Raw genomic sequence first — 72,089 nt, 5'->3', positions numbered from 1 at the left:
AAATTTGTGATAAACTCAAAAGCTGTGCAAAAAGCCTTGACATGCAGACATCCACAATGCACAAAATAACCATTTTCTTATCAGCCTAAAGCTGTGAAGCATACAAAATGTGAGCTGTCCGGCCAAGATGGAAGAGGATTAGTGGTTGGTCCATAAGCGAAAAGGGAGAAGCACTTAGAAAAAAAACCAAAAGCTATAAAACCTCAAAAGGGCTGAAAGGTGAAGGTCAAAGCTAAAACACCATGCATGATTGACATGAAACGACTGGCATTCGTGGGCTTTCCATTGTCCGGCTAGCTCCTTTGCAGGAGGAATTTTTGTTACTGTGCAAAACCATTTTGTCCAGTCAAAGATTTGCATGTTGCTGCCAAAAGCTTCTTGCCTTTCTTTTCGCTTTTTGGGAAGGGTGCTATACAGTAGACACACTACATATGTGAAGCAAATTGCACAATTCAACCTAATTGTAATCCAATCTAGGGTTTTTCTACAAAACATATGGGAACCATAGGTGTTTGAATGGCTTCATTAACTGAGACTATCAAAATTTACTCATGCAAATCTACTAAATACATTACTACTGCATGGATGATGCAACAAGTTATCGAATTTTCGTTGAAACGAACACAACACTAGTACATAATGTGCAGAGAAGTTAAAGTATGAATTTACAAAAATGCCTTTTGAGGCAAAAACATTGACTTTTGTTGACCACATTGTTGTGTCACGTAAGATCCATTTTCTTGGCGTATCCTTAGAGTGCTCATCGCTACTAATGCATGGGCTCAAGCGGAATCAAAATTAGAGCTAAGATGGAGATTTTACGGACCTACGAATGTAAAGGGCAATTTGGTAATTTTACGTTGGGAGATATTTTGGGTGTGTTGTTTTGTGAGATGTGGGGCCCACACCCCACTTCTACTTCTGTCACGTGTCCTCCCCCTCCCTAATTCTTTCTCTCTCTAGAAGTCTTTCTCTCTGAAACTCTCTATTTTTCTTATTCCCTCAGCTTCATCTCATCTTTCTCTCACCTCTCTTTGTCACTCCCTCCCACTCTCTTTTTCTTCTTCCCTCAACTCCATCTCATCTTTCTTTCACCTCTCTCAGTCACTCCCTCCCACTCTCCGACACACACACACAAAAACACTGCGACGACACCATCTTCACTACCACCATGGCTCACACTCCGGTGACCCCCACCACCATTTGGACTTCCTCATCACAACCCTTGACGGCTGAGGCTTATCCTCCTCTCTCTTTCTCACGCTTAGTGGCGCTGCCACTGTTCAAAGGATTCTCCGGTGAACCCTCATCGTCTCCGACAACGGTGAGCTTTGAAAACCTTCCCAAACTTCCTAGATTTTGTATTAAGGCATGATTAGGATAGTTCTGACATGCGTGGGATAGTTTTGGATGCAGAAATACCTCAGGGGGAACTTCCCCAGTTTTTCAGCTAATCTGACAACTTTGAGCTTTTTTTTGACCAACTCCGGCCAAGATCGAGGAAACCAAAGGTACATTTTGATTCCTTGTCTCCCGGGCTTTAATTTGATATATTGAGCTGCAAAGTTTGGTTGATGTTTGAGCTCGATCAGAGACCGAGAATCTCTCAGCCAAGAATTCGACCTTTTTCTTTGTTGGGTTTGGCGACCGATGAACCTAACCGAATCGACCAAACGCGTACACTAAAAACCTGATCCATGTAACCAGCCTAACCCAATTAGATCCAACTAAGCCTCGTCAACTAACTCGGCCCAAACCTTAGGCACATTAACTCTAGCCCAAACCCAACCCAACAACCCAAAACCCAGGATCCGGTCCAACTCGAACCTGAATTCCAGATTTCTGGTCCGGGCGTGGGCCAACACATGCGCTGGAGGTACTGTGCTCCACCGCCATCCACGGTGACGTCAACAACTTTTCCAGTGAACTTTTCGACGACCCATCTCTGCATGTGGCAGCGTGTGGGGGAACACGAGGCCCTTCCTTAGGTTTTTCAACGTGCTGAATCTGAATCCATTGTCTGTTTTCCCAGATTCAACAGTTTTAGTAGCGTTTTACTAAATGGCCTCTTTATGTGTTTAGGTGCGTCGGTGGGAAATGACATCATTCTCTTAAGTTCACGCGGCTTTCGGGCAACAAAATATCTATGAGTGGACCCCTTCTTAATTGCATGTTTTTATAAAATATTAGGTTTGCATGCATTTCATATTTCATGATTTGAGTATGTTTTATATTATATTTTTACAGATTTCTATAATTATGACTTGAGGAGAATTTATGAATTAATTAAATTTCTTTTAAGGAAATATTAATTATTTATCGAATTGACATTTTACTAAAGGTTATGAATCTTTGGATTTACGTATTTGCAATTCTCTGGATTTACGAATGTGAATTATCATGTATTTATGTGTTGAGGCTTTGAGCTTTTGAGCTCCGGTGATTGGATATGAGTTTTGAGGTATGTTTTCAGTACTTAGATATGGGTTATCATACATCACATACACACAACCGGGTATGCAGATGTCTATAGCCATAGGACACAATTGATGATATTGATGACATATGCCCAGCTTCACTAGCCTGGGGCTAGTGTCAGTGTGATATGTTATATGTATATGTTTCTTCTTCGGCGTAACCTGAAGTCATACAGCTTCACCTTCGGGTGATGGACCCCCCATTTATTCTCTGGCATAACCCGGAGTCATACAGCTTCACCCTCAAGTGATGGACCCACTACATATACATATATATGTTATATCCTCTTCTCTGGCATAACCTAGAGTCGTATAGCTTCACCTTTGGATGATGGACCATGGTTTCTTCACTGGCGTAACCAGTGTCGTATAGCTTCACCTTTTGTGATGGTTATGCCTTTGAGCCACTATGATACCCCTAGTGAATACATCATTAATGAGATTACGGATTTGCTTTTGGGCGGTGACAGCACCAATATTGAGCATTGTTTTACAAGTACATGTTTTACGAACGTTTTTCATTGTATGCTAGAGTTTTCTGAAAACCTATTATGTAGTATTATATGTGTTTTCAAAATAGGGGGTTAGTATGGTCATAAATAAAATGGTTTTCTTTTATTATTATTATTATTATAAACTTTGGTCCACTCACCTTTTCTGTTTTTGCGCCCCCTCAGGAGTTAGAATCGAGGCACATAATCCCGGTGTCAGGGCAATTCCGTGTAGGGATCTTCAAGTTTTCCCAGTGTAGGATCCATTCCTTTGTTCAAACCTTTTTTATAATAATTCTTTCACATTATTCTTGAGTAGTTGTATGCTCTGAACACGGTTCTGCATTAGTATATTCTTTCTAACCACATATTTTAATTTGCATGCATGTTTAAAATGGCTTCATCACCCGTAGGTGTTAGCCAATACGTGTCTATCCTGATATTTGGGGATATCAGGGTCGGAGCATGTCAAATTGAGTTTGACAAAAAGTACATAATCAAAAGCATGATATATATGAAAGTTTGTTTTACAACGAGTAACACCGAATGCATATTTATAAATTTAACCAAAAGAAAGTGTAAGAAATTAATTAACAATGTTGAGATGATTTGCATATTAGCCTAAATTCAAGGGACAAATGGCCGTTATAGTCGAGTTTGCAACTTCATGATGACCTTGGCATAAACAAACAAAAAACCCTTTTTTTCTGGGAGAACTCTTATCAAAGAAAATTATTAAATTATGTGACCCCGAAAATTTTTATTTTATTAAAATATAGGTGGTTAATAAATTTTGGAACTAAAATCAAGACCCCAAAGTAAAAATACAGGAAAAAAAATTAAGAATTGTTGTAGGCCTATTTGATTAAACGATCTAGGGTTTAGAGAGAGAGATGGGAGCCAGCCACAATAAGAGAGAAGAGAGATTGATTTAATTGTGAGGTGTGTTTGATTCACCCCATTGTGCCTTTATTTATAGTACTAGAATAGGTAAAAAAATTTCCCTTTAGGATTACAACATTTAATAGGTAATCTAGTCCTAATAGGAATATAAGATACTTTCCCATATCTCCTAGGATTTACACAATCACATTCCTATTCTAAATATGACTGCAACACTCCTTCTTGAGTATGTAAATACTCAACAAACCATCGCATCAGATTTTCAGCAGATAAGGTAGAATAGTTGATGAAGTCATTGGCACAATGGGTGATCACGAGTCTCAAATTTAAATGAAGTATGCATTTGTAGTAAAACTCACAAAACATTGCTATGGTAAAACCCAAAGCATGGGGAAAACCCATAGACTAATGAGAAAAGTGAGAAGTATGCATAATGTCTTTAAACAAACGTCAAATTGGACAAAGGTAGAGAACTCAACGGAATATGATCATCCCAGGATGGGTGCCTCATTAAAACCTCGTTAGGTAGCAAAAACTCAGTGGGAAAAATGCTCTTAATCGTAGGAAAAAAAAGTACATTAAGATCATGTGAGTATACTTGTAGATACTCCCCCTGAGTTAGACATAACTTCTAAATAAGAAAACTACAAGCGATTCAACTCAGATAATTTACACATATCAATTCCTTGGACAAGCTTCTAAAAAGTAGACTTGGGCAACAACTTGGTGAAAAGATCGACCAGGTTGTCCTGGGAACGGATTTACTTGACTTCAATGTTATGATGCTGCTGCTGATGTAAGTAAAAGAACTTCGGCGCTATGTGCTTGGTGTTGTCTCCCTTGATGTATCATTTCTTCAACTTCTCAATACATGCTGCATTGTCTTCAAAGATCGTCGTAGGAAAGTCAACGACTGATGTAAGACCACTAGTGCTTCGAATGTGTCCTATAACTTCTCTCAGCCAAAAAACACTCATGTGATGCTTCATGTAGGGTGAGAATCTCAGTATGGTTAGACGAAGTTGCTACTAGCGTTTGCTTGGTAGACATCCAAGATATAACGGTGTCTCCAACGATAAAGACATAACCCATTTGAGAACGTGCTCTATATGGGTCAAACAGATATCCAGCATGTGTGTAACCAACAAGGCGAGAATCAATCCAAGTACCATAGGGGGCGGCAACATTTGGAGATTCGCGGGTATAGAACAAGCCCAAATCCGTTGTACATTTGAGGTAGCGCAAAATGTCTTTAACACCATTCTAGTGCCTGCTTGGACGCATTGCTATATCTAGCCAATAGATTCACAGCGAATGAGATGTCAGGTCTAGTGCACTGAGCCAAGTACAATAAAACCCCAATTGCAATTAGGTAAGGAACTTCGGGTTCTAAAATCTCTTCCTCATCCTTCTTTGGATAAAAAGGATCTCGTTGAGCATTTAGAGTCCGAACGATCATGAGTGTACTCGAAGGCTTCGTTTTATCCTCATTAAAATGATGCAACACCTTTTGGGCGTAGTTCATTTAATGTACTCAGATTTCATCCGAACAATGCTCGATCTCCAGGCAAAGGCAATATCAAGTTTTCCTAAGATCTTTTATCTCAAATTCTAATTTCAAGTGTGCAGCAATTTCCTCAAGCTCTGCGGGAGTCCCAATGAGATTCATGTCATCGACATAAATTGCAATGATTGCAAATCCGGAATGTGACTTCTTTATGAACATGCATGGGCATAGTTCGTTGTTCACATAACCTTGACTTGTCAACTATTCACTCAGATGGTTATACCACATCCGCCCGGATTGTTTCAATCCGTAGAATGACCTCCTCAACCTAATTCAGAAAGTGTTTCATGGTCTAGAACTATTTAAGCCAGTCAATGGAAGTCCTTCTGGAACTTTCATGTATATTTCCATATCTAGATCCCTATAGAGATACGCGGTTACCACATCCATAAGTTGTATATTCAGTTTTCGAAAACTACCAAACTGATTAGATAGCAGAACGTTATAACATCCATTACGGGGGAATACGTTTCCTCATAATCAATCTCAAGGCGCTGAGAGAAGCCATGCGCTATGAGGCGTGCTTTATATCACACTATTTCATTCTTTTCATTACGCTTCCTCACGAAAACCCACTTGTAGCCAAAAAGCTTCACGCGTGGTGGTGTAGGAACGATAAGTCCAAATACCGTACGTTTCGCGAGCGAATCGAGTTAGACCTAGGTTGCTTGTTTCCAATTTGACCAATCGGTTCTACGTCGACATTCATTAACGGAGTGTGGTTCAATGTCATCACTAAGCATGATGTCAATATCTACTGAGTATGAGAATGCATCCTTAACCATCATCTTATTCCTATTCCAAACCTCATCCAATATTGTGTAGTAAACCGAAATCTCACAATTCTCGAGAAACCAGCATGTTTCATCTGAAGCGTCACCGTAATCTAGAATAACCTCATGTGTTGAAACAGATGAGTGAATGATGGTCGGATTCAAACTACGGTCACTAATTGGTGACATTTTCCTCTTCCAGGGTTGTGAATCCTTTGAACCAAGGGGTCTGCCACGCTTCAGGGTCGGAGTAAGTGATTGGCTAGCCGCCAATATACTTTGCCGCGTGGAGGGTGCGGCCTCCCCACCTTCGGGGACGGTCCGGCCTTCCAAGGTGGGTTGTTGACGTACGCGGGTACATCTATCCTTGCAGGTGTGTTTGCAGCAGGTATACACCTTAGCTAGATCATTAAAAGCATCCGGCATGCTTTAAGCAATGCTCTGAAGATCTATAATTCGTCGCACCTGAGTTTCAGACTGGGCAGTGCGGGGATCTAAATGAGACATAGTGGGGGCATACCACGACAATTCGCGGCCTTCTACGGTAACATTAGCATGCTTATCTCCCCTTAACGATGGGAAAACTATCACATCGAAGTGATAATCCGCAAAACATGCGGTAAAGAGATCTCCTGTCAAGGGTTCTAAGTATCGAACAATTGATGGCGAATCATAACCGACATAGATTCCCATTTTTCTCTGAGGACCCCTTTTTATACGTAGCGGCGGCGCTATTGGCATATAAATGGCGTACCTAAACACCCGTAAATGCAAGACATTAGGCTCGTATCCAGTGACTAACTGTAATGGTGCATGTGGTTCAGTAGCGGTGGTCCTCAGGCAGATCAACATAGCTGCGTGCAATATTACATAACCCCAGGCATCTGCAGTTTGGTTCTCATAACTAAAGTCTGAGCTATCAATTGAAGGCGCTTTATGAAAGCTTTTGCCAGGCCATTTTGAGTGTGAACATGGGGTACAGGATGTTCCACATCAATCCCTACAGATATGCAATAATCATCAAAAGTCTGTGACATAAACTCTCCAACATTATCCAGTCGAATCGACTTGATTGAATAATCAAGGTGGTGAGCCCCTAGCTTAATGATTTGAGCTAAGAGTTTAGCGAACGCAATGTTGCGTGTGGACAACAAGCAAACATGTGACCATCATGTCGATGCATCAACCAACACTATAAAGTATCTATTGGTTGGATAGGTCCACAAATGTCCCCTTGAATCCTCTGAAGAAATTTAGGGGGTAGTGAATAATCTTTGTATATGAGGGTTAAGTATTCAACTTCCCTAAAGAACACGTTTTGCATGGCAGGAGTCCAACATAAGTATGTTACTTATGCCTTGAGGATATGGCGCATCATGTCACGTCTAGGATGTCCCAAACGGTCATGCCAAAGCAACAAAGTGTCCTAGAACTCAGGCATAGGGCCAACCACACTGTGGTCTTCTATGCCGCGAATGGTTGTGATGTACAACTCACTCGGCAAGCATTCCAACTTCTCGTGAATATACTTCTAGCCATATTCATACGAAGTGATACAAAGAAATTCAGAACCATGATCTTCAGTTGTTTAAAGATGATATTGATTATCTCGAATATCTCTAAAACTCAGCAACGTTCTTCCGGAACGTGGAGAATAAAGTGTTTCCTTAATAGTCAAAATTGTACCATTGGACAACATGATACGTGACTTTCTGTATCCTTCAATCAGGTTGGATGAGCCTAAGAGAGTTGTCAAATGAGCTTTCTTAGGTATGAAGTTAGTAAAATAGTGTTTTTCATGCAATATGCTGTGCGTGGTTGCATTATTTGCTAGACAATTAACTTCCCCACTAGACATACCTAGAAACAAATTGATTAAAATGGTCACATGCATAGATATAAGTCCATTCATTTAATTAAGCAATTCGAGAGAATAATATCCATTCAAATAACAATCCATAATTCAAAACAAACCAAAACCAAACAAATTATTCCAAATACATAGGAAAATTGTTCAAAATTAAACCATAAACCTAGCAAAATAAGGGGGTAGGGCTGGCCACTCCTAGTGGGTTCGGCCACTAGGGGTAAACACCCTAAAAACATGTCTAATTTATTCATCCATAGGCGCTGACGCCTCCTGAAAATCTGATATCTTCATTGATGTAGTTGCATCTTTCGGATGATCCACATGTGCAAAGTTAGACTCACGATGGGAATGATACTTGGCAATAACCTCAGGGGAAGCTTGGCATACGCGTGACCAATGATCCCTTAATCCACAGCGATAGCACATGTCCAGTTCAATAGAAGTAGGCTGAACGGGAGCTTTGCCCTTGTTCTTGAAGTTTGGGGCCTTAGGGGAGAGTGGTGGACATTGCTGGGTCACATTTTTTCCCTTAGGTGTGGCACTTTGTTGATCTTGGGCCCGTGGTTGGACTTGTCACCCATTGCCACGGCCACGACAATTCTTTCGTCATTGATAGCTGCTGGAATAGGTCGCATACGCTCCAAGCGCAGCGTTCAAGCCAGTGGCTCGAGCTTGATGATTCTTCATCAGAAGCTGGTTCTGCTTTTCAATGATAAGTAAAACAGAGATCAAATATGAAAACTTGGTGAATTTTGGTGCCCTATATTGTTGTTGCAAGACAATATTGGTGGCATGGAAGGTCGAATAGGTCTTCTCCAGTAGATCTCATTCAATTAGTTCCACTTTGCAGAATTTGAACAAAGAACGGATTCTACAAACTTTAGAGTTGTATTTATTCACAGACTTAAAGTCTTGGAAGCGAAGATACTGCCAGTCGTGTCTTGCTTCAGGCAAGTATATGTCTTTCTGGTGATCGAAATGGTCAGCCAGAGCAAGCCAGATGGTGTGTGGGTCTTCCTCACTGAGATACTCAGTCTGTAATGCACCATGGATGTGTCTTCAAATGAAGATCATTGGAGTAGCCTTTTGAGCTTCGTCAATAGGTTTGTCAGCAATAGGTGCCTCGATGGTGGCTCTAATGCCCTTTGCAGTTAAATGGAGCTTCACGTCTTGAACCCACTTTAGATAGTTTCTTCCAGAGACTTCTAGAGCAGAGAAATCGAGCTTGTTCAAGTTCAACATGTCCCTAAAACAAAGGGGAAAACATGAGTAGTCATATGGTCAGCCATAGACATATATCGTAGAACATATAGGTTCTATAGACTTGTATTGGTTTAATTTATGCATGAAAACTACAGGTTTCATGTGGTATGTTTTGAATGAAAACTTTGGGTTTCAAAGGCACTAAATTTGAAATTATAGGTTCAATTTAGTTTTATGAACAATTAGTTCATAATGAGAGGTTCCTGCAAGAAACACAGAATGCAATATACTAATTTGAATATAGTGGATTTGAGGTTCTTCAAGAACTCAAGTGTGAGAGTTTCGTTACTACGAAAATATGTGACGGTTCAAAGTATAAAAAGAAATGATTGAATCGTTAATGTCCAAAAGTGATCTTTCGGTCAATAATTTTGAATTCATTATCAGATTAATGGATCACAGGTTACTTTTAATTAATTCAATAAATCGAACCATACAGGGTCGATTGTAGAAGCTAGATAATATTAAAATAATATTTTTGGATCAAATATATAGCCCTAAAATAATTTGGGCTTGATGCCCTGGGTAAAAGGCACAAGTTGGGTGCCTTAAGTATAAGGCAATGCCCAAAAAAAAGACCTCGGGTCATGGCTGCAGGCCACGGGGTGGAAGAAATCCCCCAGCCACATCTGAGTTTTCATTTGGGCCAAAAGAGGGTGCACGGGACAAGGCCCAGCATGAGCTAGCTTTGTGGGTGATGCACGGAAGGACAAAAACCCAGCCCCATAGACTGGTATGTGGGTTCGAGTGAAGGCTCAGCCTCAAAAAGGCTAGTGTCATGGCTGTGGGCCAATGCAGCAGGATGGGCATGGGACTTCAGGTCCTGCCGAGGTGAGTGCCAGGCCGAGGCCTGGTGGCTGCTTCCATAGTGATGGTGCGGTGGTATGCCGCACCATGTCTAATCCCCCTTCTTCTTCTTTTTTTCAAAAAATTGTTTAGGGTTTAGGAAAAACCGTAAATATGCCACACCATTTCCAATCCCCCTTTTTTTTTTCAAAAAATCCTTTAGGGTTTAGGAAAAATCCTTTAGGGTTTAAGAAAAACCCTAAATATGCTTCTAATTTATTTGTATAGTTTCACTCACAAATTCCACATAACAATTTAGTTGTGTGATGCATGAAACAAATATATATATATATATATTGAAAAATATATAAACTTATACAATATATATATATATAAATATATATATATATATATATATATTGAAAGGAAAATATAAACATAGAGGGGTTCATGCATCATGGGGAATGTTTTCATGCTTTGTGGACATTTCAAATATCTTCTTTTATTTTAAGCATACCTGATTAGCAGAAAACGAATAAGCCTTTAAATTTGGTGGATGATAACCTCCTTTTACGATACGTCAATTCCTCAGCTTCTGGCAAGAGCATGCTAATAACGTGTTGTCGGCCTATTTGATTGAACGATCTAGGGTTTAGAGAGAGAGGGGGGAGCCGGCCACAATAAGAGAGAAGAGAGATTGATTTAATTGTGAGGTGTGTTTGATTCACCCCATTGTGCCTTTATTTATAGTAGTAGAATAGGTAAAAACCTTTCCCTTTAGGATTACAACATTTAATAGGTAATCTAGTCCTAATAGGAATATAAGATACTTTCCCATATCTCCTAGGATTTACACAATCACATTCTTATTCTAAATATGACTGCAACAAGAATAACAAATTTTGCAATCTTTGAGACATTAATCTAATTTGAGAAACTAAATTTTCAAATTAAATTTGTAAATTAGATGATCTGGATGTTGATGATTGAATTATTATTGAAGTATTGATTACCGTGCTTATTTCTTATTAGTGACACATCATTTGATTTATAAATTTGATATTAAAATTTGGTCTCCCTTACCCTTTGAGAAAGGGTAATGCTAGGGAGACCAGGGATTGACCACATTATCATTACTGGAAATATAGGTTTTTATTTTTTATTTTTTATTTTTTGTTTGAGTTTAGACCTAATCTGTCTGAATTAAGGTTTCTTATTGTTCTCTATAAACATAATTTGTAGTTTAGTATGAAAATCAAATTTTGTTTAAATGTAATCTATTTGAATTATGTAGTTTTGTCGGTCGTATTTCTCTGTTTTCAATAAATAAAAATATTCGTAGTTTTATATTTGTCTGTTCGTCTCTAATTTTCAACTTCTTTGTGTCCCTACAAGTTTCTTTTCTTTGTTTTAGGTTATAAGCAATCTTCAAGACTTCTTTTACCAATTAATTATGCAAATTACACTTCTTTTGTACTCTCTTTTTGCCTATATTTTTAAACTCAAGAATCGTAATGGTAAACGTGAGTTAATTTGTTAGCCTCAATTGTTCGTGCACATACTAACTGTTAAGGTAAATTACACAAAACTACCTCAACTATTGGTCTCACGACACAATTATACCTCATCTTTTAAAATTGACAATGTTATACCTCATCTTTAGAATTTGGTCCAATGTTATACCTTCCGTTAGCTTGGCCGTGAATTTCTCAGTTAAATGCTGATGTGGCTTGATTTGGGATCCACTTTCTATTAAAATATTGGATAAATTATACTTTACCACCTTAGGTTTGAGGCCTATTACAATCTCATACAACATCTTCAAAACATTTCACTTTCATACCTCACGTACTATTTTATTTCAATATAATACATTCATTACATTTTCCATCCATTGATCTGTTAAGAGCTGACATGGTGGCCACATTTGTGCCACGTGGCTACCAAATTTATTCCACGTGGCAAAAAAATAATTTTTTTTCATTTAAAAAATTATAATGATTTACCCTAAAAAAAAAAAAACACAAACTGAAACCCACCTCCCCACAACCTTCACCCCCACAAACAAACCCAGAAACCTTCCCTCTCCTCCACTCTTTTCACCCCCCTCTCATCCAAAAACACACCCCACTTCTTTTTCATGCACTCTGCATTTCTATGCTGTTTCCCGTCTTCTCCATCCCCTCGCCGATCAAATCCAACAATCCAAAACCCCCCAACTTTTCTCTCCACACCCCAAAACCCACTCTTCCCACCCCCCCCCCCCAAAAACCCTCACTCCACACCCACAAATTCCCAAATGGACCATCGCCGACCTCGTTGCACAGTCAACGACCCTAAGGTCTAGTCAGGTTCTTCGCCTTGCTCAACCCTATCGCCTCCTCCTCGCCTACCGTCTCCAACTCATCCTACAATAACTCATTTTCTCCAATAATGATCCCCCCCGTCACGTCACTCTTCTGATACCAGCCGTCTGGTTCTTTTTTCTGCAATTCCCGCCTCACCGACCCACCGAGAGTCTGTGCTCGTTGAGAGTTACAACAACTCCTCTGAGCTCTTCCCCGCCTTTCCTCCTACTGCATCGTCGTCGTATGGAATTAAGATAGGGAATGGTGAGTTCCTTAACGACGTCGTCATGTCACCGAGTCGAACATTCAGAAGAGTAAGAGCAGCTGGGGGTTTGACAACGTCTTCTTCGTTTCCTAGTGGAGGGTTTGAATTTGACGACTACCATGAAGGTGAGTAGCGTCCCCGCGAGTGGGTTGATGACTGTCTCCATGGTCAAGATGCCTTCTGGGATTTCTGGTAATTGTTGATTGTTGTTCGATTACTTTGATTTGATTTGGGGGGTTGCGGGGAGGTGGGTTTCAGTTTGTGTGTGTGTGTGTGTGTGTGTTTTTTAAGGTAAATTATTATAATATTTTAAATGAATAAAAAAATATTTTTTTGCCACGTGGCACAAATGTGGCCACCACGTCAGCTCTTAACAGATTAATGGATGGAAAATGTAACGGATGTATTATATTGAAATAAAATAATACGTGAGGTATGAAAGTAAAATGTTTTGAAAATATTGTATGAAGTTGTAATAGACCTCAAACGTGAGGTGATAAAGTGTAATTTACCCTAAAATATTAAAAAATAATAATTTACCCTTAAAAATAAAATAAAAAAACAAAAACAAAAACAAAACAAAAAACCCAAACACCCATCTTCCCCGACCCCTTCCTCTTCCCTACAACCCCCAACCCCTTCCCCACCCACGCCAACATCTCCCCCCCCCCAAACCCACCTCTCCCTACCCTTCCTTGCAACCTCACCGTCCTCCATCTCTCCCCCTCTTTCATCAAGTTCTGGAAACCCAATGCCTCCACCGCCACACCTCCAAATCCTTCTGTCTCTAAAGAAAATGACGTCGAAGAAGAAGAAGATTCTTTCCTCGACTTGGAATAAAGTTTCGACCTTATCCAAACCCCACAAGAAAACAACATCTTCGAATCCAAACCAAAATCAAACACCTTGGACAAAATAGCCGACAAACTAACCTTTTATCTGTCCACTTCCGATCCGATTTCCAGGGAAGGAGGGGAGTAGGCGGAGGGTGTGCAAGGGCCTGGGCGGACTTGATGAAGGAGGGGAGAAGCTGGAAGACGGTGAGGTTGGACTGGTTGGCCATTGATTCGGCCTCAGAGGCTTCGATTACGAATCTGGGTCGGTCCATTTCGGGGAGAGGGGTGGGCGGCAGAGAAGGAGGAGGTGGGTCTGGGGGGTGATGTTGGCATGGGTAGGGAAAGGGTCAAGGGTTGCAGGGAAGGGGAAGGGATCTGGGTTTTGGATTTAGGTTGCAAGGAAGGGGAAGGGGTCGAGGAAGCTGGGGGTTTGGGTTTTTTTTTAATTTTATATTTTATTAATTTTTTAATAGACAGTGGGTCTCGGATCAAGCCACGTTAGCATTTAACTGAGAAATTCACAGCCAAGCTAGCAGAAGGTTTAACATTGGACCAAATTCTAAAGATGAGGTATGACATTGTCAATTTTAAAAGATGAGGTATGATAGTGTTGTGAGACCAATAGTTGAGGTATTTTTGTGTAATTTACCCTAATTGTTATTGGTAACATAAGCCTTATAACGAAACTTGCGCATAATAAAGTAACGAACGACTCGGATAATTAACAACTGTGGACCGTTAATGCAAGTATAGTCCTCCTGAACATCCAAACAAATTACTCATCTACCTTGCAAATGCATATTTGGATCCAATTTTATTTCTTAGACGAAATGGTCAACTGTGTGTTCTACTATAATGCTATATGATATAAATGCAGTTTAGTCTTGTAATGTAATTAAGGAAGTTTCTCTAATTTGTGATTACCTAAAAATTAAGTTAATTAACATCTGTAGTTTAATCATTGTCTTTACAAGCAAACAAATTAGAAGTCACAAAGATGCTTGGACTTCACATATCGATGGGGTTGCAAATTGTAAAATTTAGAAAGAAAAAAAACATTTATAATCTCGAGCAAGCCAAATTATCCATGTCCAAAGAAACTAACAGACATGCTTACATTTCTCTTAAAATTTAAAAGCATTGGGTTCTGCTTCTAATCACACATTGTTTAATTAGAAGCTAACAAAAATTCTGCAAAAACCAAGGTGATTAAAATTAATGCAAAGAGATGCTGCAATGAAAAGGTAAAATTTCGAAAGATGCATTTGTCTGTGTCCATATATGATTCTGTGTTCAATTAAAATAGTCATTATGTTTTTTGTTTAACATTTAGAAGGTCAATGTACAGAAAAATATACAGAAAGTTCCTTCACTTTATAATATTTAAGATACATTCAATGGGAAAAACAATACTAATGTATTGTTAAGTTCTATATTTTGGTGTATACCATACACCGAAAGAGTGGACGTGCGGCTAAAGAACTAATAAATAGAGATGCAAGGGTTAAAGATTTCGGTGTATAATACATTCTATATTAGAAAATCTCGTTGTTTTGATATCCAATCTAAATTAGAGGGAAGGAAATTCACGCTTAAAAATATTGATAGTACGCCGGTTTTAACCAACTTGGTTACGTCTAAATCTGCAACAATGTATTGTAAAGTTGTTATCAAAATAATATGCGCACAAATCAATCTGACTTCTATTTTAAAATATTAATCTTTCTTCTGTGAAAACTGAGGGTAATGCAGTAAACTACAGGCTAAAGATAATATTTTCAAATGAAATTCGATATAAAAAGAATATATCTTGAGCAGCAATGAAGTTCAAAACTATACGTTGCAAACACATGCAGGGTGAGGTTCCCCGTTCCCCAAGGGACCGGTACCAAATTAAGTTTTGTTTTTTGGTCAAGCCAATGAGGCATCGTCCGAATTGTTTAGGGCTCTTCTTCTTCTAATCCTGCCTCTTATTTTACAGACAACATTTTAGCTTCTTTTCATTTTAAAATGCAATGGCAGAACAAACACCAAACTAGAACCTATACATTTTACTCTCCTTATACATAACTTGGGGTCCGGCTTCAATGTTAAGTAGCACTAACTGTATACCTTGGGGTCCGGCTTCAACGTTTTAGTTTTGTTTTAGCTGTTATATTTGATTTCTAGGATTGTTTGATTTTTTATTTTTAATTTCATGCATTCGATTTCAGTAGTACTCAGGGCTATGAACCATTAAAAAAAAGTGCATATCACTTAGTGCCACAAACCATTAAACAAAAGTGCATAACTTGATAGTAATTTTACAAGGTTCTGTTGATGTTACATTGTGTCCGCACATCAACCCTGCCTCCTCAGGATTAGAAGAAGAGGAAAGGAGGAGTTCGGCTAAACCACACAATGAGCAGCCTAATTTGGTATTGAATTCGTCATCCATGAGATTCGAACCTAATACCTCTCACTTCCAAGTAAAGAGGAATATCACCAGGCCGTAGTACTGAATGGTGAGTGAAGTAATGAATTAAGATTAAGATATAGACCAAATTGTAGAAATGATCCTTTAACCCAATTGGAGCAATGGTCCCTCAACTAAAAATTCATGACCATTAGTCTCTTAACTCATCAAAATGTGCAGCTATAGTTCTATTCATCAACTCGGTCAGAATTTCGTCAAAATGATGTTGTAAGGACCATTGCCACAAATGAGTTAAAGTTGACGGATCATTACTCCAATTGGGTTAAAGTTAAGGAATCATATCTCCAATTGGGTTAAAGTAGAGGGATTATTGCTACAATTTTTCTCATTTCGTTTTCCATATTTTTCCCTTGATTTAGCCTCACATGCATGGCACGCAACTTATTTTGATGGAAGTTCTGACGAAGTTGACAAAAAAACGACTATAGCTGCACGTTTTGATTAGTTAAGAGACCAATGGTCACAAATTTTTAGTTGAGGGACCATTACTCTAGTTGAATTAGAATTGAGTGACCATTGCTACAGTTTCCTCTAAAATATATATAAGATTTCATTCCCTTCAACGTAAATATTTATCCATCACAAATCAAGATTATAGTCTACAAATTTCTTGATTAGGTATGACAAAGGCCCAATAAACTCACAACCTTAACAGTTGACACAAATCCTAAATTTTCAGCGCACTCACACATTTTTATCACCGAGTGTCGTTCGTGTAAATCAGGCAGCAGTTTTCAAAACAGTACATATTTGGTCAAGTCCGTTAATCTATTTTAACCCTTAATTTTCCACTCTCTAATGATATGTGAACAAGAGGGGAACAACCCCAAATGGTGAATTCATAACTAAATTTCAGAGTTACCTTTTGCAGGTTGCACACATGAGCAGCAGCAAAAGGGTTATAAAACATGCCGACCTTTTACAGCGTGCAATATACGCGGTGTGCGTCGTAATTCTCAAAACTTATGAAATTACAGATGCAGACGACCACGCACAAGGAGGTGTGAATTTACAGCATGACCTGAAAGCTAACTACGTGCAATATAAGACTAATGCTAAGAAGCAATGCACACCATATTTTCAAGAAACTGCTGGCCCCTTCATCCTGGTCTCATTTCATAACTATCCATAAACATTCATGATACAGCGAAACATAAAAAATCCACACAAGGTACTTTGATCCATAATTAAAGAAGACAACAGTCGGATGTCAGTATCTGACATGTTCCTTACAGATCCGGAATGATGCCTACTAGTACTCCACCGAACGCTTTGCAACTTCAGCCTGCATACGGGATTTAGAAATGTAAATGCACTCACTGTACTCCTAAGTACAAAATTCATGACACATTCATAGTACTTAACAGCCTTATAAAATGAGGCATAACCTTTCACATGAATATTTTAGAACTTGTGTTGAACATTTATGCCCCAGTTTGTTCTAAAATATTTTTGAACTTGTGTCGAACAAAATATCAATTTCATAATCTTATACTCTCAGATGCTTGATATCAATCATTATCCACTAGACCTATGATGATAGAAATATAACAGTAGATTCATTTGACACCATGAATCTTTAGGATTGAACTACCATGAAACTGAAGTTCACTCCATTTTTAACAGAAGAGGGCTCCACGGTAGCACAATATTAAAAATCTCAAAAAATGCTAGAAATAGGGTTGAGGTAAGTTTCGAATCTCAAAAGCATTCCCAACGCCTTTATTTAGTTGGACCAACACTCAGTAAGAGTTTTACCAAAGCAAGCGTTGAGAAGGAGAAGAATCAAAAAGCATTACCTCAAAACCACTCTTCAAATGGTCAAGTTCCTTATCAAGATCATTAATAGCCTGGTTGTATGCTTGCATTGGTGAAGACTGGCTGCTTGTGTGAATCTACCAAAACACCATTTACAGGTTCAGGTCACAACCACAACATTATATGAGCACTTCTACTTCTCTTTTCATGATTAGCAATTTTTTCCTTCCTCTTTTTTGTTGCGGAGGATAAGTAATCATAGAGAATTAAATTGGGAAAACTAACCCTGACAATAATTTTGTACTGAAGGGGGTGAGGAAGCTTGTAGCCGGCAAACAAAACATTCTCGTCCCTGTGTAGCTGCCTGAATGCCACAATTTTCATAAGGAAATTATTAAATAGGGTTTTGTTAAGTTTATATAAGTTATCTAAGAATGAGAAAAAGTTAAAAAATCAATAAAAACTTGAACTAAAGGAAAAGGCCTGCATACATGCGGAGGATGTTGCCGATCGTGTGGTCCTCTCTCTCAATTGTAAACGATGCTGCATTGATGATCTTTGTGTCCCTCTCGTATGACACCCTGCAAAGAGAAAAAAAAAATAAGGATTCAGACTTTATACTTCAAAAAGGAGCTGAAATTTTTTCCAGAGAGATTATGATTACTTTTTTGTCCCCTCAGGGACGACAAATCGTTCGTATCGGTCTGGAGCATTCATGGTAGTGTTTCCTTCTGTCTCTCACGGACTGAGGATCAGCTCTCTCTTTCGTGGGGCGCAACTTACTGAATACAAAACAAGGACAATGTTTACACAACTATTCCTGAGACTCTGAAATTTGAATGTGATAAAATATTAGAGCACAAATGATATACAGTTTGACTAACCACGGGCAGCTACTTATGGAATTGTACAATGAGATAGTTGTATATAGTATAAGCACATCAAGAGATTAAAGTACTCTCTATACCAAAGCAGGGGAAGCAAGTATATTTTGAGTACATATGTTAGTAGTGAATAAACATGCATAAAGTAATGGACTGTACAAACCAACATATCAAGAGAAAAAAAAAAATCAGATACTAGCAGTAACAAGAACCAGATATAGACAAACTGCTGCAGCCCAGATCAACAACTAGGGAAGAATGAATGTATACGCAAATCATTTTATTTTATTTAAAAAAAAAAAAAAAACTTGCAGTATTAACTTTGAACCAAAATTATAGGCAAAAAACTGATTGTACATAGTAGTATACGGTAACCAAAATAATCTGAATTGCTGAGACAGCTAACTTGATCTCACTACTGAATGCCGAGCATGAAAGCCTCTATCTTTATACTATATCAGAAAAATACAAAATGAGCACAACTCCAAATAAGCTACAACCAGAAACACAACCGTAATCTTATCATGGAACAATATCTTTAATATCCATAAAGTCTGGTTTGAGTTTGCTATCAAATTTAAAATAAAATAAAAACGAAACTTTTATGGAGTTGAATGAAAAAATTTCACTTTTGTTCTCTTGAATATGTTTTCTACCCGTTCATCTTTTCACTGCTTCATACAATAACAAATTCATCGTTTGTAAAATTACAAAGAGGGTATTTTCATATGCCCAAAGAACCCAATAAATTGAATCTCCTAGTAAAAAAATTTACCTTTATCCCTCTGCATTTCCCAATATTTTACTTGTAATCACAATCGGCACGAAAATAAAATAAAAACCCCTAAACCCTCCTTCAATGGCTCCTAACCCTAAACCCTAAAAACCCTAAGCCCAAAGCTTCAATCCCTCTTGGGAAGAACAGCCACCCACCCTCCACTAACAAAGGGAGGCTGATGTGCAGCAATGGCCCCGCCCTATATCCAACCCAGAAACCGGAGAATCAACCAAAACGAAGAAAACCCAAACAACAAAAATAAATAAAAAATTAAATTCCCCATTCCAATCGTAACAACAATCAGAGAGATCAAAAAATTCAGAAAAAATTATAATAAAAATAATAGTACTAGTAACGGAGAAAACGAGAGCTGAACCTGGACTCACGTAAAGGAGAGAAACAGAGCGTGAGAGCACTTACGATCTTGCTGTGCTGCGAGCGAGGACGAAGCTGTAAAGAGTGAGAGAGTGCGATATTCAGAGACGTTTGTCGGCTCGGGAGCCGTCGACTTATGAGTTTCTTTGGGCTTTCCAGTATTATTTACGTAAAGGCAAGTCCATCCTCAAAGCTGGTCCAAAATTCATTTAATCCACCTAAATAAATAGTAACTAACTTGATTGAATAGTAATTGGTTAAGTGTATTTTCATCCCTCAAAAATAAGCTGGCTCAAAATCTAGTCAATTCGTGTTAAGATATTATTTATTTTTTTATAAAATAATAAATAAAAATTTATTTTTAATTTCAGATAGAAATTTTAACCAATCTTGTCACGTCACATATCACTTTTCGAAAGTACAATTTTTGTAGAAGATGGTTAGGTATATATATATATATATATATATATATATATATATATATATATATAATCATTTAATTTTTTTTCTGTATTTTTAAACATTTTTTATAATTTTTTTTAAGTTAATTAATTTGAACCGTTAGATTTCAAAAAGGTTGAAATCCAATAGCCTAAAAGTGGACACGTGACCCACGGTGAGATTCTGACATTTTTTTTTTAAGTCTGAAACATGCGCCCATGCGCGTGTGTATTCCACATACCAACCGCAAAAAAAGAATCAGTTGTGGCTAACATCAGTATGACGTCAGATAGGCCAATTCCTCACTCAGCCCATTCTAGGCTGATCTATTTTGTGGGATGGAGTGGGTTTTTTGGGTGTCAGCCTATTTTTTTAGACTTTGGGCCAGCCTCCAAAGGAGGGTTGGACTTGCTCTAAAGGTTGCCCAAAACTTTTGTATTACGGACCTGGCCTTTTTGGTTGAAACCTTTTTATATTTTTTAATACAACTGTATATTTATATTATGGTAGGGTGAAATGATTTGGTATTGAACTCACTATTTATGAGATTTGACTTGGAATCTCTCACTTATAAGTAAAAGAAATACCACAATATTGCAGTACTAAGTGATGGTTTAACTTATAATTAAAATGTGGATTTGTGTTGGGGCTTATTGGATTGGGTTGATAGCAGTTGAACTTGTTTACCACTTAGTATCACGGTCTAGTGATATTTTTCTTCATTTGTGAATAAAATGTCTTAGGTTTGACTGTGATAGCCCGTTCCGAAAATTTTAAAACGTACGCGTGAAAAGACGATTTTGCCCCTAGTGTGATTTTTACGTTGTGTGGTTGTTTTGAGTTGGTGTGGCTGGTTGTAGACCACACACACACTCTCCCATATTTTCCCTCACCCTTTCCCCCTATCCATGCACCTGTCTCGTGCCATTTCCCTTCCCATTTCCTATCCCATTGTACGGACACATCCCAAAAACCCTTGAAATCTTCACAGATCGAAGAAACAAAGTACATATTCATGCTCGTGAGGTCCGTAGGAGTTCAACCATACCCATTTCAGGTAAGGATACCTTCGTTTTCACGTCGAACTCGGGATACCCGATTTTTGGCACTGTTCATGCACACGTAATTTCTTATGTTTTTGGGAATTTCAAGCTTGTAGGAAGCTTGGTGAGGTCCTTAGGAGGCTCGGGGTGGTTAGTTTGAAGGTTTTGGACTTCGGGATCGCGAGTTTCGAGGTTGGCCGGAGTTGGGGGTATTTTCCCGGCGAGATTTCGTGGATTTTAGCACTTGAAAGTGGTATGATTTTGTTCCTCTCGTTGTAAGCTTCAATTTGGTACCAATTTTGTGAAATTTGGTTGAAAAACGAAGAAGATAGGACGATTTAAAGATTTCCCGATTTTCCGGCGCCGTCGATTTAAAGATTTCCCGATTTTCCGATGCCGGCGACGGCGCCGGAGCCTCGCCGGAGAAGACGACGGAATATTCAGTCAGTTTGGACAGAATATTCCTAATGCCGTTGATGGATTCCGTTAAAGTTAACGGAATATTCCTGACGGCGTTAACTGACGCCGTCAGCGTGCTAGGCACGTGCCTGCGCGAGGCCGACGGGTGGGGGCGCGTGCGGCGGTGAAAAATTTTTCTAAAAATATGGGGATGTTCCTGAAGTTGAGTAGATCACGTTGGTGTATTTATACACCCCATTTGAGCATTGTATGAGAAGTTATTTCATAAGGTTGGTTATGTGCTTTAAAATTACGTTTTTATAGTTGTTTCGCATATAGGTGATACCTATCCCGAGGACGAGCGTGGTCACTCGAGGCAGGGGGGTTACAACCCTTCCACATACCAGTGAGTGGGCTTTTGGTTTTCCGTATATACCTATATACTTATACTTTTCCCAGAAAGTTAAATGAAACGTTTATTCGTTTATATGCCATGCATTATATTGCCGTTTGTTTATGCATTGTTAGTTGCATATATATATATATATATATATGTGTGTGTGTGTGTGTGTGTGTGTGTATTGGTGCTGTGGACGCACAGGTAAGTGCCAGGTGAGTTATGATTTATGTTTACATTCAGTAGTGATTTGAGATGCATAGAGAGCTCATAACCTGCACCCCCGGTGTCAGTGCTCCCGCCCAGAGTTGGGCACAATCCTTCACGTGATGTTCACCTCCCACACCACACGCTCATCTTGGATCCAAGTTAGGTGCACAGTCTTGTTGTACAGACCACTTTAGGTGGTTCCGACTCGTAGGTGACCCGCGATTATTCGCCCAGCCTTCACGTGATCGTAGCACTTGAGCGTATATATATATATGTGTATATATATATATATATATGTATATATATTACACCCAGGCTTGTCGTACAGACCACTTTAGGTGGTTCCGACTTGTGTGCAGGTCTAGTTAGTGAGATGGAGATTTGAGCTCTAGATTCAGCCGTACAGGTCACGTTAGGTGACTCCGACTGACAGATTATATGATAGTGATGCGATATTACCGGAGCACTTGCATTTTACTTTGAGTTTTGGCATAGCATATTCCTGAGCATGATTTATATATATATATATATATATATATATATATATGTATGTTATATTTTCTGGGAAGTATACAGGTTTTACAGCGAGGGGTTAGAACTTATTTATTAAATGGTTTTCGAAGAGCTTTGTTTTTACCCACTCACGCTTTTGTTTTGCGCCCCTCCAGGTTCTAGTTGGATAGCACGTTTGGTGGCTTCCCTGAGGATTTCCCCGACATATCTGACAGACCACCACCAGTGTAGGACCACCTTCGGGTGTGCTTTTGTTGTGTCGTTTTCTTCTAGACTGCATTAGGCTTTCTTGCTCTGAACCTAGCGTTCACACCTACGCTTACACTTGTTCGTTATTACCTTGTGTAAAACTAGTTTTTATTTATTCGTACTATATATATTATTATTTTATTAGCTTCCGCACTGTGCACATGGTTACGTCACTTCCACGTGACGGCCAGCATGCCCTGATCTCGATCAGGGTGTGTCATTGAATCTGGTAGATAACAAGTTTGATACCAATGTATTCCTCTCAACCCTTAGTGTGAATAATATTGTTGTATCAACAAAACAAAAGGTTAAGATTGGTTGCCACTTAGTTAGGGATAGACATGGCAATTTCTTACATGACACATAAACAACATGAAAATAATGGGTTTTGAGTTAACACGATAACTAATCGGGTCGTTATCGGGTCATGCGATAAGAACACGTTACTAATGGGTCCTTAATAGGTTTGCACGAAGGTGACACTCGGGTAACCCATTTCAACACGACAAGAAAAATGTTATTTTGATGATTTTAATTTTTTAACTACTAAAAAAACTTATTATAAAATACAATAGCCATAGTGTATATGTATATATTGTATATTAAAATTATTATATTATTATTCTATACAAATTTAAAAAAATTATGTTATTTATTTATTTTTATAGTATATACTATAGGCAAAAGAGCGAGATTAAAAAAAATATAAAACACATTAAAAATAAAAATATCAAGTAATTTAAAAAAAAACCATACACATTAAAAAATTATAATAATTAATTTACAAGTGCGAAAAATGTGAAAAAAATATGCAAAGGCTCGTGATCGCTTCTTCTACGCTTTGAGTATGGGTACATCATCGTTTAAAATTTTAAAACCATACAAACCCTCATAAATATTATTTTTAAGGGCGTTCAAAATAAATAAAATTCATAATCATTAACGTACAAGTCTGAAAAATGTGAAAGCATTTATAAACATACAAGATTTCCTAACTTTGAAATGCAACTCCCTTCATTTCCCATGTCCATGAACATTTGGTATTTTATAGTAATGTACTAATGTTTTTTCATTAGGCTCTTATTTTGGAGTATGTAATACTTAAAAGACAAACATTTTTTTTATGCTTCGAAGTAATATTTATGTGACAATGCGGTGTGCATATACTAATTTAGTACTATGTTTTCAATTTTTTTGGGTCAAATTATGTTTTTCATTTTCATTAATTATTAATTTAAAATATATTTTCTTTAATGGGTAATGAGTCGGGTCTTATTACCTGATAATATTAACGGGTCAATTTTGGGTCAGGTCATATTGCCCGTTTACTTTAACGGATGTTGCACAACACGACCCAATAAGATATCGAGTATGTCACGAAAACAACACGAACATGAAAAACATGACATGAATAACAGGTCTAGTTAAAGATGGCAACAGTTTGGTTTGGGGACAGAAATGACATATTCATCCCCATAACCATGACAATTTACCATATCCGTAGTTGCAAATTAATCATTGGTGATTATCCATAACCATACTCACCGAGTAATAGATTTTCCATCAGTTAACGATTATATCTATCTTCATCAATGAAAAAATATTATTAGTTTACGCATTATAATTTAAGTGTTCTTGATAAGCCAAATATGATAGCAAATTAAGGCAAATTGGTCCCATGAAAAAAGGAAGGAGGTGACGAAAGCAAATAAAACAATCACTATGGGAGAAAGACTAAATAAATTATCAAATAATTCCAATACTTGTGAATATACATATACGCTATATTATATATATTATTAGGAGATGATTCGGGGATGGATAACGATCGGAAACCCCTATAACCATATCTGAAACCATAACCGAATCAATATTCATGGTTTTTCCCCGTAACTGAAAAATAACCGAATTTCATACCCAAATCCGTCCCATTTGGACAGTTACTCATGTTTAACGAATTGAATTGCCATCCCCTATGGTGTAGTGAATTCCTCCTCACTTAAAATTGTGAGGTCCTAAATTTGATTATGTGAAAGAAGAGTTCAATATCAATTTATTATGGATGACCTGCTGCCATGAGGCCTAACATGAATTCTCAAGCCCGTGGTGTATATATCGTTGTATTAGGTAAAAAATGAAGTTAAATCAAGTGTTATGTCCCCAAACTGTATTGTTATTTTTTAAGTTGTGTGAAAGCCAAGTTGGAGGGTAGAGTCAACCACGATGTGATGACTTAGTGGTTAAAGACGAATTTCAGACCTCTATTTCACATAGCATGTCTTGGTGAATCACATGATAATGGCTAACGGGAGGCTGAAATGTTTTTGTAAGTCTTCTCAGCCCCTAAAAAAGTGGACCCTTTTTTAAAATTAAATAAAAAAGTTAGGAGGATAGAGTCTGGAGGGATGGAAGAGGATGTTGAGTCACTTGACATGGTTTGATCCTTGTTGATTCAATTATTTACTTTTAAATTCTCCACCCTTTAGTGTAGATAAGATCATTTTTTAAAAACAAAAATTTATTTACTTTTAATTAATGAGTGCTAAGTATAGCTTTATTCATTCTTTTAAATTATAGATTATTTTCAAAATTTTCTCCCCTTAGACAAAATTACAAATTTCCTTGCATTGGACATGCTCAAGATGTATCAAACTAATTCTTGCACTAGACCCCCATCATGTATTCAGCTAATTACTTTGTTTTGCTTTCAAGTTTGTTTTTTGTCAATTGTTCAGCCATTAACAAGCTGTTGAGGTTCGAGTTGAGCATTCCCCACCCGTTCGCTTAATACGAAACGATCGATCTGAGGACAGGCCTACTATGGTCCAACGCATTAGTTAGTTTAGGTCACAAACATTATAATTTAACTCACAAGTCTGACTTTAGACATTTCTAAATTGAGGGACTTGTACGGATCCAATTTTCTGTCTCTTCCCCAATCATTTTGGAGCTTCTTAAACACAATCTTCATGCCATGTTTTGACGGCCACGGTCACAAAGGGTCACAAATTAACGTATCATAACATAGGCGGACAAAGAGAAGGGGTGGATAATTCATGAATCCAAGGTGTAGTATTGATAGAAACTCTCCGACCTGTATTTGCCTGCCCGACTTCTAATTCGGGTTATGAATTTAAACCATGTATGCTTACCTTATAAAACAGTTGATCCAAAGTGAGTGTTAGATTTGAGTAGGTTGGGTTGCCACCAAATGCAAATAGTGTGTAGGTTTTCAGTTCAATTACATGAACGTAGTATTTACATTCCTTTTATTGACTATTCAGTACTTGCACACAACAAAAAGGCAAAGCAAGAAATACAAGAAACCGACGTCCTAAGAAAAATTATACGAGTTAGATTATTTCCAGTCTCCAAAAATTTTGAATATTATCCCAAGATAACTAAGAATAGCTCATGATTCAGTTGGAAAATTTACATTTTAGCTCCCCCGAAAAGCACCCCCATAACTTTATCTACAAAATACGCATTTTCGAAAAGGAAATGGATCTAGATACAAGGATCTCCGAATCCCTTCCACGAGAAACAGATGGAAGCAAAAAGGATAAGAATGGGAAAACTCAGAGCACTTGGGAGCTTAGAACTTAAAGTGATTGAGTGTTTAACAATGATAATACCATCATATAAAAATAGGGTCTTACGTTAGAGACTGTACACCTTTTTTCTGTAGGAAGCGCACGACTTTCATGAATCAGATCTGTCAACCTCTGCTGGCAAGTTTAGATCAAAACCACCTCCAAGACCCTCCTTCCTAGCACGCTTCCGAGAAGAGCATCCACTCTCATCTGAACTTCCAAAACCTGAAGGTTGTTCCAGTTCTGTCGATCCTCCTGCATAGAAGTGTATTAGTAAAATCTTAGACATGTTAGCCTGAGTTTTCTATTTTGCGTCCACCATGTTTCTATACAAGAGAAGATATTATGAAATTCTTCTTTAAACTGAACATGAAAGGAAAGCAAAGAAATGTCGATGGTTTGCAACACCAACAAATTTCTTTTAAGAACTACCAAGAACAAATAATATAACTACATTACATTGCTTTTGTTCATCGGAAAAATTAGTCATATGACTGCTGCAGACCAGGGTTTTATAAGTACAGTCTATCCAATGGAAAATACAAAATCACAATGCCAAGAAGATACGATGCGTTGCTAGTTGGAAGAGCTACTAGACTGGTAAAACGACATAGGAAATCTGTGATAACCACTAGACATAATCTATACAACTACAAGAAAGGTGAAAGAAGCTGACCACAGAAGAAGCAAAAAAGCCTTCAATTTTCGATATCAACTTCAGGTTAAAACATTACCTAAGCAGCAAAAAAACTGATCATAAGCTAACAAATAACCATTGAAAATAAGGGAAGACTATATATTTAAGCTATAGCTAGACATACCAAGAACACTATCGGCAGATGAAGATACATGCTTAAGTTGTACTGTAAAAACATAAGTAAGAAGAGGCATAGTCAAATATATAACCTAACATTTTTAATGATCATAATATCTATAACAAAATTTCAGCATGCAATCTGGCTCCCGAGTATACCACAATAACGATACATAAAAAGTTGATAGGTTCAACTACACTCAATAATGCTTAGATGTTTGAATACCATACTTTTGATTCTTTTTTGTTAATTAGGACATCAAGGGAGGCAGAAGGATTCATGGAATCGACTTTACCGCTTGTGCCGCAATGCAACACCGGACCTTTATCAGCATTATTGACCCAACTAATGGGAAGGTCTGATGCCTTCTCAATGCCCTTTGACTTGTAAGGAGCTATGTTGTGGATACCAAGTTGTAGAGAGCCCAATAAATCAGTCTCAATACAGTCATACCTGCATTCAGTTTAAAAAACATGTGTAGATGAGCATCACATATATACACAAATACATTCATAACTACATTTTCTAGAGAGTTGTATCGAGATATTTTCAGGCACTCACATTTTCTGACATAGGGTATCTGTAACTGCCGAGAGATTGATCACTTGCATCCTTATATCCATAACTTCATTCTCACTATACTGATCAAAAGGCGACTCCAAACACTTGGATAATTTCTCAACATTTTCCTCAAGTTGCTGCTGCTGGTCCTCAAACAAATTTTGTTTTATTTCCCTTTCCTCCGTTGTCATCTCATCCTTAAACAGCTCTTCTCCAAACATATAAAAAGCAAATGGGTACGAATATGAAAGAACCCTCCTTGATCTGAAAAGTCTGGAGAGTCCATTGTTTACCCAACTAAAATCTCTGAGATTCGAGTCCTTCTCCTCTGAAATTGACACCTTCTTTTGTATACTCTCCTCCAAGTTACTTTCAAGCTTAAAGGAATCAGTATGAGCTTTGTAACGGTTATGATAGTGCATATACCGGTAAAGATCCCGCTTTGCCCTCTCAGCATTTTGTTCTTTGTCTTCTTTGTACCGACCACAGCTATGACCTGCAATACTTGACCACGTATGGTTTCGACCAGTCGCTCCACCACATAGCCAACTGGCATCCAGAGTAAAGAAAGTACAAATCAGTTTCATACCTCCAAAAGCAGTCAAAAGATATCAAAACTATAATGCAAATCTTTGCTCATTTTTAAGTTTGTCAAGCCTGTAATGGCAAGGGCATGCATCAAGTTACAAAGAACGTTAAAAGTACAAGAAAAAAACAATAATACAAGTACATCAATCGAAGGGAGCAAGAGGAAGGGGAAAAAAAGAAGAAAGAACCCTCACCAAAATGCTTGTCCACAGATACAGCTCACAAGGTTGCAGCCACCATTCTTCTCCACGGGTTTGTGACATTTGGGACAAGGTTTTGTATGAACTGTGATCCAATTAACTGTCTCTGATTCATCTCGGCACTTCTTGGCCCAAAGCTCCCACATTAAACATGAACAAGGTGAATGAGCTTGTGACAAACAACTGAAACAAAATTGTAGACCACATGAACATTCTATCTCACAAAACTGATCATCCTCCACGCGTATTGCATTCCCACAATGAGGAGTGCTTGGGCACCACTTAACCCTTTTATTGTCCTCAATATATGACTCAAGAAGAAAACGGTCAAATTTTTCAGCAAGCTGGGGATGCTTCTTACTGACTAGATTTCTGACAACGGCTTCATCACAAATGGCATTGCATTTGTGAGCCATGCACCTAATGCGCTTACTTTGACCCTCATTTATCTTTACGACGAAATGCTCTGTCCAACCTAAATAAGATAGAGAATGTTAAATTTATGACAGTTGCTACATGATAGAAAAACAAAGCACATGGAATAAGAGACCTAAGTATGCACATATTACTACATATATATACACAAGTACAGGATGAAGAATAAATCCAAAAATACCATTCGATGAACTGCATACTAATAATCGTACAAAACCACAAAAGAATAAACACGGTAACATTCAAAAATGCAAAAGACGGGTAGAATACTTACAAGTGTTGCAAAAGCAATGTCCACAATCCATTTTTGTCGTCTCATTACTAGGTACATCTTCTATACAAATAGCACACATTACTGGTGAATTGGGAGGTGATGGATCAAGATCGTGATGCTCAACGACAGTTACACCTGCTTCAGCAAACAACCAAGATTTTCCCTTCTCTACATACACTGCAAAAAGCTTATCAACATCCCAGCGATGATGAATAAGTAAAGTCCTGGCATGGTGCTCCCTAAGGAATAGCATTTCCATCACCCTGCGCAAATCCTCCTTCTGCATAAACACAACGCCATTGAAACGTTATCTTAAACCGTAACACATATTAGCGAGGATTTATAGCAAAACAGTGAAGACTATTCTTTCCCTACCTGTGCAGTCAAAAGAGATTCTTTGGTAATCACCTGCAACAGTACAGAAACACCGTCAAACTCCCAAATAAGTACAGAACGACAGAGCCAAAACTTATTTGACAGAAATACCCAAAAGCAATAATCATATGAAATGTCGAAAAAAATGCGAAAGTTATTAAGAGAGTGAAAAGCAACCCAAATTCCAATACACCAAAAAGTTAGGTCTTTCGAATTGAAACAAACAACATATATATGCACGCGCACAAACAAAACAAGCAAAATATACACAGATTTTATTAATACCATGAAAACCCATAAAAAATTACGGTAAATAAATAAATAAATAATTGAAATTCAACTCCTATTGATTGCTGGAAAGAGCTGAAACCCCCAGAAAACAATCAGAAAACCTTAGTAGTGGCGCCCTTGGGGGGAATCCACTGAAGATCACAGTCTTCATTCTCGATGACGTCGAGAGAGTCCTGATCGGAGTAATAGTACTCCTCGTCGTTGCCCAAGCAATCCTCCATGGATTATTTATATCCCCCAAACAAAAAAAATCGAAACTTTAACAAAAAAATTCAGAAAAAATGATTTTTTTTTTTTTTATTGCAATCGAAACGAACAGGCAGTACGCGCATGCAAGGAATTCACGTAGGGACGAATTGGGGGTTTCTTCCCAAGAGAGAAGATAGATTGAATTTTGGGATTGAATTTGGAAGACGAGGGTTTGGTGAGGGGGATGGAGGAGCTGGACGGCGTCGTTTGAGCTGTTAAGGGAAGTGGAGAGATGGATCTAGTTCAAGTGGTGGATTTTGGGTGCGAGTCTGGAGAGGTTGGGCTGGGAAGAAACTCAACTGGAAAGTCTGAATGCGAGGGAGTTTTAGGGAAAAACAATTTTGGGACGGAGGAGGCCTCTTCGGTTTATGCTTCTCTCTCACTCTCCCTCTGCTCAGAGATTTTATTTTATTTTATTTTACTATCGATATTATTTACACTAGAAAAATAGTTAATTTCACAATGAACTAATAATAGTGTGGTTTAAATTTTCTTTGACGAGAATCAAACTTAAAACTTCTCATTTACAAGTAAAAAAAAATATCATCAGATCATGATCTACTAAGTAGTCTCATTTCCAAGAGTTTGGTCACAAATAAAAAAAAGTACTTAGAAATGTTAGCAAACAACTAATTTAATGGATTTTGTTTTATTTTTATCCTTTACCATATTTTACGAATAATTTTTTATTTTACACGATGATATTGAGAGTAAAATTGAGCTAAACCGTGTAGTGAGATTGAAAGAGTTTGATATCAATCGCGAAGAGTCATTTTGTATTGGAATCAGTGAAAAAAAATAATGAAAAAAGTATGCATAATAGTTATTCTGAGAGTGTACAACAATTTCTTTTAGTGGTATTAATTTGTCCCAACACCGTTACCAAAAATACTAATCCGCTTTATTCAAAAAAAAAAAATAATAATAATAAATTCATCACCACTTACTACCATCTTACTAGCTATTAGAATTCGTAAACATCAATACACTATGTTCGTCAGGTAATTTATAATCACACAAAAAAAGTTGATGATATTTATGGCCTTATGCTTACAAGGAAAAACGTGTATTACAACCCACCCTCATGGAAATTCCTGGTTCTACCCTTGGTTGAGTTGGCTCTAATTCTTGTTTTTAATCGTCATCGACTGCCCAGCACAATCCCAAGTGTCAAGCAAAAGGACCCTTGCTTGGGCTGCACTCTCTTTAGGGAATACTTCAAAGAGTGATGTGATTCAAGGGTAGATACAACTCCCCAAACTACTATTCAAGGAACCACACCCAAATTACATTGCTGTTTATGTTGAAATATCCCACCATTTTCGTGATAAAATCTCACACCTGACGAATTGTGCACGTGATAATTATCAATTTGGAGACAATATCTGTGTTGTTGGAATTGGACCTCTTGGTCCGTCTCTCTGATAATTATACAATTTAGTTATTCGAATGAAAACACAAGACTTTCGAGTAGTTAATTGCACCGAAAAAAAAATCCAAATCAAGCGTGGACAAGAAAAGGGAACACAAATTTCGTATAAATAACGCACGTTGACAGGTTAAATGTGTTATATAATTAGTTTTAACTTGGCTTTGAGATACAATCAAATGAATGTTACACCAGGAAAATAATGAATACAAGGTACAATAAGTTCATCTAACTATTGAGTTCATCAATGTTGGTTCGGAAAAGATAATCTTCGCCCTCTAACTCATCTTGAAAAAGACAAATAGACGCAGTCTCTAACTTCTCTTCACTCGATCCTTTATCATCCAATGATCTTCTTCCCTGAAACATTAATGTACTGTTAATCACATAATGGTCGATTCTGCGAGGGAAAAGGTTGATATAAGCCTCGACGAGCACACAAAATAGTATCTGGATTCTCGACTGACCTTCTTCAATGTATAGAAGAAGTAATGAAATCCATCACCAAAGGTACTCCACTCCACAGACCAGGTAAATTGTGGAGCATCAAAAAAAGGGCGCCTGAAATGTGGCTGTGGGACAACAATCCAAATAAGAACAGGTTTCTAACTAGGAAAAGTACTATGAACTTACTACATAGGTATATTACCTGTCCAAAAGAAATTGAGATGTAAATGCCATCCGGTTTCAGAACCCTATGTACACCCTCAAGCATCTTCATGACCTTGGTTACTGTTGCAGGCCGTGGATTCCACGGGTCACCACTATCAACGAACAGTACCTCCTTCATAATCAAAATAGATTAAGCATTATACCCTTCTCGCTTAAGGTTTAGGTGGTGGAAAAAATCACAATTATATTGGTCACGGTAATCACTGATAACTTGAAATTGGACAAAACTTGAGGAAAACCATCTTAAATAGTAAATTTACCATGGTTCCTTTCTCAATAACAACGTCAAAACACTCATTGCTAAAAGGCAGGTCTAGCATGTCAGCTTCCAGAACTTTTATTTCTGAAAACAAAGAATATTGGAAAATATAAATAAGATTTTCTCTCTAATGCAAATCGACTGTGTTCCGAGAATCAGTTCAATTGAAGGAATTTAATAATGAGCTCCAAGGAAACAAGAAAAACTGTAACGGAGAGACAAAACAGTCCATTGTTCATTATGCTTGAGGATGAGAAAAACTTTTAATTAGGAACAGGAGCACCGAAAATCATTGAGGAGATAGCATACCAATGTCCTCCCAAAAGACAAGATTCAATCCAGATTACGCAGTTTAAAGTAGCAGCGAACAATTTTGATTCTGCTGTCCCCATAAAGAGTTTGTAAGTAATGAATACTAATTGTTCCAAGGCCTGACTACTATTCACATTCACCGTTTAGCCATTACATATTGTCAGAAAGTTATTTCTAAGGTCGGACACACATTGTAGCATATCTCTTATCAGAAAATAAATAAACAGATGTCCTGAGGTATACAAATACATGCACAGTATATATATCAGGTATAATATATTCACAAATTTTACAATACCAGTTTTTACGTTTGATGCTGCTTGTATAGATTGATTGATTATTGATAATCAAATTCTAATCATTAACTATAAACAACTTGGACCAAAAACTCCTCTTTCTGTAAATTTAGACAATCATCAAAAACCTTGAACTCAAATCACTTTAGCACAATTGAAACATGGGGAAAAGTAATAGGGTCTTAGGATCAGTATACAAGCAGATAATTCTAGTGTGTATAGTTTGTAGAATATCAAAGTTCAAACAGCACACCTTTAAAACCTTTAGACTGTAACTTCTTCTGCATGTTCTCTACGGCAACAGCAGAGAGATCAATGCATGTTATTTCCGTAACCCCATCTTTATACAACTCTTCGGACAATTGTGAGTTTCCACAACCCAGCTCCAACACCTGCACTATAGTCATTGCTCATCACCACTGCTTTATCCAACCCTTCTAAATGTAACCAATAAACATGATGCATATTCTTATTTAAGTATAAAAATAAAGTCGATGCAAATGAATCAACAATTTTTGTTCATTAGAAAAATTTGAATAACAGGAGCTCAGGACAATCGAGGCAAATGAAATAGGCGATATTCTGCAAGAAATAACAGCCTTTTCTTCTCAAATAAAAATAAAATCTTCTCAAAAATAACAGCCTTTACAATTCCCACATAAAGTGTTAAACTATCCATCTATATCGTAACTTTAACTCAACCCGATTCGAATAACCAATCAATCAATTCAACCCATTCTCTCTATGCATCTTCCTAGCATAATATACTCCAGACCCAGAAATAATTGCCGGTTACTAAGCTAGAAAAGATACATTTCCAATAAATACACACATATATAAGATATATAAATATATATATATATATATATATATAGAGAGAGAGAGAGAGAGAGAGAGAGAGAGAGAGAGAGAGAGAGAGAGTGAAGTTACAGAGGAATTGGGAGTGATATGTGATTGGATGAGGTGGCGAAAGTGAGAGTAGTCCTTGAGCCACTCGTAGTGCTCCTCAGAGGAGAATCGTTCGTCCCTGAAACAAACAACATCAATAGAACTATGAATTTGATTGAGAAAAAGAAAGGGAAAGGGGAAGATTAAAAATTACCAGTATTTGGGATCGAGGTAGGCGAGAGCAGTAGATGGTCCAACGCCATTTCTCTGGGTTCCGGTCGGGTATTGCTTTGTACCCATTTCACTGTTTCGGGTTTTACTTCTCCTCCCACTCAGACTCTGGCCGGTTGAAGCTTCACCGCCGGCCATAAACCCTGAAAAACCCCTCCAGTCTGCCTTGTTTTGTTTTGGTGGTTGGTGTGGGGGTGTTTTGGAGGAGTGGATGTTTCCGCTTTTGGGCTGAGCTGCTAAATTTGCTTTTTGGGCTCATAGGAAGCAGATTTGAGCCCTTTTCTTCTTTTAACCCCTTTCACATGTAACATTCTAATATCCTAACGATATTCAACATTTCATGAAAGTAACAAACTTGCAATTTGATTATTTAAACGTTAAATTTTCTTCAAAGTAACAAATTTGCAATCTAATATCCTAGAACATGTCTCGTATAAAAAAAAAAAAAGAAAAGGAAAATAGTTGGTTTGATTCTGTCATGCGCTTCCATATAAGCGAAAACGAACCAAACTAGACTTTGGTCTGCATGATTTGATTCGATATAAAATTACGCTTGTGTCATGTCAAAACCCATATCAAACCAAAACGGTCGGATTGGTTTGGTTCGGTTGGCTCTGGGCCCTCCATATAGACCCACTCTTTGTCACACTCAGCAAACTTTTGAAAACTTCAAAAACATAGGACTCATTTGTTAAAAGCAGATTAGGTTGTTTGGGTTTTTGCATATTGAGTACATAATCTGAAAGAAGAAAAGAAACATTTAAGAGATAAAACTGTAACATATACAGTGTTGGTATTAGAATATCCATGAATAATACTCCCGCAATTTCAGTTGCTTCCTCTTCATGAACATTAAAACAAACTTGCCAACACCCTGATGCAAAGTCCACATTTGTTCCAATGCTGCTGTTATGTGGGGGGCTTAGTTGCATGAATATGTGAACCTGCAGACAGTTTAGTCTCATATGACCGAGAAATACTCGCTTTCGTTCATTCAGAAGACAGAAAGTATGAAGAGTTTTGGGATCACTACCCGTAAACATTGATGGCAGTTATACTTTCTAGGATTTTAGGGATGGTACTGGTATTGGTGATGTTGGAGGCTTTAGCTCCTCATACCTGTTCATTATAAGCCTCAAAGGTTCAGTAAAGTTGTCCTAAACGAAAATCTGTCATATAAGCTAGGAGTATGTTCTAGTTTTAGTTTGTACTCCCCGCTGAGGCACTAAAGCATGACTAAGGACTCGTTTGAAAGTGCTTTTACAGTAACTGCAAGCGCTTTTAGAAAACATGTTTCTAGGTTCCAAAAGCACTTAAAGTGCTTCCTGCAAGAAACACCAATTATGCGCTTCTTGTAAGAAGCACTTCAAGTTCTTTTCCAAGGATTCGCATTTATACTGAAGATTGGTTCTAAAAACTTTTTACAAAAAACTCTTTCAGCCATTTTAAAAGCAATTCCAAACGAGCCCTTAAATACGTTTCTTCCTTGTGTACTTAATATAGTAAAAACGATCTTATGAAATCCCGTTGACCTACAAAAGTGCAACCATGAAGAAGCTTACATATAAAAAGGTGACTGCGGTCTTGGCTTTCGTTTGGTATGTTGCTCTTCCTCACTTTGTTTATTTTCAGCTGGAAGTTGCCCTGTGCTGTTTGAGGTATCGATTGGGGATCCATTGTTTGCAGCTGGGGCAGAGAAGACTGATACGATCGGAGGAGTAGGAGATGGTGATGAAGGGGGCTTGAAGTCGTCGTATCTGAAAACATAGCACGCCAACAATAAGTTCCTTTTTCTTCTTTGGATATATAAAACACCAACAATAAGTTCAATCCCTATTTCTCAGAACAATATAACTCACAGGAAAGGCTAATATTCGACAAAAAATAGCTGGATTTAACATAATATTTGAAATCAATAATTCATTGAGGCGAATCTTATATAATATGAAGGCAAAACATCCGTTCAATCAACAGAATCTTGTAGTTACTTCCTACAAGATCATTGCATTAGTGATTGTGCACTTACCAAATTTAAGAGTACAATGATCAAAGTAGCAAGAAGCAAAAAACACTTATTTTGAATACAAAAATAAAAATATGAGAAAATCCTTACACGTGGTAGGGTGAATGATAATGAGGTGAATCGCAGGGAGTAACCTCTTCAGCAACACTGCTTGTCTCAGCTTCCGGAACATCATTACCTCCACTTGATTGTGTGACAACTTCTACCGGAATTGAGGCATCCAAAGACGTTTTCTTGGGAGCACTTGGCGTTGGGCTCGGAGAGCTAGGTGGCTTCAAATCCTCATACCTATAAAAAATCATATCATCATACAGAAATTGTACCATATCTATGATGTGACAGGAAAGCATTGGAAGTAGCTTACGCAATGTAAGGCGAAAGGGGGCTTGTTATTAGCAATTCTTGTGAGACTGATTTTATCTCATTCGCGGAAGTTGTTATCCCTTCTGTGCTGGTTGGTGCCTCTGAAATGGTTGTTGACACAGCATCAACAACTTCCACATCTTTTTGGGTACTAGGTGGAGTGGGACAAGGTGACGACGGTGGTTTGAAATCATCATATCTGCAAAATAAAACAAAAAGAAAGCAATGTTACGTTTCATAATAACAGAGATAAGAAATGGTTAAAGATATTGGATTGACTTGAAATTTAACATATATAGGGACCACAACAGACTCTGGAAAGATGTGGAAAGATCTATAGTTTTGTACCAGTGCAGTGTTGTTCTTGTCATAAGAAAGTTAGATTATTAGATTTTCAGTGCCTATAATATGAGCTTACGAAGCATAAGGTGAGGTTTTCAGTGTCTATATTATGAGCTTACGAAGCATAAGGCGAGGAAGCCCTTGTAACTTTCTTTTCTGTCTGAATGCTTTCTTTCTCTATGATAGGTTTTGAAGCTTCCTGAGGAGGGGTAGCTACTGATTCTGCAGGTGTGGTATCTGTATCACTCACTTTGGTGGCAAGATCCGTGGTGCTTGGCAACGTAGTAGGAGATGTTGGTGGTTTGGCACTCTTAGAAAGCTCTGGATCAGCTGTGGGTGCCGCAGATGATTCCTGATGACACCATAGAGAGCGTCAATTTTGCTCTGACAGTTAAAAGGTAAAGTACTTCTACTTGTTTGAATAAAAGAACAGAGATATTCATGTTCAGGAGTAACGATATCTGTTATGAGGAAAGGTGAAAGAATGAAAGCTAGATAATACACGAAGCAATAAGGGAACTCTCCAAGGTTCACTTGGCAGCTGAAGGCTCACATATAAAACTTGAATGTATTTCTGCCCTTTTAGGAAAAAAAGGGGCTAAAGATTTCCTTAGTTACTTACTAAATGTTAGCAAAAGGAAGAACAAACAAACCTTTGGTGTGTAAGTGTAAGCACGTTGAGATGGTATCTTTGTGAGGAGTTCCTCCAAGGGAGTCAACGGAGCTGTTGTTTCTGCAATTACTTCCACTACTTTGAAGTAAGAAAGGCTGGGATTTTTGGCCGCAGAGGCCAGTAACTCTGCCACCTGAATTGATAAACAGAAGTATACTTTTACAGTTGATCGATAAATTCCAAGTTTCTCTAACCAAATTCAGATATATGTTAAGTTATGGACAGCATGAGTAGAAATTTTTATTTCGAAAACAAAAGCACCAGGATCAGGACAATATTTGATTTATCTTTAGTCTACTGATGTGACAGTTAAAACAGCAAAAACATTTTAGTTTTAACAGTACATAAAACGCAATCCAAGATGCCTGTCTCTATCCAAGAACATACATTAATACAATCAAAGGTAGGACAGAAGTGAAATACAGATGTTCAATTTTAAACTTTCTAATGACCTCACTAATTATATGGGTTTAGCCAAGTTGGGTAGGGTAGTATGCTTTACCCTTTGCACTTAAGTTCAAGCCCCCTTCCCGTAGTTTAGATGAATTTAGTGTAATTAGCCTATCATTTGTACGGAAAATGATTTAACTAAGTGAAGTCTTTTCATCCGCAGTAGAAAACATATATATGGCACAAAATTACAATCGATACACTTTTCAAACTATCTAGTGAAAAACTGTTGCATTTGACTCAGTCAAGGGAGACCAAATTATTATCTTGTTCAGAAAGAAAAAAAAAGAAAACGCAGGTGTTTGAGCCTCAGAATTAGGCTTTGTATTTTGTTTTGAATAAGCTGACTATATGGCCGATGTTACTACTTTTGGTTTCTAATTATTTTTCATCAGTTAGTGCTGAAAACAGAAACAGCACAGCATGGTGCACAATTAAGTAATCTTTACAGAAGGAATACCTGGAGGTTTGAAACTTGACCACCAAATAAAGTATCTTCCGTTGAGAGGGTAGTATTATGAGTTTCCTTGTAAGCATCAGTGGGCCGCTCCATTCCACCCGGTCTCACTATCTGAAGAAGACCGCAGATAAGAACTCAACGATCCAGCAACTTACAACCTATCTATTTCATTAATTTTTCTGCAGCAAATGTTGTGAATACTCACAGTGTAGGGAAGTCCACTGGATATCAGTGCTTCTTCTGCCTTTCTTTTCCAAATCAGGACTCCCCAAAATAAGCTTTATAAAAGAAGAGAAATTCAGTGTGTTCACCGAAATAAGAAACAAAGGGAGGCTGTTTCTCTAGACTTTTGAGTACATAGACAAGCAACAAATGATAATATATCAAATTTCTACCATGAGCCTGTAGACTTACTTTAAAATAGCTGCAGGAAATCCAATCTTGTTTGTTCCCAGAGACGTAAGCAATATGAAGTGGTTAACCTTTGCAGCAGTTGCTGCATCATTGATAGATACTCAAGATTTTCACATTTTTTATCTTAAAAGTTCAAAAAATATAACTGGATAGACAGTCAAGATTAGAAAATATTCTGAATACAAAGATCAGTTGGCACCATTTCTTTGCACTCCTCCCATCTATAACCGTTTGTACTCGTAAAAGATCACATAAACAGCTAAGCAGTAAAAGAACATCGTGTTCTCGCAAGTCGAGACTGGATGAATACTTTCCTAGAATAACTGTAAGTTATACCACACATGCTTCAGAAGCATGAGCTTTTTTTAGGGTAACATGCTTCAGAAGCTTTGCTAATCCAAAAAAAAAAAATGAAAACTTTCTCGATCCTAGGTGTTTGAAGAGTTCTACTTATGGGAATGGAAACTAAAAATATTCACAAATCTATTAAAATAAAATAAAAAAGAGAAGGCTCTAGTGGGTGTGTGTGTGTGGAGGGTACTGCAATAAGCCATAATGTTTTCATTGTAACTTCTTTTAGGTCTGCAACAAAAGCAAGATAAATAAGACTAAAACTCGATGTAGTTACATCACACAAAGATATAAGTAACATTGTACCTGCCACCAGTCAAAACCCTTTCTTACCTGCCTCAATAAGATTTTTGGTAGCTAGATAGTCAATTCGATATGGTCCAGTAACATCAAAAACCTCCTTCTCACTGGCACCAATGCAGCACAAGACCACTGATGCATTGCCCAATGCTGGTCTAATCTGATCTGGTTTCTCCAAGTCACACTCCACAATTTCAAGCTTTTCTACAGCTGGGCTAAAAATCAAAAGCTACCTGTTATTTGCTATAAGCAAATATTGTTAAGGTAATATCTCTTTATCAAAACCTTATCTCGCTCCTCTTTTTCACTTTGTCCTTTTTTTTTCACTGAAAATTTTATAGAAATCAAATGCAATAAGAAATTGATAGTTCTAAAGTCTTTAATCTTACGCTGAATCCCTTCGTCGAGCTTTATTTGTTTAACACTCTGCAGATGAATTGATTTATCAGTATAAATGTGATTAAGGAAAGTGGTGCATAAGTTATAATATCACCAATCAAATTCATACTTGCACAAGAGTTTGCGCTCTCTGAGCACTCCTGACACCAGCTCTGACTTGGAACCCAAGTTTCAAAAGCTCCCTGAATCGCACTAAGAAAGCTTAGAAATTTAATAAAACAGGTCTCAGGTTGGAAAAGAAAATCACCTAAAGGCAGAGTCAGCAGCAAATGATAACCTTACTGTTCGTGAACCAACTTTCCCAGTAGCACCGGCAACAAATGCAAGATTCTCATTCTTAATATTTCCTTTTTCTGGAACTGGCTCAACTATCTCTGAGCTGAACTTTGTGGTGCCTTGTAAAAACAGTAAAAATCAGTTACAGATAGGTTAGGAAGGAGTTACAGTGATTACCAATTTACCATTTCAGCACATACCTAAACAGAGGAAAAGCCCCTTAACTTTCTTTAACATATAGGTAAGATAAGATTGTGACATGAAGTAGGTTGAATACGTTCTAAGGCACTTCCTTATGCTCTATTATTTCCTCACCATTCTGTAGCCAGCTTATGCAAGCCAGTAGCATATATACTCTTACAAGCACTGATTCATAATTCACATCTCCAAGAGTATATCGAATTTAAGTATGCCTCACATCCTAAATGGGAAGCTAGTGCAACAAAGTGCTAGACTATGATGGTGAATTCGAAGCTAATGGAGAAACTGTTGACATTGGTGATTGGTGACACAAGCCTCAAAATCTTACTATAAGTGTAGGGTTTCTAGACTATATTGAAATTTCATCTCTCTAAATGCAAATGACACCTACTTTTGTTTGATAACTTGCAAGTGCTCCACATCAGTCCCTTCCTACCATTAATAAAAACAAAATTTCCTTTCTCTACACATACATTTAATCGTTTTTAATCACTTCTACCGAAACACTCCCAAACAATCCCTTAATGTAGCTCATTTTCTCGGTCTAGTTTGCTCTCTCGCAAAATATCTGCAGAACTAGCAGTAGCAGGAGGATTAGGGAACATGATGCAGGTGGTGAAGTAGGTAAAATTTTAGTACATTTTGAATGTTGGATTGGATCATATCATCACTACATTTTTATAAATACATAGAAAAACACAAATAAACAATAGTAAAATCATGATAAGATCAAAAATTCCAGAAGAACGAAAAAAAAGGGGCATCATATCATTAATCAAAATTAAAAGCATAACAAACCCATTTCAACGAAACAGTAAAAGAAATATTACATACCTGAAGCTTGAGCTTTGACATGAAGAAATCCAAGCTTCCTAGCATTTGGGTACCTCTTGGAATTGGAAAATTTGAGGGTCTGGCCAAGCAGAAGGGGTTTTTCTGCAAACCTACTTTGGGATAAAGAGGAGGGAATCGTGGTCACATTTGGTGAGTGCAGAGAGCAAGCCTCCATCGCAGTGGAGTTTCAAGCGTTCAGAAGCTCACCAAAAGCTCAGAGCTTTAAACAATTGGAGGCAAATGAAAGGTTTTATTATCTCTTGAAACTTTTGAGTTTGGCAGATGTGGCACCCTCCACAGTCCATGGATATGATGGACCCCGCGCCAAATTTCCTCTGTCACAGATTAAAGAAATTTTTCTAGGTATCGAAACACAGCACGATACATTAAGTGTGTGTTTTTTATACATTAAATGTCATAACACAAGTGGTTAAATTGTTTTTAAATATAACCTCTTGTATTATAAAATTAATATACCAGACCGTATTTCCAGCATACTAAAAAATCTCTCCACATATTGTGGCTTGGTAGCTGCCAATTGGCTACATCTGCTTCCATTTTTACTTCTAATAGGACTTTCGGGGAGTCGTACGTGACCATAGATTTAGGTCCAAGAGCATCTCCAATTCAAAATGAGGTAACAATTTGGCAGCAAAGTTAAATTTACTGTGTCACAAAACAAAAAAAAAAAAAAAAAAACGTATTTGAAGATGTAACTAAGTTAGCAAATTAAAGAATTAATAACTGTAGAGGACGGCAAAAAGATACACCCATCCCTAGGTTAATTCAATATCATGTGTATGTTATCCATGAGGTAGTTACACTTAGACATGCTCCTTGAGGGAATTATTTTTTTTTGTGTCAAACATAATAAAATTCATTAATACACATAACTATTACAAGGTAAGGAAAACTTAAAAGATAGGCAGCTCAATACAAACAAGTAAAAGCAAAGTTCAAATTATTTTCTTTTTTTTAGTTTTTTTCTTCATGGGGTACAATTCAATTTCTCTATACATATATTTCTTCGAGTGCAATTTTCTTTTATTGGTTAAATTTCATCATACATATTCTATGGGTACAATGTTTTTGGGTTGTTTTAGTATATGTTCCGCATAATATAGGTACATTGTATTTGGCTGTTGCATTTTATGTACCCATATTGTGACATCCCACATCGCCCAGGGAAGTGATCCTTAAATATATATATTCTCATCCCTACCTAGCACGAGACCTTTTGGGAGCTCACTGGCTTCGGGTTCCGTAGGAACTCCGAAGTTAAGCGAGAAGAGGGCTAGAGCAATCCCATGATAGAAGAGGGCTAGAGCAATCCCATGATGGGTGACCCACTGGGAAGTTGCTTGTGAGTTCCCAAAAACAAAACCGTGAGGGAATGGTAAGCCCAAAGCGGACAATATCATGCTACGGTGGTGGAGCGGGCCCGGGAAGTGATCCGCCCTAGGCTGGGATGTGACAATTTGGTATCAGAGCCTTACCCTGGTCGCATGTGTGCCAACGAGGACGTCGGGCCCCTAAGGGGGGTGGATTGTGACATCCCACATCGCCCAGGAGAGTGATCCTTAAATGTATATTCTCATCCCTACCTAGCACGAGGTCTTTTGGGAGCTCACTGGCTTCGAATTCCGTAGGAACTCCGAAGTTAAGCGAGAAGAGGGCTCGAGCAATCCCATGATGGGTGACCCACTAGGAAGTTGCTCGTGAGTTCCCAAAAACAAAACCGTGAGGGAATGATAAGCCCAAAGCGAACAATATCGTGCTACGGTGGTGGAGCGGGCCCGGGAAGTGGTCCCACCCGGGTTGGGATGTGACACATATCCCTACATATCATTATATGTATATTGTTTTTCGTTGTAAAATGCATCCATTTGTCAATAGATCACCTTTGGTACATTTTTATCCATCTTGTATGAGGATTATAGGTAGCTTATGCATACTTTCATGGGGCCCATATTTATTGGAATGTATATGGGTACATTCTTTTTCGTTGATTTGAGAATATATCCATGTGGAGTTTTTTTTTTAGGTTCATTCAACTTTTTTTTAAGAATGTATCCATATTTTTTGGTTTGAAGAATCTATCAATGTTTTGTGCTACATTATTTTTTTTGGGTGATTTGATGAATGTACCCATAGTTATATACTAACCTTCAAGCACGCGCTCACGTGCGTGCAGAAAGCATTTTTTAAATCACAGCGTGCTACTTGTAACTTACACGTTTTAAATATATTTATATGCGTAAATTGACAAAAGGAAAGTCAAATATTTAAAGTAAATGAATAATTTTAGATCATACTAGAAGAAACCCCTTATAAACCAATTAAAGCAGCTGAATTCACCTAATAAAATCGGTCTCTATAGAATTTACATTAAGAATAGAGAAAATAATATCTAATAAATAATTGATTGAATCATATTATTGCTAGCCTATTATAAGGCTAAGCCCACCTCATTCCCTCTTAGTGTAGATAATATCGTTTATTTAAAAAAAAAAAAATCATTTGACAACTTATTTAATCACATTGTTATCCACATGTGAAAAACATTTTCTATAATCAGCATGACACGCCTCTTAAGATGTTTTGAATGTGTTTAAAAATAGAGAAATTAAATCATATTATTGTTAGCATTTTATGAGATACTAATAAAAATAAAGAAGCACCAAAAAAGTAAATTATTAAAAAAATACTATTAAAATGACAAAAATGCCCTTACCTTATTTGATGCATTCTTTTGGGATGCCTTTGAAGTTTTTCATTTTAAGGGCATTTTTGTCCAAAACCTTTTTGTTGAAGCATGATGACACCAAAACACTATTCACCTTTTCCATTCTCTTTATATATAATAGATGTATGAATTATCTTTCTTATATGTACATAATTTGTTAATGGCAGACCATGATCCTGTAGTGACTTCTAAGTTCTAAGTTGTGGACCGGCCTTCTGCCTAGGCTAGTGGTTAATTGGGCTAGCATGATTTCTGAGGTTCTAGGTTGTGACTTGTGAGGCTGGTATTGAAGATGGCGAAGATTCTAATCATGATGATTTTTAAGTTTCTAATCTATCTTTAATATTTCAAATCCCACAAATTATGTGTTTTATTTAATATTTCATAAATATAGGTAATTGCAAATTATGATTTTTAAATTAAAAAAATAAAATAGGTGATATGGAAATACATTTAATACTAGTATGGTGAGGCGTACAAAAGTCAGGGACATTGATAAAAAACTGAAAATTAATAAGGTTTCAATCCAAGAAGATTGGTGGCTAAGAACTGCATCCAAAATATCCCAAATAAAAACTATACTTGTATTTAGAATTTGGGAAGGTTAAAACTTAAAACTTAAGCCATTATGACATTGTCGTCATCACAAACTAATGCAACAAAAATAAGAAAACCCCAAAACCAAAAACCAAATTTGAAAATTCACTAATTCATAATATGGGTTCTTTTTTACTAGGTACCCAGAATACCCCTTAACTTAATTAAAAAAAAGAAAAATTAAAAACAATGGAACTGCCTAGCCACCGCCCATCCTTCCTAGCCCGCCTATTCATCTAGCTCGTGTAACCCGTCTAGCATCTACCTGATTTTTCTCTATGTTTTGGCCTAAATCACATTGGTTCTCCACCGCCTAGGCCAATTTTTAGAACATTGAGTAAAAGCACAACCTAACTTAAGAGAAAATACAATGACATGCCCAAATAAGAGAGAAGGAAGAAAGCCCTAGGAATTGAACTGTTACTTTTCTATTACATTACGGAGAACTACATTCTTGTCATGGTCAATCAACAACCTATTATAATGTTTGGAAACTTGGCCTTCTTGGCTTACTAACGCAGTCATTTCCTATTTTCGAATCGAAAATGCAGGCATGGAGGCGCAACTCTTTCCCGGATCAATGATTTAGCCGACTCTCGTTCTTTGGACCAACTTATGATCTACACAAAAATGGGTTCGTCACTCTTTTTTTCACATACACCGGGAAGGACCGCTTGATTCATTATACAACAATGCAACATCGGACGCTGGAAACATCTTTCACCTTTCTCACCAGGTCTTGGCTTTAGGAGGTTCTTTGGATTGTTCTTGGTAAGACCCCCTTCAATTGGTCAGATCTAGTATGGATCATACATGAATGATAGTTGGAGTCGATGACAGTGTAAAGGTGTTCGTAGATTAAAGCTCAGAAAATGATCGTCCGGAAAGTCTCTTTCAGTCCACAACAAATTCTAAACTAAATACCCTATATCTAAAATAAGAAAAATCACTCCTCCAAGCATGTCGCTGCTCCAATATTCTTACCAGATAATGCCTTTAAAAGCCACAGAACACCGAAGCACTCTGCTGAAAGAGATTCTTGGATGAGCCATTCGATGAGTCAAGTAGCCAAGGTTGATGATCGAGGGTTTGTGAAGAGGAATAACAATTGTGGAGAAATATTGCATACTAAACTGAGAAAACTAAGAGCAAATTGAGATAAGAGCTCAAAATAAACTGAGCCACAAAAGCTCAAAGCACATCACTACAAGATAAAGTAGGTTATCAAAATCAAGGAAGATAAAGAAAACAAGAAAAACGGAAGATAGGGACTGCCACTGACCCCACCAAAGGAAGGGGTCATCGAAATAGAGATAGAAAGGTTTTCTTTTCTTAGCTAGAAATAAGGAAGGGGGCGAGCGTTATATCACAAATCTATTGGGTCATTTAAAATGACTCAATTAAAGAGTACAAAAAAAAAATGAAAAGAAAGCCTAGATGCTAGTTTAGTATGATAATTTGTTGTATATTTATAAAGTCGGTTGCAATTTCTTCAAGTTAGCAAATTGAGTACCGCAAATATATTTTATTAAAAATATTGTTTAGTAAATAGGTTGAAAATAAAATTTACGCCCCACGAGATAAAAATAAAAAATAAAAAAGAAGTTAAGATATAAATATTTTAAAGTGAAAGATAAAATTTGAGAGTTGGTTGAAGTGACAAAATTTTAAAGTAGCATAAAAGTGACAAATGGGTTAGCAAATGACACTTTTAAAGGTAAGTTTTGCTAACTACTTAGGAGATGCTCTAATACGTTTGAATTCTACAAATTATGGGCCACAACTATTAAACCCATGTCACCACAACTATAATCTAAACTACCTATTAACAAAATCATCTTTGTCAACCAAAAAATTGTGAAAAACACCAAATTAACCACTTCAACAAAACTAAGAAAAAATAACTAAAATAAAAGTTATGAGCAATATAGTAAATTAAAGACAAAATAGTTTTATCGTTTTAAATCTCACAGCCAGGTAACCATATCAGTTGCCTTCATTTTCTCTTCCACGCTTGTGAGAAAACATTAACTGTCCTTCGATGTAAAAATATTTCCTCACTAAAAGGGTAGCTACAATGATGAAAATGGTATTCCTCGCTAGGGATATTCAGTGGCAAGTCTAAAGCGACGAACTCAGTTATGACTTGTTTTCTCGCTATAAACCATTTAGGGGGCGTTTGTTTGACCGGATTAAGGGGGACTGGACTAGACTAGACTGTAGTCCCTTGTTTGGTCTAGACAAGGATTAGGTTTAATGGGACTAAAGGGGACTCGCCCCGACTGAACGTTTCGCTAAACGTTCTTAAGGAGACCCCTCAATTTCAAGCGGACTGCTAGTCCCGTTCTCTCCCCCGCCGCTGATCCCTCGTCGTCTCCCTTCTCCTTCGCCCTCTCCCTTCTGATCCACACCTTTGCCCACTCCCTTGGGCCTTCACTATGCCACCCAAAAGCCTAAACCCAGACCTCAAACAAAACTGAAAAACAATCCATTGATTCCCTTCCTTTCTTCTTCGTTCAATTCACTCTCTTTCTCAGCAAAATCGTCATGATTGCAACCACCAGACAACCATCACCAGAAGCTCACCGTCGATCTCCGCATTCGTGCGCAACCCAGACGCAAGTCGGGACCGAAAGCGTACCAAATGCTCAAGCACCTGCAAATCCCCACATAAATTCAAAACAAAAAAGCAAAATCACCAGAGAATCCTGAGATTTTTCGAGAAAATCAGGAGGCACTGCGTGGAGAGCTCCGATGAATCCTCCATGCGAATCTTCTGCATAAGGAAAAGAGGGAGAGGTTAGGGATAAAGTGGACGAAGGGAAAAAAAAGGAGAGGGGAAGGAGAGAGTTGCCGGAAGAAAATAGGGAGAAGTTGCAGAGAGAGGAAGAATATTTTGGAAAAATGGAGAAACAGAATAAAAAGGAGATGAGAGGGAGAATGGCGGAGGAAAAGAGGAATAGGGTAGAGAGAGATAATTTTAGGAATAAATAAATAAAAAGATTTTGACCCTTACAGAAGAATATATGATTCTAGAAACAAATAAAATGATAAATTAATAATAAAATATTAATAAATATAGATAAAATAATATAATATTTGAGTTAGATAATTATCCAACTTCTTAGTCCGACACTGCACCAAACGCTTCACTAAACTAGTCCAGCTTAATCTAGTCTAAGCCAGTCCAGCTTAATCCCTGAAGCTAATCTAGTCCGAGACAGTCCGGTGCAACAAACGCACCCTTAGTGACTAAACCAACACAATTAACAAAAAATCACTTTTTTCCGCTAAAACGCTATATGTTGTAGTGCTTCCTTGGTATTGTCTATAGTGGTTGTCATTTTAGGCAACATCTTGGCACAGAAAAGATAAGTCTCCTTTGCCAACACTACTGAAGTCTGCAAATTTACAACATAAATGGAGAAAAAGAGTAACATTTTAGATGATGATCGATTATTGCAAAGGAATTGTTATAATCACACTAAAATAGTCACAAATCCTATCATTCTTCTTGTGTCTTTTTTATTTTATGTTTTAATCTGTATATATAAAGTGAGAAACCCAAATGGTGAAGCTTTCCGAAATGCCAAAAATCATAAAAGAAACAAGCAGTTTGCAAGGGAAGATGAAATTGAACGAATTGCCTCTGTAGGTGGGTAATTCCTACAGGTATGTCTCAGACTTTCCTCTTGATAGTTGTTGTTGACATTTTTTTATTATTGTACAAAAAGAAGCAGGCCAGTCATGGTTAGTCAATGGCGATTTTCCTTTTGGGATCGAATTGGGAAAGGTGATTTTGATGTCTAACTTATCATTCAAATTGTGGTAAGTATTTTCTCTTTCCAAGTGCCAAAAGTTCTGCTTTACTTCTGATGGAGTCAAAGAATTTCGTGTTTCTGACATTTTGAAGCAGCAAAAGCAGTTCTCAAGAACACAGTGGAGATGATGACAAAATAATAAGGCAATATTTAGTTGTGAATCTCTACGAAGATTAATGGATCATCATCTTGCCCTCGCAAACCAAGTTCAGGTTGAATACCTCTTGAATATGGTTAAAACAACCCTAATTAGACAATCAACCTTAAAATGCCCCTTCTTCACAACCTTAATCCCTTTCCAACATTTTATATTGCACGAATCTTATCACATTGAACGACAAAAGTGTCTCCGATTAATGTTTTAATCGATTTTTTTATCAATAGTTTAGTTCTTTTCTTTAATTTGGTAGGAATTGCGGTCTCTCGTTTTTCTTGGTGCAAAATCTATGTGAGTTCATTTTAATTTGTAATTACAACAAAGAACACCATTTTAGCCCCATAAAGTGGAATTAGTTTTCACTAATATGGTTATGCGGGTGTATCCTTTTATTCCTTCGCATATATACAAAGAAGGATTGAGGTACTGAAGGATCATATGAGGCTCTTCAAAGCAGATTTCCAGTGGAACACAAGGGGAATATTTCTCATGAGGGCCGAGGGGGTCTGGTACATGTGTGTCAAGGTGATCAACATGCCAGTAAAAGCTCTGGCTCTTCTTGTCATAGACGTCTTCCATATCGCTAGTCACCCGACAAATCAAAAAGAAACAAAAAAAAAAAAAAGCTAGCAGCAATAGTGAATAATAGACGCAACAGCTAGCGCACACAAATATTTATAAGTCTTAAATCCTTAGGAGTTTTAGAAACTGAATTCACTTTTGAAACTGTTTTCCTTTTGGTCATAGGAGTCCCAACCTTTTTTTTTATTTAGTTAAAGAATATTGCAAAAATATATGTGAAAGAAAGAATGGAGAGATGTGAAAAGACAATGTGGAGTTTTATCTCATCAATAATTTCATGCCGATATGTTCGCATCGTACATCTCCAAAATTGTTCAACCAATAGTTTTGATCATGACATTATGCCACCACTTCTTTTTAGGGTTTCTGAACCTCCACAGTTGAATGAACATAATCATGACCAATAGAACCTTCAGCAACATTCCCAATATTTGTTCCATGTGATTGCCTAGAAGAACTCTGCCCCAATGCTCCCTCAGCCGCGACAGGAGGAACTACATCATCAGGTTGATCCTGGAAAACAATGATATATAATTGGAAATCTGAGCAAATACACCCTAGCTCCTCTATGCCAATCTATTGCCTTGAGGTTGGCATGTTACCCCCAAGGCAATGAACTGATAGAGGAGCTAGGGTGTTGAATTGTCATTTGCAACTTCGATTTTAAGTTAAACAAAGGCTACATTTTACTTTTGATCTTTGTCGTTTGTTCAAGATTCGCTTTTGGTTCCTGTAGTTTGAATTGTGTCTATTTTGTACATGTAGTTTAGTAAGTTGTTGCAATTCAAGGACACCTCCCAATTTCAATTAAATTTTCATTGCGGAAGTAGTTTAGTGTTCTTACAATCTAAAAACATAAAGGGGCACAGTTGGACCAGTCCAAAAACTACAGGGACGCTTGGCGTAAAAAAATTAAAGTGATGTAGCTGATGAACAAAATTCAAGTAAATTTGAATTGCCTGATTCTGAAAATTACTATATTTGGACCCAAAAAATGAAAATTACGTACCATAGGATAGGATTACCATATAAGATGGGGCGATTTCACTTACTGTTTATTTATCATTATCTATTTGATTTTGTTGAGCAGGACTCCTGGAGCACGAACAAGAAAATGATGTCAGTCTGATGAACGAAACCTGTATATATGACGACAATTAAAAAAGTTCATTTTATCCCATCACTTGTGACTTATGCATCTTTAGAGGAAGGAGAGGGCATGCAAGAACTCAATTCTTGCCATATATGTTCATTGTTCAACATTGTAAAGCAAAAGATACATATGAGGCCAGAAACTCCCATTTAACAATGATATCTAATGATATATATATATATATATATATATAATATCTATGTCTGTGCAGCTTGTATGGATATATGTATATATACACATATATCACCCAAACAGACGTTAAGGGTGCCTGCTGTTTGAATACTCAAGGCTTTCTTCAATGGCTTTAGCAAGTTGCTTACGATATTGTTCATCGTAGCACCTAGATTCATTCTCTAGTTTAAAAGTAACAAATTTTGCAATGGTTAATTTCATGAATTACTGAAAAAGCGAGTACCTAATTTGAATCATTGTTAACATGCTTTTATTAGATCACTAGGCTTAATCAGCCTCACCGATTTCAATATGTTGGCCCTTATCTTGTAAATCTAAGAGAGAAAGTCGAGTAGCACACTCTATGTCATCAATTTCGTCTTCCTCAAAGATCACCATGTGTCCTTGGAAGACGTCTTGAGAGGTCTTAATTTTGATTCTCACCAAAGATGAATTTGAAGCACATTATTGCTAGCCCATTGTGAGGCCTAACCACTCCCCTACCCCCTTAGTGTAGATAATATCATTTGTTAAAAATAAAAATAAAAACGAAGAAGCTAGGCTCTAGTCGGGTCGCTAGCGGGGGCCTAGTGGCTAGGTGGACTAAGCGGATTTAATTAAATTTATAATATAACATGTGAATAAGCGCCTACTTACAATCTAAAAAATAAAAACTATACTTGCATTGGGAATTTAGGAAGGTTAAAAACTTAAAACTTAAGCCATTATAACATTGTCATCATCACAAACTAATGTAGCAAAAATAAGAAAACCCCAAAACCAAAAACCAAATTCGAAAATTCATAATTCATAATATGGGTTCTTATTTACTAGGTTACCCAGAAAACTCTTTAACTTACTTATAGAATTGGCAGGGTACCAAGTTATTGGAAATTAAAAACTTACTTATAGAATTGGCAGGGTGACCTAGTCTTGCATGCCATGTATTCACTGAACACCGAAGGCCTACAAATGCTGAAATTGGATGCTTGAGTTGTCCAGTGCCACATGGAAATAGATATAATCCATTCTCACATCTCCCTCGGAAAAGCGTCTTCCGAGTCTTGAGGTCCTTAACAAGGAAAAAATAGGGAAAGATTAGGAGATAGCAATTGTTGTTCAAAATAAACTTATGCGCATAAAGTATATTTTGGGAGGCAGAAGGACAATGAAGGATATTATGCATGTCAAACGAGCAAGTGGAGTATGTAATTTATTTGAACCAGAATGAGAGATAGAAATGCCAGAGCCATTACCTCCACCCCCAATAGTTTCATTACCATTATACTCTTTAGGGTTAACAAGATTCTGAATCTCAGGAGTTATGTGAGCATTTGCACCGGTGTCCAACAGCCAGGTACCATTCTGTTGTTTGTTGAGAGTGACGGGGGCAGACGACATGGCTGCAAGGCGTTGAGTGGGAATTCGTCCTTCAAAAGCAGCATTCATCCTATTATAACAATCAAGGGCCGGATGACCTGGTTTGCCATAGATTTGGCAAACAATTCTCTCACCATTAAAGCCAACCCGCTCTCCACTGCATGGCATGGTGCGAGAGTTGGTGTTGGTTCGAGGACCATTTGCTCGTTGGTTGAACACGTTACCTCGATAGGATGAAGAAGCACCTCTCCCAGTCCCTCGAGTGCGGCCACCACCTCGACCACGAGAAGCAACAAAAGCATTGACCTGCGCAGATTCCACCAAAGGAGCAGTGTGCGCAGCCATTCTACGCTCAGTAGTTAACAACAGCGCCTCAAGAGTAGGGTAAGTGATTGGAGAATCACGGGCTTGAGCAGCACTGACAGTCATCTCGAAGGCAGGTCCTAGGTTGTTTAACACAATCTGGACCAGTTCATCATCATTCACTGGTTGCCCTGCTAGGGCAAGGTTGTCAGCAATCGCGTTCATGCGATCAAGGTAATCCGCCACAGTAAGATCACCTTTCTTCGTCTGCAATAATTCATTTTTCAGAAACAAAATCCTGTTTTGTGAAGTAGAAGCATACCGTTGCTCGAGTGCTTCCCAGGTGGCTCGAGCAATCCTCTTGCTCGCCACGATAGACAGGACAGAAGCCGTCAACGAGCCATTGATCCAACTAAGGATCATTTGATCTTGTTGGACCCATGCAGTGTACGCAGGGTTCGCAGTTGTTACACCAGGCAAATGCTTGGGAGGAGACACCATCGTTCCATCAACATATCCCATCAGATCTCTGCTCTTGAGAATTAGGAAAATTTGGGCCAACCACAGGGGGTAGTTGGTCCTGTCAAGTTTGATGTTAACGACAGTGGTGAAGGGGTGGAACGGATGAGGGGAAGTGGGGTTGGAAGCGGAGTAGGAGGGGACAACATTGTTCTCAGCCATTGAAGCATGGGAAGAAAAGGAGGATCGGTGTCATTAGACAAAAAAAAGGGCTCAATACCATGTAAAACTTACTAACTCAGTGTTTCACTATAATTGCATATCCCAACAATTATGGGATGCATGTATTTATAATACTTTCGTGATAACAGTTTGGGTTTGAAAACCCTAGATACAAGGAGCGTTTGAAAAACAAAATACAAACAGAAAACCAAAGAGAAGATTACATCCACATGTTTAGATTACCACAGAAAACCAATCAAACAAACAAGTCCTAGAAACTAGGAACAGCGGAGAGGATAAGAGTTTGATCCAAGTCAAACTCCTCAAATTGTGGTGATTTCCTTAGCATACTGACCTCGTCTAACAGTAGCGACTATCAATTCTTGTGATTTTCTGATGACTCATAAAATAGTTTGATTGAGAACAAAGAATTTTATTTTGTTTTTAGAGTGAAATTCGTTTGACACCAAGCAAACGAACCCCTGCAAGAGCTTTCTTCAAGTCACAAATCAGTTTTTGCGTTTAAAGGACATACAGAGCACTACAACTGTGAGGGATGATTTCATATTTGTTGTAATCTCAGTCACCTCAAACTGAGATTTTCTGCACGACAATAACAACAACAACATACAAACAATTGATAATTAATAAAGCTGTCCGTTCGCTTACTCAACTTTTCACCCAGTAAGCTTGTCCCACTGTTTCGAATCGTTTCCGTCTTCACTAAACAATTTCTACCTCTTCTTCGATTCAGAATTCCCAGAGAATCCTTGACTCCCAGAATACAATGGGATTTCACACCTGAAAAATCTCACTCTACCACCTCTTAGCAAATCCATATTCCGTGATCTTCTCCTTGACTTCAGCCAACGGCTTTTGGCATATTTGGTAGAGAAATGTTGGCAGGATATGGGGTCTCATGGTAAGCTTGTCAACCAGAGCTGGCTTGGAAAGAAGTGAAGCAGCAGTACAACGATGGAGAAAAATTAGGAAGAAGTTTGCTCACGTAGGTAACCCGGCAGAAACAGAAAGAATTCTATTTTGGATTTGCAAATCTCGATAACCCAACCGTCAGATTATTTTGGATTTTTATTTGACTTTTAAATGTTAAATAAAAAGTTAACAGAATTGACTAGAAGATATATGTCAAAATATTAGCAATGTGACATAAATGAGGAAAGATTTTTCAGTGTGAATGTCACACGGGATGGTACATCACATGTTGCTATATAAATGGTAAGATATGTGTGTTAAAAAGTTAATAACTTAAAAAATAAAATTTCACATTACTTACATAAAACACGTGATGTACTACTCATTTTCCCGTCATACCTAAAAATTTCTTATAAAGGAGACACACAAAAGGAAAGAGTAGACCTGAAGCCGTAAAGTAGCAGCATGGCTTGCCGTTGCCACCAGTGCGACCCGCAAAATTGTTAAAATTCTCATGAGTACGAAATACAGAAAATCAAATACATATACACACAGAAGATTCATAAAAAAATCATTATGTTTTACGGAGTTCACTTAGAGTAAGAAAAGCAAAGATTTTTCAAAGAAGGAACCCCATTAAAATGGATGAAACAAGAAAACTCAGACTCTCGTATGGCACACAATAGCAGTTTGGTTCGATATTTAGGTAAAGGATCTGGCGATATTTAGGAAAATGATCCTTGCTGGATTCTTTTATTAGAAATTCTGTGATCATGATCGTTTATCTTATATCGTGCGATCAGAAATTATTTGAAATTTAAAATTTAAAATTAAATATAAATAGTACCTAACGAAAATTGATCGCACAATATACGATAAACGATTACAATCACAAAATTCCTAAAATCCCCAAAGACCAGGCCAGGATCCTTTTTCCTTTTCCCGATATTTAGAAAGTAAGTCAGAACTAAAGTGCACAAGTTGTAGGGATTAGGCGTAAAACATGCTCTGACAAATAAAAAAAAAGTTGTAAAACATGCAGCCCTTTACAGATTCCTTGTGCGAAGCTCCTCATCTTTACTCTTTCTGGATTAATTATGTGTCACTAATTACCTACTGGATGAAAAAGAGAATGCAGTAGCCTATAAAGAGTATAAAAATATTTGTCAAAATGTTTGTTCCTTGATCTTAATCCTCTATACACACAGAATTAAATAAATACTGTGACATAACTAACCATGTCCAGGAAATTCATTCTCATATTTAGAAGAAAGAAACCAAAGATATGTTTTGTACAAAATACAATAAAACGAAGTGTCAATTAAAACAGCTAACTAGACTAGCTTAAATCCCAATGTCTCCTTCGCCTTGTGATCCAAGTTCAATAAACATCTCGAAGCGGCAAAGAGGGCAATTAAGGTGACTCTGTTTGAACCATCTCCATATGCAGTTTTCATGAAACATATGTGTGCAAGGCATGGACGTTACATCCTCTGATCCCACAACAAACTTTTCCAGACAAATAGGGCAAACCTCACTTTCACGCACAACGGGTTGTCTTTTTCTTCCTCGACCTCTCTCGTCCTCATTAACATCATCGGCATCAGGCACCACTCTAACCCTCTTTAGCATCTCCTTGATCAACGCATCCCTTTCGAGTTCTCTTTGTTTCGAGCAATCCTCACAACGAATCTGGTTATGGTATATTTTTATGCCAACCCTCAGGCGCAGGACTTTAGGACCTTTCTTGGAATCCAAGTTTCTAATTCGGATACCCCTGTCTATAATCGTCTGTACTATATCACTGTGCACGTCCTCGTGGATTTTAAGAAAGGATAACACCCGATAAAGATAGGGTCTGACGTATGCGTTTCTGGTTTGCAACCAGGACGCATTAACTATTTTGGTTTTGTAACTTCTCACTTGTACTTCAGTTTGGTGCACCAGGGTTAGGGTTCCGTCTTCCGAGAGATCGCTGTCGAAGTAGCTGTGGTTTTTGGAGACTTCAAAGTAGATTTCCAGTGGAACACAAGGGGAATATTTCTCATGAGGGCCGAGGGGGTCTAGTACTTGTGTGTCAAGGGAATCAACTTTCCAGTCAAAGCTCTGGTTCAACTCGTGAAAGACGTCTTCCATATCGCAAGTCACCCGAAGATTATAAAGAAGATAAAAAAAAAGCTAGCAGTAATAGTGAATATCAATAGACGCAACTGCGCTAGCATACACAAATATTTATAGGTCTTAAATTCTTAAGAATTTTGGAAACCGAATTGATTTCTGAAACTGTTTTCCTTTTGGTCATAGGAGTCCGAACTTTTATTTTTTCTATTTAGTTAAAGAATATTGCAAAAAAATATGTGAAAGAAAGAAGGGAGAAATGTGAAAAGAAAAAAAAAACAATGTGGATTTTTTATTTGATCAATAATTTCATGCCGATATGTTCGCAAACATCTCCAAAATTATTCAATACAATAGTGTTTTTTTTTTTTTTGTCGAAATTCAATCTAATAGTTTCGATCATGACATTATGCCACCACTTCTTCTTAGGGTTTCTCAACCTCCACAGTTGAGTCAACAGAATCATAACCAATAGAACCTTCAGCCACATTCCCAATATTTGTTCCATGTGATTGGCTAGAAGAACTCTGCCCCGGTGCTCCCTCAGCCGCAACAGGAAGAACTACATCATCAGGTTGATCCTGGAAAACAATTATATAATCGGAAATTAACCAAAGCAGTGGATAGGCGCGCAGAGGAGCTAGGGTGTAGAATCGTCGTTTCTAACTTCGATTTTAAGTTAAACAAAGGCTAAATTTTAGTTTTGCTCTTTGTAGTTTGTTCAAGATTCACTTTTGGTGCCTGTAATTTGAATTGTGTCTGTTTTGTATAGACCTGGCATTCGTGTCGTGTTTCTCGTGTTCGTGTCGTTTTCGTGTCATACCCGATAGGTTAACGGGTCGTGTCGTGTAATACCCGTTAAAGTAAACGGGTAATATGACCCAACCCGAAATCAACCCGTTAATATTTTCAGGTAATATGACCCGACCCGTTACCCGTTAAGAAAAATATATTTTAAATCAATAAAAATGAAAATGAAAAACATAATTTGACCCAAAAAAATGTAAAACATAATACTAAATCAGTATATGCATACTAAATTTCGGAGTTGACCCCTTAATGAAAGTTGTAAAGCCTTTTATTACGAGTGATTACATTTTTCACACTTCTACAATAATTATTATTAATTTTATTAATTTTTCACTAAAATAAATAACATTGTTCATGAGATTTGGAGGGTTTTAAAAATCTAAACGACCATGTAACCTTGCCAATGGAACTCAAAGCTTACATGTTATTCCTTTTACAAAATCCTCAATTTTCATAGATCATCATGACATAAGATTTTGTGGTATATATCCACTTCTGTAAATATTTTAAATTGACGATCAAATTAGTTCATTGTATTCATATAGGATCAAGGAGTGTAGCTATAAAAAATCATCAAAATCAGAGTTAAAATAACCGTTAAATCGTGATTTTTCGTTTATAACCGTCGAAACATTTTGTCTCGTTACTTAATCTCTGAATGTTTGTTTTTTGCAATTTCTGGCGTATGCGATCTCGAAGCATATATAAACACGTTTGATGGTTGTATCATTGAAATTAGTTTCATATGATGCGTATCCCATCAAAACGATACATTAACTAACACTTAGAGTTTATTTATATTTTCATTAAGTATAACATAAGATTTTGTGGTATCCACTAATGTAAATATTTTAAATTGAAGATCGAATTCATTCATTGTATTCATATAGGGTCAAGGAGTGTAGCTATAAAAAATCATCAAAATCGGAGTTAAAATAACCGTTAAATCGTGATTTTTCATTTATAACCGTCGAAAATTTTTGTCTCATTACTTGATCTCTGAATGTTTGTTTTTTGCAATTTTTGGCGTATGCGATCTCGAAGCATATATAAATAAGTTTGACGGTTGGATCGTTGAAATTAGTTTTGTAGGATGCGTATCCCATCAAAACGATAAATTCATTAACATTTAAGAGTTTATTTATACTTTCATCAAGTATAACATAAGATTTTGTGGTAGCCACTAGCGTAAATATTTCAAATTGAAGATCGAATTCATTCATTGTATTCATATAGGGTCAAGAAGTGTAGCTGTAAAAAATCATCAAAATCGAAGTTAAAATAACCGTTAAATCGTGATTTTTCATTTATAACCGTTGAAAAGTTTTGTCTCTTTACTTGATCTCTGAATGTTTGTTTTTTGCAATTTTTGGCGTATGCGATCTCGAAGCATATATAAGGAAGTTTGACGGTTGGATCGTTGAAATTAGTTTCGTAGGATGCGTATCCCATCAAAACAATAAATTCACTAACACTTAAGAGTTTATTTATACTTTCATCAAGTATAACATAAGATTTTGTGGTATCCACTAGTGTAAATATTTTAAATTGAAGATCGAATTCATTCATTTTATTCATATAGGGTTAAGGAGTGTAGCTATAAAAAATCATCAAAATCGGAGTTAAAATAACCGTTAAATCGTGATTTTTCATTTATAACCGTCGAAAAGTTTTGTCTCATTACTTGATCTCTGAATGTTTGTTTTTTTCAATTTTTGGTGTATGCGATCTTGAAGCATATATAAACAAGTTTGACGGTTGGATCGTTGACATTAGTTTCGTAGGAATCGTATCCCATCAAAACGATAGATTCACTAACACTTGAGAGTTTATTTATATTTTCATCAAGTATAACATAAGATTTTGTGGTATCCACTAGTGTAAATATTTTAAATTGAAGATCGAATTCATTCATTGTATTCATATAGGGTCAATGAGTGTAGCTGTAAAAAATCATCAAAATTAGAGTTAAAATAACTGTTAAATCATGATTTTTCGTTTATAACCGTTGAAAAGTTTTGTCTCGTTACTTGATCTCTAAATGTTTGTTTTTTGCAATTTTTGGCGTATGCGATCTCGAAGCATATATAAACAAGTTTGACGGTTAGATCTAGACCTGGCATTCGTGTCGTGTTTCTCGTGTTCGTGTCGTTTTCGTGTCATACCCGATAGGTTAACGGGTCGTGTCGTGTAATACCCGTTAAAGTAAACGGGTAATATGACCCAACCCGAAATCAACCCGTTAATATTTTCAGGTAATATGACCCGACCCGTTACCCGTTAAGAAAAATATATTTTAAATCAATAAAAATGAAAATGAAAAACATAATTTGACCCAAAAAAATGTAAAACATAATACTAAATCAGTATATGCATACTAAATTTCGGAGTTGACCCCTTAATGAAAGTTGTAAAGCCTTTTATTACGAGTGATTACATTTTTCACACTTCTACAATAATTATTATTAATTTTATTAATTTTTCACTAAAATAAATAACATTGTTCATGAGATTTGGAGGGTTTTAAAAATCTAAACGACCATGTAACCTTGCCAATGGAACTCAAAGCTTACATGTTATTCCTTTTACAAAATCCTCAATTTTCATAGATCATCATGACATAAGATTTTGTGGTATATATCCACTTCTGTAAATATTTTAAATTGACGATCAAATTAGTTCATTGTATTCATATAGGATCAAGGAGTGTAGCTATAAAAAATCATCAAAATCAGAGTTAAAATAACCGTTAAATCGTGATTTTTCGTTTATAACCGTCGAAACATTTTGTCTCGTTACTTAATCTCTGAATGTTTGTTTTTTGCAATTTCTGGCGTATGCGATCTCGAAGCATATATAAACACGTTTGATGGTTGTATCATTGAAATTAGTTTCATATGATGCGTATCCCATCAAAACGATACATTAACTAACACTTAGAGTTTATTTATATTTTCATTAAGTATAACATAAGATTTTGTGGTATCCACTAATGTAAATATTTTAAATTGAAGATCGAATTCATTCATTGTATTCATATAGGGTCAAGGAGTGTAGCTATAAAAAATCATCAAAATCGGAGTTAAAATAACCGTTAAATCGTGATTTTTCATTTATAACCGTCGAAAATTTTTGTCTCATTACTTGATCTCTGAATGTTTGTTTTTTGCAATTTTTGGCGTATGCGATCTCGAAGCATATATAAATAAGTTTGACGGTTGGATCGTTGAAATTAGTTTTGTAGGATGCGTATCCCATCAAAACGATAAATTCATTAACATTTAAGAGTTTATTTATACTTTCATCAAGTATAACATAAGATTTTGTGGTAGCCACTAGCGTAAATATTTCAAATTGAAGATCGAATTCATTCATTGTATTCATATAGGGTCAAGAAGTGTAGCTGTAAAAAATCATCAAAATCGAAGTTAAAATAACCGTTAAATCGTGATTTTTCATTTATAACCGTTGAAAAGTTTTGTCTCTTTACTTGATCTCTGAATGTTTGTTTTTTGCAATTTTTGGCGTATGCGATCTCGAAGCATATATAAGGAAGTTTGACGGTTGGATCGTTGAAATTAGTTTCGTAGGATGCGTATCCCATCAAAACAATAAATTCACTAACACTTAAGAGTTTATTTATACTTTCATCAAGTATAACATAAGATTTTGTGGTATCCACTAGTGTAAATATTTTAAATTGAAGATCGAATTCATTCATTTTATTCATATAGGGTTAAGGAGTGTAGCTATAAAAAATCATCAAAATCGGAGTTAAAATAACCGTTAAATCGTGATTTTTCATTTATAACCGTCGAAAAGTTTTGTCTCATTACTTGATCTCTGAATGTTTGTTTTTTTCAATTTTTGGTTTATGCGATCTTGAAGCATATATAAACAAGTTTGACGGTTGGATCGTTGACATTAGTTTCGTAGGAATCGTATCCCATCAAAACGATAGATTCACTAACACTTGAGAGTTTATTTATATTTTCATCAAGTATAACATAAGATTTTGTGGTATCCACTAGTGTAAATATTTTAAATTGAAGATCGAATTCATTCATTGTATTCATATAGGGTCAATGAGTGTAGCTGTAAAAAATCATCAAAATTAGAGTTAAAATAACTGTTAAATCATGATTTTTCGTTTATAACCGTTGAAAAGTTTTGTCTCGTTACTTGATCTCTAAATGTTTGTTTTTTGCAATTTTTGGCGTATGCGATCTCGAAGCATATATAAACAAGTTTGACGGTTAGATCGTTGAAATTAGTTTCGTAGGATGCGTATCCCATCAAAACGATAGATTCACTAACACTTAAGAATTTATTTATACTTTCATTAAGTATAATATAAGATTTTGTGGTGTCCACTAGTATAAATATTTTAAATTGAAGATTGAATTCATTCATTATATTCATACAGGGTCAAGGAGTGTAGCTATAAAAAATCATCAAAATCGGAGTTAAAATAACCGTTAAATCGTGATTTTTCGTTTATAACCGTCAAAATTTTTTATCTCGTTACTTGATCTCTGAATGTTTGTTTTTTGCAATTTTTGGTGTATGCGATATCGAAGCATATATAAACAAGTTTGACGGTTGGATCGTTGAAATTAGTTTTGTAAGATGCGTATCCCATCAAAATGATAAATTCACTAACACTTGAGAGTTTATTTATACTTTTATCAAGTATAACATAAGATTTTGTGGTTTCCACCAATGTAAATATTTTAAATTGAAGATCGAATTCATTCATTATATTCATATAGGGTCAAAGAGTATAGCTGTAAAAAATCATCAAAATCAGAGTTAAAACAACCGTTAAATTGTGATTTTTCGTTTATAACCGTTGAAAAGTTTTGTCTCGTTTCTTGATCTCTGAATATTTTTTTTTGCAAATTTTGGCGTATGCGATCTCGAAGCATATATAAACAAGTTTGACAGTTGGATCATTGAAATTTGTTTCATAGGATGCGTATCCCATCAAAACGATACATTAACTAACACTTAGAGTTTCTTTGGGTTAAATATTAGGCGGGAAATGGATGGATATAGGCTGCAAAATTTCCCAAACATTAGGCGGGAAATGGATGAAACTCTTGAAATATTAGGCGGGAAATTAATTATTATAATTTTTTTATGTGTTTGGTATTTTTATATTACTTGATAGTTTTATTTTTAATGTGTTTTATGATTTTTAATCTCAATCTTTGCCTATAATATACTATAAAAATAAATAAATAAATAAAACTTAAAATTTAAAGTTTATATAGAATAATAATTAATAAACAAGATATACATATTCATTATATCTATTGCATTTTATAGTAAGTTTTTTTTAGTAGTTTAAAAAATTAAAATCATCAAAATAGCATTTTTCTTATCGTGTCGAAACAGGTTACCCGCGTGTCATTCTCGTGTAAACCTGTTAAGGACCCGTTATTAACGGGTTATTATCGTGTGACCCGATAATGACCCGATTAGTTATCGTGTTGACCCGAAACCCGTTATTTTCGTGTCGTTTACGTGTCGTGTTAACGGGTCGTGTAAGAAATTGCCAGGTCTAGTTTTGTATATGTAGTTTAGTAATTAAGTTGTTGTAATTCAAGGACACCTTCCAATTTCAATTAAATTTTCATGGCGGAAGTAGATAATAGTGTTCTTGCAATCCGAAATAACATAAAAGGAGCACAGTTGGACCAGTCCAAATTACAGAGACCAACAATAAACCTCAACAAAACTACAGGGACCAAAAAACTTGGCGTCAAAGAAAAGTAAAGTGATGAAGCTGAAGATCAAAACTAAAGTAAATTTGACTTACGATTTTATCATTATCTATTTGATTTTGTTGAGCAGGACTCCTGGAGCAAGAACAAGAAAATGATGTCAGTCTGATGAACGAAACCTGTATATATGACAACAATTAAAAAAGTTCATGTTTATCCCTTCACTTGTGACTTATGTATCTTCTTTGGAAGGAGAGGGCATGCAAGAACAAAATTCTTGCCATATATGTTCATTGTTCAACGTTGTAAAGCAAAGGATACATGGGGCCAGAAACTCCTACGTAACTATGATATATAATGATAATATATATATGTATATATATGTGCAGCTTATAGAGATATATGTATATTACACATATAACACCCTAAAAGACGTTAAGGGTACCTGCTGTTTGAATACTCAAGGCTTTCTTCAATGGCTTTAGCAAGTTGCTTACGATATTGTTCATCGTAGCACCTAGATTCATTCTCTACTTTAAAAGTAACAAATTTTGCAATAGTTAATTTCATGAATTACTAAAAAAGATATTAACTAATTATAATCATTGTTAACATGCTTTTATTAGATTATTAGGCTTAATCAGCCTCACCGATTTCAATATTTGGGCCCTTATCTTGTAAATCTAACAGAGAAAGTCGAGTGGCACACTCTATGCCATCAATATCATCTTGCCACAATGAATCCTGTATTTTGATGAAGAAAATAAAATTAAAAATTTGACAAAAATAATTATTTTTAAGGCGGATGAAATGGGTGAAATCACAAGAAGAAAAATAGGGAGAAAGGAAATGAAATAATATGGGAAAACGTGAGAGTAGTAGTCGAGCATTACCATAAGATGAATTAGACAAACGGTGTGGCAAGATATTCCAAATTAAGAAAAACTCTTTTGAAATCGAGAAGTACAATAGGCTGAGTGAAGACTACTCGCAAAGGAAATATTTATAGGTACTTTTGGTCCAAAGAAATATTTTTATAGGTTAGATCATGATAAGAAGCTAGCATGTTGGAAATATATAAATGAAGAGTTATTAAGAGACCATATATCGAGAGCAAATCTAAATTCCATGCGCCAAAGCTCTCACATTAATTAGTATTTGCATGATAATTATTTAAAAAAAACAATAAAACTATTTCGACATGCAAATCTGATATATTTAAGGTTGGTTTGAAATTGTAATGCTTTAAAAAAAAATAACTTATTAAAAACTCTAGAACATTAAAGGTACAATTAAAAAATATATATATATATATATATATATATATTAACTATTGTCAATGATAGTAGAAAAACAGAGTCTACCATGCTTTTTTTTTCAAAGCATAGTAATCAGTGCATAATTAATGAAATTTTTAAATAGTGAGTATACGCCCACATATTTTATAAAATTACAATCTTTACTCCTATATTATTGTCTTTGACAATTATTATCACAATAAATACCATACAATTTTTAGTCATCTAACATATTCATTATTCACAATAATTTATATAAAAATTTATCAAACACTCAGACACTGTCTTTTTTGTTAAAATCACTTTTACAAAAAATAGTTCACTAAACACTCAACAACTTTATTTATAGCTATTTATTCTCATAACATGGTAGAGGATTTTTTTTTTTTTAATAAAAAAAAAAAGCACAACACCACCAAACTAACCCTTAATAGTCTACTATCTAATGGAAATAGGTCATATCATTGTATATAGGATTCACTTGTATTATGGAGTATATCAACAAAATACGCTAATTTTGTGTATCCAAATAGCACTTACTCCTTAAATAATAGAAATTGAAGAATACTTTGGGAAATTTTTTAAATGTTTACAAATTTTTTAAATGTTTACAAATTTTTTAAATTTCTCATATAATCTAAAATTTTAAGAATTTTTTCATATTGTTGTAGCCATAATTTACTGAACAATTATAGAGGCCATAGAGAGAGAAAGGTGCGGCAATAGTAGAGAGAAGAAAGAGATGTGTAATTGTGGGTGTGTTCTAGTCCATCCTCATTGTGCCTTTATTTATAGTAGTAGAGAAGGTTAATTCCTTACCCTTTTAGGATTACAACTCTTAATAGGTAATCAACTTCTAATAGGAATATAAGAGATATTTCAAGATATACTAGGATTTACACAATCACATTCCTAATCTAATAACACTGTAACACTTCCCCTTGAGTGTGTAAATACTCAAGTAAACGGTGCATTAGGTCTTCAGTGATGAAGCAAGTATGGTTGATGAAGTCGTTGGCACAATGAGCAAATGCGAGTCTTAAATCAACGGAAGAATGCATAAAAAAAGGTAAAACTCACAAAACCTTGCTATGGTAAAACCCAAGGTGGGAGAAAAACCATAGGCTAAGGGGAAAAGTGAAAAGTTGCATTAAGTCAAAACTATACGTCTTTTAGACGCAAGTAGAAGAGCTCACAAGAGTATGATCGGCTCAGGATGGGTGCCTCGTTAAAACCTAGTTAGGTAGTAAAAACCCTATGGGAAAAATGCTCCTAATCGTAGGGAAAAGAGTACATTAAGATCAAGTGAGTATACTTTTGGATACTCCCCCTGAGTTTGACAAACTACAAGCATTGCATATGATAGTTAGGCATGCCAATTCCTTAGACAAGTTTTCTAGAAGGTTGACTTCAGTAGTGACGTCATGTAGAGGTCAGCAAGGTTGTCTGGGATCGGCTTGCATGACTTCAATCTCCTAATGCAAGCAGACGCAATATGTCTTGGTGTTGACTTTGTTGATGTATCATGGCTTGGTCGGGTGGATACATGCGACATAGTCTTCATGGATCGTCGTTGGGACTCAATGATGGATAAAAAATAGCAAGTATTCAAATATGCTCAACTAGAACTTCTAACTATGTCTCACTTGTGGCGTAGTGAAGTGAGGTAAGTCTTGGAATGTTTTGAAGATTTCGCAACTAAGGACATATCGTAGACCTCCAAGATATTCCGATATCCCTAATGGTAAAGACATAACCATTTAGGGATTTTGCCTTGTGCGGGTTTGATAAGTAACCTGCGTCAGCATAACAAACAAGGCAAGCATCATTCTAAGGATCAGGGGGTTGAATCTGCTCGAGATGCGTTGGGATTTGGCCTCGTAATACCTTCAGGGTACGTCTTTAATACCAATTCAGTGGTTGCGTATAGGCACGGTGTTGCATCTCTACCAGATCAACGGCGAAGGAGATGTCATATCTAATATAATGAGCTAAGTACAACAAACCGCAAAGTTGAACTCATATATGGAATGTCGGATTCCATAACCTCTTCAAGGGTCTCATTTGCATATAACGTATGGATGATCAAAGGTAGACTCAAAGGTAACACCTTCGGGGTGTAGTTCGACTGGTAGACCAAAATACCGTCTGAACAATGCTTCAACTTCAGGTCAAGGCATAAACAAGTTTTCCCAAGATCCTTCATCTCAAATTCCATCTTTAGGTGCGAGGCAGTTTTCTCAAGCTCTTCTAGAGTCTTTGTGAGATTCGTGTTAACGACATAAACTGTAACTCTAGCAATTCAGAATCATAGTTTAACACGCAAAGACATAATTCATATCCCTGACTGATCAAATAATCACTTAGATGGGTATACCACATCTGTCGGATTGTAAGTAAACGTCTTAAACAAGTTAAGAGGGTGTTCCGTGGTTTAGAACTATTTGAACCAATCCATGTAATTCTTTGGGAACTTACATGTAAATCTCCGTATCTATATCCTCATGGAGAAAGCACTAACTACATTTCATAATGCTGCTATCAATCACAAGACGTTTGAGAGAAACCTTGCGCCGTAAGGCATGCATCATATTGCACTATTTCATTCATCTCATAACGCTTACTTTCTCACTTGTAACATAACAGGGTTACCTTGGGCAGTGTAGGAACGACAGGTCCAATTCACACTTTGGTAAGGAATTTGACATGGATTGTAATTTCGGTTGTCCAATCAGTTCTACGTTATCACTTAATCAACAGAACACGGTTCGATATCATCGTTTTTTATTTATGTTGGTAGCTACCATATAAGTGAAAACATCATCAATGGTAATCTCAGTTCAATTCCATTTAGCTCATCCAAACTAGTATACTGGACCAAGAACTTCAAGTCTTGGGAGTAATCTAGATTAATCTCATGAGATGGAAATGATTTGAGACAGCGATCGAGTTTAGATTCATTGTTGTGTGTCAAGGGGATCAACGTGCCAGTAAAAGCTCTGGCTCTTCTTGTGATAGACGTCTTCCATATCGCTAGTCACCCGACAATCAAAAAGAAACAAAAAAAAAGCTAGCAGCAATAGTGAATAATAGACGCAACAGCTAGCACACACAAATATTTATAGGTCTTAAATCCTTAGGAGTTTTAGAAACCGAATTCACTTCTGAAACTGTTTTCCTTTTGGTCATAGGAGTCCCAACCTTTTTTTTTATTTAGTTAAAGAATATTGCAAAAATATATGTGAAAGAAAGAATGGAGAGATGTGAAAAGACAATGTGGAGTTTTTATCTCATCAATAATTTCATGCCGATATGTTCGCATCGTACATCTCCAAAATTATTCAATCCAATAGTTTTGATCATGACATTATGCCACCACTTCTTTTTAGGGTTTCTGAACCTCCACAGTTAAATGAACAAAATCATGACCAATAGAACCTTCAACAACATTCCCAATATTTGTTCCATGTGATTTTGCCTAGAAGAACTCTGCCCCAATGCTCCCTCAGCCGCGACAGGAGGAACTATATCATCAGGTTGATCCTGGAAAACAATGATACATAATTGGAATTTAACCACCACAATCTGAGCAAATACACCCTAGCTCCTCTCTGCCAATCTATTGCCTTGAGGTTGACATGTTACCCCCAAGGCAATGGACTGGCAAAGGAGCTAGGGTGTTGAATTGTCATTTATAACTTCGATTTTAAGTTAAACAAAGGCTACATTTTACTTTTGGTCTCTGCAGTTTGTTCAAGATTCGCTTTTGGTTCCTGTAGTTTGAATTGTGTCTATTTTGTATATGTAGTTTAGTAAGCTGTTGCAATTCAAGAACACCTCCCAATTTCAATTAAATTTTCATGGTGGAAGTAGTTTAGTGTTCTTACAATCTGAAAACATAAAAGGGGCACAGTTGGACCAGTCCAAAAACTACAGGGACGCTTGGCGTAAAAAAATTAAAGTGATGTGGCTGATGAACAAAACTAAAGTAAATTTGAATTGCCTGATTCTGAAAATTACTATATTTGGACCCAAAAGATGAAAATTATGTACCATAAGATAGGATTACCATATAAGATGGGGCAATTTCACTTACCGTTTATTTATCATTATCTATTTGATTTTGTTGAGCAGGACTCCTGGAGCAAGAACAAGAAAATGATGTCAGTCTGATGAACGAAACTTGTATATATGACGACAATTAAAAAAGTTCATGTTTATCCCATCACTTGTGACTTATGTATCTTCAGAGGAAGGAGAGGGCATGCAAGAACTCAATTCTTGCCATATATGTTCATTGTTCAACATTGCAAAACAAAGGATACATATGAGGCCAGAAACTCCCACATAACATAATGATATATATATATATATATAATATCTATGTCTGTGCAGCTTGTATGGATATATGTATATATATACACATATATCACCCAAACAGACGTTAAGGGTACCTGCTGTTTGAATACTCAAGGCTTTCTTCAATGGCTTTAGCAAGTTGCTTACGATATTGTTCATCGTAGCACCTAGATTCATTCTCTAGTTTAAAAGTAACAAATTTTGCAATGGTTAATTTCATGAATTACTGAAAAAGAGAGTACCTAATTTGAATCATTGTTAACATGCTTTGATTAGATCACTAGGCTTAATCAGCCTCACCGATTTCAATATGTTGGCCCTTATCTTGTAAATCTAAGAGAGAAAGTCGAGTGGCACACTCTATGTCATCAATTTCGTCTTGTTCAAAGATCACCATGTGTCGTTGGAAGACGCCTTGAGAGGTCTTAGTTTAGGTGCTAGTCGGGTCGCTAAAAGTTAGCTTACCAAGCCAGCTCTGGTTGAACTTGGATTCTGTCCAGCTGAAACTTAGCTTACCATGAGACCCATATCCTGCCAAGTGCCAACATTTCTCTACCAAATACATTCCATCATACATATATGTACTAGAAGAAAGCTCTTATAGGAGTACGTTTTCCCCATGGTTGTACTACGTTTTCTCTATAGTTTATCCTTGGAGAAGTTAAGCAATGAATCAGGTATAGGATATATATATATATATATATATATATATATATATATATATATTTTAATCGTTTATGGTTTTCTTGCTTCTTATTCATATATAAATTTGACTCTCATATTGTATTTTTCATTTTTCCTCGAGGACATAATAATCCCTGTGAAGCCAATGGAACCGAAGCATATGAAAAGCACCAAAGAAGGATTTAGGCTTTGATCAGCTCTCAAATGACAAGCACCACAAAGACTCATGATAATGATATGAAAGTGCAAGATGCGATGAGAAAAATGCTCAAGGAATTTACTCTGTTTTGGGACTAAAGTTTCAGTTAATACTTTTTATTAAAGATTAATTTTATTTGGTTTGATGTTTGGAAAGTAATAGCGACTATCAATTCTTGTGATTTTCTGATGATTCATAAAACAGTTTGATTGAGAAGAAAGCATTTTTTTTTTTAGAGTGAAATTCGTTTGACACCAAGCAAACAAACCCCTGCACTTAAAGGACATACAGAGCACTACAACTGTGAGGGATGATTTCATATTTGTTGTAATCTCAGTCACCTCAAACTGAGATTTTCTGCATGACAATAACAACAGCAACATACACACAATTGTTAACATGCTTTTATTAGATCATTAGGCTTAATCAGCCTCACCGACTTCAATATGTTGGCCCTTATCTTGTAAATCTAAGAGAGAAAGTCGAGTGGCAGACTCTATGTCATCAATTTCGTCTTGTTCAAAGATCACCATGTGTCCTTGGAAGACGCCTTGAGAGGTCTTAGTTTAGGCGCTAGTCGGGTCGCTAGCTGGGGCCTAGTGGCTAAACGGACTAAGCAGATTTAATTAAATTTATAATATAACATATGAATAAGCGCCTACTTACCATCTAAAAAGTAAACACTATACTTGCATTGAGAATTTAGGAAGGTTAAAAACTTAAAACTTAAGCCATCATAACATTGTGATCATCACAAACTAATGTAGCAAAAATAAGAAAACCCCAAAACCAAAAACCAAATTCGAAAATTCACTAATTCATAATATGGGTTCTTATTTACTAGGTTACCGAGAAAACTCTTTAACTTTAAAAAAAAAAAAATTAAAAACAATGGAACTGGCTAGCCTCCGCTTATTCGCCTAGCCCACCTAACCCGCCTAGCCTCTACCCGATTTTTCTCCACGTTTTGACCTAAATCCCATCAGTCCTCCATAGCCTAGGCCGATTTTTAGAATAGTGAGTGAAAGCACAACCCAACTTAAGAGAAAATACAATGAACATGCCCAAATAATAAGAAGGAAGAAAGCCCTGGGAACTAGACTGTTACTCTTCTATTACATTATGGAGAACTCCATCATTGTCATGGTCAATCCATATCCTATCATAGTGTCTAGGAACCTGGCTCTCTTGGCTTACTAACGCAGCCTTTTCCCATTTTTGAATCGAAAACGCAAGTGTGGAAAAGCGACTCTTTCCCGGATCAATGATCTAGCTGACTCTCGTTCTTTGGACCAACCTATGATCTAAAAAGAAATGGGGTTGTCACTCTTTTTCAAATACACCGAGAGGGACCACTTGATTCATCATACAGTAGTGCAACATTGGACGTTGGAAACATGTTTCATCTTTCTCATCGGGCCTTGGCTTTTAGGAGGTTCTTTGGAATGTTCTTAATTAGTACACGCATTTCAAAATAATTATGCTATCTATACCGCATATTAAGAGAACTCTCTAGGATTAATGACTATTTTAAAATTTGTTTTAGAAAATCAAGGGCATGAATATGGCATTTTACTGCAATGGCGAAAAGCAATGTATGTGCACTTTGATCCGGATTTGATTCCCATTAATAATTCTCTTCCCTAACAACTAACTATTTTACCCACTAACATTGCTCTACTAAGAGTAATGCTATTCTTACCACAATTATATACCACATTTCTTTACCATCTTAGATGGCAGATGAGTTGGATAAGCTACATCATTTAATTTCAATCTTTTTATTAATTAAAACACTTAAATAATCTTAGGTGGCAGAAGAAGACTTCTCGTATACCACAATCATCATTTAATCAATAATCTTGTTATTAATTATTGATTGACATTTTGAAATTAAAGCTAATTAATTTAGATGATGTGATTGTCCGCACCAAATGCCACCTAAAGTGATATACAATTGTGATACAAAAATATGATAAAAATAGCATTATTACTACTAAAATTAAAAATAAAATCAATCAAACACATTATTATAATTCAATACGTTTTCATATCCACTTTCTCTCCCACTTCCTACTTTTTCTCTATACTGCAATAACTTTCCCCTAAACACATGCATAGCAGGTGCGGAGATTGCTAGTGTTTATGAAGACAGCTCGAATTTCATTCAATTTATCCCTATCCCTTTAAAATCCCATCACAAAGAATCAAATGACTCTTTTCTATTCTTTTGACTTTCGTATCAGTAAAACACGATGGGATAAGCTCTATGGGTCGGAGGATGTAAATACAAACTTGGTTGGACAAGTTGACCGAGAGCTCTTGGCATTGGCGTGTCTTGATAAATCGAGTTCCAGTAGTAAGGTTGAGGTAGCAGTAAAGTAGCGCTCCAAGTCTGCTGTCTCCTTTTGTGTGTCTCATTTGTGTCTTATTGCTAATATTTTGACACATGTCCTCTAACTAAACTAAATATTTAACATTTAAAAGTCAAAAAAAAAAAAAATTTCCAAAATAATCTGATTGTTGGTTAACGAGGTCTGCAAATCCAAAATAGAATTCTTTCTGCGGCTGTTGGGTTTCCAACATAAGCGAACTTCTTCCCAATTTTTCTCCATCGTTGTACTGCTTCTTCACTTCTTTCCAAGCCAACTCTGGTTGAACTTGGATTCTGTCCAGCTGAAACTTAGCTTACCATGAGACCCATATCCTGCC

General features: G+C 36.6%; 4 protein-coding genes across 19 annotated transcripts; all 4 read right to left on the bottom strand.

The window, feature by feature from the left end:
* Positions 1 to 17,132: 17,132 nt before the first annotated feature.
* LOC137729095 (DNA-directed RNA polymerases II, IV and V subunit 11) lies at positions 17,133 to 20,034 on the bottom strand. 4 transcript variants are annotated; one of them, XM_068467922.2, is made up of 6 exons: positions 19,896 to 20,034; positions 18,478 to 18,595; positions 18,305 to 18,394; positions 18,099 to 18,177; positions 17,855 to 17,950; positions 17,133 to 17,340 (listed from the first exon to the last, which is right to left on the bottom strand). In XM_068467922.2, exons 2-6 carry the CDS (start codon positions 18,528 to 18,530, stop codon positions 17,308 to 17,310), a joined length of 351 nt encoding a protein of 116 aa, XP_068324023.2. In that variant the 5' UTR covers positions 18,531 to 18,595; positions 19,896 to 20,034; the 3' UTR covers positions 17,133 to 17,307. The 4 variants fall into 4 exon arrangements, with proteins under 4 accessions (XP_068324023.2, XP_088533187.1, XP_068324025.2 ...); XM_088677061.1 differs by having other exon boundaries at positions 18,478 to 18,641; positions 19,896 to 20,026; XM_068467924.2 differs by having other exon boundaries at positions 19,862 to 19,999.
* A 6,403-nt stretch (positions 20,035 to 26,437) lies between these two features.
* Positions 26,438 to 30,893, bottom strand: LOC137729300 (putative E3 ubiquitin-protein ligase ARI1). 13 transcript variants are annotated; one of them, XM_088677944.1, is made up of 9 exons: positions 30,336 to 30,893; positions 29,944 to 29,976; positions 29,569 to 29,848; positions 28,854 to 29,334; positions 28,072 to 28,620; positions 27,806 to 27,963; positions 27,517 to 27,558; positions 27,372 to 27,429; positions 26,438 to 26,950 (listed from the first exon to the last, which is right to left on the bottom strand). In XM_088677944.1, the coding sequence occupies exons 1-8, from the start codon at positions 30,453 to 30,455 to the stop codon at positions 27,413 to 27,415; spliced, it is 1,680 nt and encodes a 559-aa protein (XP_088534070.1). In that variant the 5' UTR covers positions 30,456 to 30,893; the 3' UTR covers positions 26,438 to 26,950; positions 27,372 to 27,412. The 13 variants fall into 13 exon arrangements, with proteins under 13 accessions (XP_088534070.1, XP_088534071.1, XP_068324297.1 ...); XM_088677945.1 differs by lacking the exon at positions 27,517 to 27,558 and having other exon boundaries at positions 30,336 to 30,877; XM_068468196.2 differs by lacking the exon at positions 27,372 to 27,429 and having other exon boundaries at positions 30,336 to 30,864.
* A 1,106-nt stretch (positions 30,894 to 31,999) lies between these two features.
* Positions 32,000 to 35,383, bottom strand: LOC137729896 (S-adenosyl-L-methionine-dependent methyltransferases superfamily protein). The gene is made up of 7 exons (XM_068468947.2): positions 34,554 to 35,383; positions 34,382 to 34,478; positions 33,705 to 33,843; positions 32,845 to 32,927; positions 32,562 to 32,696; positions 32,380 to 32,484; positions 32,000 to 32,272 (listed from the first exon to the last, which is right to left on the bottom strand). Exons 1-7 carry the CDS (start codon positions 34,706 to 34,708, stop codon positions 32,141 to 32,143), a joined length of 846 nt encoding a protein of 281 aa, XP_068325048.2. The 5' UTR covers positions 34,709 to 35,383; the 3' UTR covers positions 32,000 to 32,140.
* On the bottom strand, positions 35,311 to 41,906 carry TIC62 (NAD(P)-binding Rossmann-fold superfamily protein). Its single transcript, XM_088677912.1, has 15 exons — positions 41,657 to 41,906; positions 40,623 to 40,740; positions 40,455 to 40,527; positions 40,336 to 40,372; positions 39,980 to 40,156; positions 39,296 to 39,377; positions 39,087 to 39,159; positions 38,882 to 38,992; positions 37,952 to 38,104; positions 37,418 to 37,650; positions 36,958 to 37,155; positions 36,684 to 36,881; positions 36,133 to 36,327; positions 35,605 to 35,689; positions 35,311 to 35,516 (listed from the first exon to the last, which is right to left on the bottom strand). Exons 1-14 carry the CDS (start codon positions 41,829 to 41,831, stop codon positions 35,632 to 35,634), a joined length of 1,881 nt encoding a protein of 626 aa, XP_088534038.1. The 5' UTR covers positions 41,832 to 41,906; the 3' UTR covers positions 35,311 to 35,516; positions 35,605 to 35,631.
* Between the last annotated feature and the right edge of the window lie 30,183 nt (positions 41,907 to 72,089).

This window comes from Pyrus communis, chromosome 10, assembly GCF_041283825.1.
Source record: "Pyrus communis isolate YQ-2024b chromosome 10, ASM4128382v1, whole genome shotgun sequence".
Classification (NCBI taxonomy): Eukaryota; Viridiplantae; Streptophyta; class Magnoliopsida; order Rosales; family Rosaceae; genus Pyrus; species Pyrus communis.
Note: the sequence above shows the minus strand (reverse complement) of the source record. Positions and strands in the feature narration are given on the sequence as shown.

Bases quoted from the DNA above. Each gene is read 5' to 3' on its own strand.
- LOC137729095 (XM_068467922.2), bottom strand. From the start codon at position 18,530: ATGAATGCTCCAGACCGATACGAACGATTTGTCGTCCCTGAGGGGACA. The intron at 18,395-18,477 runs GTAATCATAATC...TTCTCTTTGCAG, and splicing joins GTCCCTGAGGGGACAAAAAA to GGTGTCATACGAGAGGGACA. The intron at 18,178-18,304 runs GTATGCAGGCCT...TGTGGCATTCAG, and splicing joins ATCGGCAACATCCTCCGCAT to GCAGCTACACAGGGACGAGA.
- LOC137729300 (XM_088677938.1), bottom strand. From the start codon at position 30,231: ATGGTATTAATAAAATCTGTGTATATTTTGCTTGTTTTGTTTGTGCGC. The intron at 29,849-29,943 runs GTAGGGAAAGAA...GTGTTTATGCAG, and splicing joins AATCTCTTTTGACTGCACAG to AAGGAGGATTTGCGCAGGGT. The intron at 26,951-27,516 runs GTATGTCTAGCT...ACTTCTATGCAG, and splicing joins ATCTGCCGATAGTGTTCTTG to GAGGATCGACAGAACTGGAA.
- LOC137729896 (XM_068468947.2), bottom strand. From the start codon at position 34,708: ATGGCCGGCGGTGAAGCTTCAACCGGCCAGAGTCTGAGTGGGAGGAGA. The intron at 34,479-34,553 runs GTAATTTTTAAT...TGTTTGTTTCAG, and splicing joins TACCTCGATCCCAAATACTG to GGACGAACGATTCTCCTCTG. The intron at 32,273-32,379 runs GTCAGTCGAGAA...TTAATGTTTCAG, and splicing joins TCTTCTATACATTGAAGAAG to GGAAGAAGATCATTGGATGA.
- TIC62 (XM_088677912.1), bottom strand. From the start codon at position 41,831: ATGGAGGCTTGCTCTCTGCACTCACCAAATGTGACCACGATTCCCTCC. The intron at 38,993-39,086 runs GTGAGTATTCAC...GGTCTTCTTCAG, and splicing joins CCAGTGGACTTCCCTACACT to ATAGTGAGACCGGGTGGAAT. The intron at 35,690-36,132 runs GTAAGCTTCTTC...TATAATGAACAG, and splicing joins CCGCAGTCACCTTTTTATAT to GTATGAGGAGCTAAAGCCTC.